The sequence below is a fragment of the Zingiber officinale genome, chromosome 11B (genome assembly GCF_018446385.1).
Source record: "Zingiber officinale cultivar Zhangliang chromosome 11B, Zo_v1.1, whole genome shotgun sequence".
Lineage (NCBI taxonomy): Eukaryota > Viridiplantae > Streptophyta > Magnoliopsida > Zingiberales > Zingiberaceae > Zingiber > Zingiber officinale.
Genome location: NC_056007.1, coordinates 55089202 through 55161290, shown reverse-complemented (window position 1 = coordinate 55161290; position 72089 = coordinate 55089202).

Genomic DNA, 72089 nt, shown 5'->3' with positions numbered 1-72089 from the left:
CTAGAAAAAGCCTTTCAAATAAATTTAATATTTAAACTTGTTACAGTAATCGAAACACAAAATGGAAATACAAAATCGATAGCCTCTTATGTTGGTATTTCAGGATCCATACAAAGAACACAAACTAATTATGCAGTGGAAAAAAATAATTAGTTATACATTTCTTTACAGCTAAAGACCTCTTGATCTTCTGTTGTATTCCTGTCCTTCTCTTGGACATGGTGTGGGCGACGATCTGCCAAGATGAAATCCACCTAAACCTTCTTCTTTGCCTACAAGTTTCGGCCACCCAAGGAATGTCAAAATAGGAAACTTCCTTCTCTTCTTCTTCCCCTCTGAGCAAACCGGCCACAAGAAGATGGAGCTTGATGTGCTGCCTGCCTTAAGAGAAGAAAACAAAGGGAGAAGAGAAAGAGAGAAGGGTCCGCCACCAAGGAAAAGAGAAGAGGGAAAGCTTAGGTTTCGGCCTAAGGGAACATGAGAAATATGGAGATGTGTTATGTGTTATTCTCATAAGCTACCCTCTACCTCTCTTTTATAATTCTTGGTCATGGCAAAAAAAGAAATTTTAATAATAATTAAAATATCTCTCTTTTAAATTTCCTATTGTGATGGCTACAAAAGGAAAGTTTAAAATTAAACTTCTCTTCTAAATCATGGTTACAAAAAAGGAAAGTTTTATCAAAACTCTTGTAATTATGCGTCATTTATGACACGTGTTGCAGTTTCTTGTGGTATATCATCTTGTACCGTTGGTACTAAAGTAGACGTGTCTCATCTTAAGAATAATTTTACTCATGTGCTTGTGGTTTATTACATAGTCCTCGTCTAAAAATTGGGCATTGGTGGTAACAATGACCTTCTGATCGTTAGGACTATAAAATAAACCACCTTTCGTCTCATTAGGATAGCCTACAAACAAGCAAACTTCTATTCATGATTCCAACTTATCAATGTCTCCCTTCAGCACATGTGCTAGTCAACCCCATATCCGAATATACTTCAGACTAGGATTACGCTCATTCCACAATTCTATGGGAGTAGAGGATACTAAATTAGAAGGTACCATGTTCACTGCTTTTTCGAGAGCATATCCCCAAAATGAATTTTGTTGTATTGTGGGAGTTATTGGATTTAGAATATATAAATTGTCAGCCAATGTACCAGAACTACTCTATTTTCTTTACCAAAAGAAACAGAATATCTATCCATAATTTTTGAAACTGAAATCAAATTCTTTCTAAAACTTAGTACATAAAGACAATTTCACAAAATCAATATTTCATTCCTATCTAAAGATAGATAAACATCTCCCACTGCAATAGCCGCCACTTTCGTAGCATTGCCCATATAGGCGGTAATCTCCTCTTCATGTAGTCGTCGAGTTTCCAGGAACCTCTACAATGAATTGCAGACATGATCAGTGGCTCCCGTATCTACACACCAGCTTCCGGTAGATAACACCACTAAACATGTTTTAACTACTAGAGAATAAGATATACCTTTATTGTTCTCCTTTCTAAAAGGACAGTCCATCTTCCAATGTCCAGACTGCTTGCATGTGAAGCACTTGCCCTTTAGCTTCTCCACACCTGCTTTCGGTCCAGTCCCTAGAGATCGATTTGCTGAATCAACTTGTTTCTTTTTCTTCTTTCTCCCTTTTGGTTTAAAAGCAGAAACATTTTTAGCAATGTGAATTTGAGAACTTTGATGAAATAACCCTTCTGCTGGTTGAAGTTCAATTAGAAGTTCCACCAACGAATAGACCCTTTTGTTCATGTTATAGTTCAGGCGGTACTGCTCAAAACTTTTAGGCAACGTCTGGAGAATGATATCGACTTGGGTTTCCCCATCGATTTCTGCTCCAAGGATTTCCATCTCATTCAAAAGAGCCATCATTTTGAGGATATGATCCCTTACGGGTGTTGCCTCAGTGATGGTGGTTGTCATCAAGTTTCTCATAGCCTCCTGCCTAGCAGCCCGATTCTAGTGTCCGAAGAGTTCCTTGAGATTGCTCATTATGTCATAAGCAGTAGGCAAGACCTGATGTTGATGTTATAGTACATTTGACTTAGAAGCCAAATTGTAACATTATGTCATCTCATTTGCTCTGGCCCATTTGTTATGACACTCAATCTCCTCTTCGCTAGAATCACTATTAGGCAAGCTTGGACAGACCTCATAAAGTACGAACTTGTAGCCTTCAATAGTTAAGACAATGTCCAGGTTTCATTTCCAATCAATGTAATTGGGACCAGTAAGTTTGTTCTCTTTCAATATAGCAGCAAGGGGATTGAAGGTCATCCTAAGAATCATAAAACATTTGGTCAAGACTTTAGAATTTAAAATAATATTGATTCCTCAAACAATATTATTTAAATTCACCAACACCTTAAACACCGTGAATTTTGTATGCCATGTTAGTGTGGACGTATACAACTTCAAACATTTGTAAGAGGTGGATTTTACCCATTAATTATCTTGTCAACCTAACTTTATGACAAATAAAATTACCTCAAACACCATGAATTTTGTATGCCATGTTAGTGTGGACGTATACAAATTCAAACATTTGTAAGAGGCGGGTTTACTCATTAATTTTATTATCTTGTCAACCTAACTTCATGATAAATTAATAGTTGATTTTTCTTCGATCACACAAATAATAGCAGTGACTCCGATGGGGAGGATACTATTAAATGTGCCTAAGTATATACCATTACTTGATACTAAGTTCATTAAATAGGATTGCACCCCTTTAGTTGGAGAAGATCACACGCTCCTAAATAAATTTCTATAACCATCCAACTGTTAGTGAGAGCCCTAGAGTCAATCATGTAATGATTGTTATATGGACTTGATGTATCATATTCCTATATATTTATAAAGAAATTTCTTTATGGTTATTATACTTACTTGTATTTGTGCCAAATAACTAAGTATAATAATGTCCTTGAGTAGAGGTTCTTATCTACATCAATCGATTGGTTGAATTGATAATGAGATGATATAGAGAACACTACTCTTAATCATTCCTAGTCAAGTATTAACATTCAGGGACAATGTTAATACGATGAGACTAGCATGTAGGTCAACTCGATGACTTGATCTCACAAGTCATGGATATAGAGATATCAAGTTGACACATGGGTATGCATTCGAGAATGTATACTGAATGACCCGCCATGAGAAAGTATAATGGATCGTTATATGAGTGTCATATACTTTCTCATGTGACTATTAGTATGACTATCAGTCCTTGGACCTGAAGTCACCATGGTTCCCTACATAAGAAGTTGCATACTTTGGCTTCGTCAAACGTCACCCGTAAATGGGTGGACTATAAAGGCGACTACTGGATATATAACAAATTATGCGGAAGGATGTGAGTGATGTAGATGGGATCTATCCCTCTTATATGACGGGAGTGACATCATGATTCTTGATAGAGTGAGACCACTAAGTGCATGGCGATGCCTAAATGAATCAATATGAGATATTGAGCTCATTTGATTAGAGTGAGTCTACTTGGAGTTCAAGACATAAATTGATTAGAGGATGACACAGTCTATGCCTTAGTTGATCAATTTAGATGTCAAGGATAGAAGGACATTATCATATATTGTGAGAGTCATAATTAGCCGTCACAAAGGTGATGTTGGATCTCAACATTCTTGTAACTTGGGTAGTAATGATATGTTGCTAGATACTTCTCATTACTTATGTTTCTAAATGAGTTTAGGAGCATTGCCAACGTTACAAGAACCTATAGGGTCACACACAAAGGGCAATTAGATGGAGATTAGGTTCATATGATGGACCAAGAGGATTAGGTTCATGTGATGAATCAAATTGGATTAAGACTAATCCAAATTAGACTAATTGAGTTGGACTCAATTTGATTCATGTGTAGAATGAGTCTAATTTAGATTATGATTCATTGAGTCAATTTAAACCAATGAATAGAGATTTATTAAATTAAATTGACTTGAATCAATGGTTAGATTTGATCAACCATGGGAGATAAAAAGGTCAAGTTTGACTTGACTTGAGAGAGAAGATGAAGAGTCAAGTTTGACTTGACCAAATGCCACCTTATTGTGACTTGGCATGGGGCCAGCCAATGATGGTGTTCCGCATCATCAAGGCTACATCATAGTGTGCCACCTCATGAGGAAAACTAAGAGCCATGACTCTTGGTATTACATGGAGGTTTAAAACCCTCCTTTTTGTGGTCGGCCACATTAGTGCAAGCATTTGTGCTTGTTGTAACTTCTTCTTCTTCCTCTTCTCTTCTCTTGTTATCTCCCTCTCCTCCATTGCTGAAACCATTCAAGGGTTCTAGCACATTCTAAGTGATTTTTCTCCACCTTTTGTTCGTGTTGAGGAGTGTACACTTGACACTCTACAAGATCCGACAACCATTTGGACGAGCGGGATAAGCGAAGGGCATCACGACAAGGGTAACACTCTTATCATGTAGATCTAATGTAGGTCTAGGATAAACAAACATGTACAAGAATTTTATTTATCTTCGCACGGATCTGTGGCAAGACTTCGAGGTTTCCGCAATGCAAAAAGCGATTTTTGCGGCTCGAAAGTCCCAACAGTGGTATCAGAGCCACGTGCGAAGCGTGTACATGTTTTGTATTTGTTTTTTTTGAAAATGTTTCAGATCTATAAGTTTCTGTAAGTTTACTTTTTTTATGGATTTTGTGAGTAATTTTCTCGTAGAGGCGAAGCAACAAGTGCTTGGACACTTGTAGGCTTCAACTACCGAGAAAAATCTTCCGAAACGGAAAAGTCTCGCCCAAATTGTTTTGGGGCAGCGGCTTAAGGTGCTGTTAGATCAATATGGGACACTCGTGATATTCATTTCATGAGTAGGGGCGCTGGCCCTAACCCTGCAAAGGGCATTGTCCCGCGATCGCGCTTGAAAATCGCTAATTGGGACTGCCGGGAAGTTGTGACTCATAAAATTGATAAAAAAAAATAGTAGTAAAATTATAGAAATTTATGTAAAATACATAATTTAGAATTATGTATGATATTGTGATGGTCATGGCCCAAAAACCCCAAATTTGATTGGATAAAATTATGTTGTAATTCATAATATGGCCTGCGCGCCATTTTTTGTGTTGTGCGCACTGTATATGATATGCGACTTGCGCGTTGTGCCTCTTTTCTTATGTTCCTGTTGTAAATAAATTTTAGACTCAAATGTAATTCAAGTTTCATATTTGTAATGTACAAAATGAAGCGGTGGAAGGTCTACTCAAGAAGGAGTTATGAGGAGAGTGATTTCAACACATGGCGGTCAAAGGGAGGCGCTTGAAGAAGCCGTTGACCCTAGGTTGACCGTCCGATCTTTTCATTGGCTTGAGAAGATTATAGTAGAGCCATGACCTCATCATAATTTAATTAATCAGTATATATGATTGCTTGTGTGTATGTGATACATGCTAATGTAGGGTAATTAGTGCCATAATGCGTATATGATACACATTCATGATTATATTAGATCTTAATCAAGACAACTCAAAATGCCTACCAAGTTTTGATACCCATCACTACCTCGATCATTTGTTGTTGTTGAATCTACCAAAGCAGAGCAACGCATATTATCTTGGTAGGGTGCGGAGGGACAATCTTGGTCCCGCCTATCAAGCTTGGGTGAGTACAAACTCAATTAGATTGAGTATAACTAGTTAGCTCAATTTGATCGGGTATTGTTGGGTTCTTCGGGTCGCGAAAACTGCTTTTTCGCGTCGCGGAAACCCCGAGTCACCCAAAGCCATGGATCTCGTGCAAAGATTCGTAAACAAAATTTTCGAAAAACCTTTTCTTGTACGAGTTTGTAAAAACTTTAGATCTACACTAAAGTTAAGATCATTACCCTTGTAGCGAAGCCCTTCGGGTTCCCGCTTGTCCAAGATGTCGCTGGATCTCTAGTTGTCAAAGTAGACAACCTCTATATGTATCCACACGGACACAAGTAGAAGGAGATGACCAAAACACAAGGTGTGCTAGCACCAATGGAGTGTTCGGCCAAGGAATGGGAGAAGGAGAAGAGAGAGCACCCAAGGGAGAAGAAGAGTCAATCAATCAATGAGAGGAAATTCAAACAACCCCTTAGCCATCAAGTGGCCGGCCACTCTAGGAGGTGTAACCCCCACATTAATTCCAATTAATGTGGAAACCATTAAGAGTTGTAACCCCCATGAGGTGGCACTCTAGGATGATGTGGATCAACACTATTGGTCCATATCTTGCCACCTCACTAAATGACATGGCAACAAGTGTAACCTCCTCATTTAATGTGGGTCGGCCACATTAAATGCTATGGAGGCTTGTAACCTCCATGAGGTGGCACACATTGATGATGTGGAGCAATCCTATTGGTCCACATCTTGCCAACTCACTAGTGATGTGGCAAAAAGTCAAGTCAAACATGACTTTTTCTCTTCCTCTCAAATCAAGTCAAACTTGATCAAATCTCTCTCATGGTTGATCTAATCCAACCATAGATTCAAGCCAACTTAATATAATGAATCTAATTCATTAAATTAAGTTGATTTAATGAGTCATAATCTAAATTAGACTCATTGAATACATGAATCAACTTGAGTCCAACTCAATTAGCCCAATTTGGATTACTCTTAATCCAATATGATTCATCAAATGAATCTAATCCTCTTGGTTCATCATATGAACCAAATCTCCATCTAATTGTCCTTAGTGTGTGACCCTATAGGTTCTTGTAACGTTGGCAATGCCCTAAACCCATTTAGGAGCATAAGTAATGAGCGGTATCTAGCAACACATCATTACTACCCAAGTTACAAGAATGTCGAGATCCGACATCACCTTGTGACTACCAATTGTGACTCCTCACAAAATATGTGACAAATGTCCTTCTATCCTTGACACCTAGATTGATCAATGTGAGGCATAGACCGTGTCATCCTCTAATCAATCTAAATCTTGAACTCCAAGTAGACTCACTCGATCAAATGAGTTCAACATCTCATGTTGACTCATTTGGGCATGGCCATGCACTTCGTGGTCTAACTCTATCAATAATATTGATGTCGCTCCTGTCATATGGGAGGGATAGATCCCATCTACATCACTCACATCCCTCTGCATAATTTATTACATACCCAGTAATCGCCTTTATAGTCCACCCTGTTAGGGGTGACGTTTGACGAAACCAAAGTACATAACTCCTTATGTAGGGATCCATGGTGACTTCAGGTCAAAGGACTAATAGTCATACTAATATCCACATGAGAAAGTATATGACACTCATATAACGATCCATGATACTTTCTCATGGCGGGTCATTCAGTATACATTCTCTAATGCATACCCATGTGTCAGCTTGATATCTCTATATCCATGACTTGTGAGATCAAGTCATCGAGCTGACCTACATGCTAGTCTTATTGTATTAACATTATCCCTGAATGTTAATACTCGACTAGGAATGATTTAGAGTAGTGTTCCCTATATCATCTCACTATCGATTCAACCAATCGATTGATATAGGTAAGAACCTTTCTACTCTAGGACGTTACTATACTTATTTTATCTGGCACTAATACAAATAAGCATAATAACCAAAAACCAAATGCCTTAATATATATACATGAATATGATATACATGAGTCCATACAATCATCAAATGATTGGCTCTAGGGCTCTAACTAACAATCTCCCACTAGCACTAGTGCCAATCAGTATAGGCTCTAAGGCCTAATGACCTAGTGTGACTATCATGCTTCCTCTGTGCCAAAGCCTTGGTCAAGGGATCTGCGATGTTAGCCTCCGTAGATACTCTGCAAATCTTCACATCTCCTCTATCGATAATCTCTCGAATGAGATGGAAACATTGTAGAATTGCTGTGAACTCTGCCAGCTCATAGCACTACCATTCAAGCAAAACATGAACCTCGACTGTGATCTTTAATCATCCTGATCGGTCTGGAAGCTAGCATCACTGTAACCCTTTACATCTAGCTTATCATTGCCTCCATATATCAAGAAATATTCTTTAGTCCTTCTTAAGTACTTAAGAATATTTTTGACCGCTATCCAGTGACTTTCACCTAGATCTGACTGGTATCTACTCATCATGCTCAAAGCATACGAGACATCAGGTCGAGTACATAGCATGGCGTACATGATCGATCCTATGGCTGAGGCATAAGGGATCTGATCCATGCGATCTCTCTCCTCTCTAGAAGAGGGACCTTGAGTCTTCGAAAGACTCACGCCATGTGACATCGACAGAAATCCCTTCTTGGAATTCTGCATGGCAAACTGAAGGAGTACCTTGTCAATGTATGTACTCTGACTTAGGACAAGCAATCTCTTAGATCTATCTCTATAGATCTGTATCCTTAGAATGTGGGATGCCTCACCTAAGTCCTTCATTGAGAAGCAACTCCCTAGCCAGGTCTTGACAGACTGAAGCATAGGGATGTCCTTCCCAATGAGTAGTATGTCATCCACATACAATATGAGGAAGACAACTATATCCCCTACAACCTTCTTGTAGACATAAGGCTCATCTTCGTTCTTGATGAAACCAAACTGTTTGATCGCATCATCGAATCGAAGATTCCAGCTCCGAGAAGCTTGCTTTAGTCCATAAATGGACCTATGCAGCTTGCATACTCTACTAGTATGCTGTGGATCTACAAAACCCTCAGGTTGTGTCATGTACACATCCTCGAGTAGGTTTCCATTCAGAAATGCAGTTTTAACATCCATCTGCCATATCTCATAGTCATGGTAGGCTGCAATAGCAAGCATGATCCGAATGGACTTAAACATCGCCACTGGAGAAAAGGTTTCATCATAGTCAATACCATAAATCTGCTTGAAACCTTTAGCTACCAAGCGACCCTTATAGATAAGTCCATCCATGTCAGTCTTTCTCTTAAAGACCCACTTGCACCCAATGGATTTTACCCCTTCAGGTGGATCAACCAAAGTCCATACTTGGTTGGTGTACATGGATTCCATCTCGGATCTCATGGCTTCTAGCCATTTCTCGGAATCTGGTCTCATCACAGCTTCTTGATAGGTGGTAGGCTCATCCTCTATGAGCACAATGTCATCATGGTCAGACAAGAGAAAAGAGTATCTCTCAGGCTGACGACGTACCCTATCAGACCTGCGAAGAGGTATGTCTACTTGAACTGATTGTTGTTCCTCAACTCCTTGTGGAACATCATCCACAACACTTTGTGGTTCCAGTTCAATTTCCATCAAGGCATTAGTGCTATTGTTCGCATCTTGAACTTCTTCAAGATCGAACGTGCTCCCACTAGTCTTTCTAGAAACAAAGTCCCTTTCTAGAAAGACTCCAGTCTTTGCCACAACAACCTTGTGCTGACTGGGAGTGTAGAAGTAATATCCCTTAGTTTCCTTGGGATATCCGATGAAATAGCACTTGTCGGATTTGGTTCCTAATTTATCTGAGACTTGACGTCGTACGTAAGCCTCACAACCCCAAATCCTCATGAAAGACACCTGGGCATCTCTCCCAGTCCATATCCTATATGGTGTCTTAATCACGGCCTTGGATGGAACTCGGTTGAGAATGAAAGCTGCCGTGTCTAGAGCATAGCCCCAAAGGTATGTCGGAAGATCTGTGTGACTCATCATAGATCGTACCATATCTAATAAGGTACGATTCCTCCTTTCGGATACACCATTCCACTGTGGTGTTCCAGGAGGAGTGAGTTGGGATAGAATCCCACACTCAGCTAAATAGTCACGAAACTCATAGCTTAAGTATTCACCACCTCGATCTGATCGAAGTATCTTAATACTCTTGCCAAGCTAGTTCTGTACTTCATTCTTGAATTCTTTGAACTTTTCAAAGGATTCCGACTTATGTGTCATCAAGTACACATAACCGTATCTACTGAAATCATCAGTAAATGTGATGAAGTACCTATAACCGCCTCTAGCAGCGACATTGAAAGGGCCACAAACATCACTATGTATGAGTTCTAACAGATCAGTCGCTCTCTCGCTGTGCCCACTAAAGGGAGTCTTGGTCATCTTGCCTCGTAGGCATGACTCGCATATCTCATATGATTCTAAATCAAATGAGTCCAGCAAACCATCCTTATGGAGCTGGGATAAGTGCTTGTCATTTATATGACCTAAGCAATAGTGCCAGAGATAGGTGTGGTTCATATCGTTCGATTTGAACCTCTTAGTACTAACGTTATAGATAGAGCTCTTAAGGTCTAGAATATAGAGTCCGTTCATCAGAGGTGCACTACAATAGAACATATCGTTTAAATAGACAGAACAACATTTGTTCTTTATTATAAACGAGAATCCTTTCTTGTCCAAACAAGAAACTGATATAATGTTCTTAGTCAATGCAGGCACATAACAACAATCGTCTAACTCTAGTATAAGCCCAGAGGGCAGAGATAGAAAATAAGTCCCTACAGCAACAGCAGCAACCCGTGCTCCATTGCATACTCGTAGGTATATCTCGCCCTTTGTCAATGCTCTGCTATTTCTCAGTGCTTGTACATTAGTACAAATGTGCGAAGCACATTCGGTATCTAATACCCACGACGAAGAAATAGAGAGGTTGACTTCTATAACATTTATACCTGAAGTAGAAATCTTATTTCTCTTCTTGTTAAGATCTTCCAGGTGTCCTGTGAAGTTCCTCTTCCAGTGCCCTGCTTGTCCTTGATATAGTTGACGAAGATGTGCAACCATATCGTAAGCACCCATCAACTCATGTTGCTTCTGAAGCTCAGAGTTCATGGTTGCGAGCATTAGACAGGACACATCTAATGCGTCATCTTGATGCTTCTTGTAAGCATCCCGGTCAGCTCGCGTGGCAGTGGCAGGAGGAGCCTCCGGAATGGGCTGCTCCAGAACGTACAGTTTACGTTCCTGAGTGAGAACTATTCTCAGGTTCCTTTACCAGTCCAGGAAATTTGCTCCATTGAGCTTGTCCTTCTTAAGGACAGATCGCAGAGAGAAAGTGTTCGTATTCGACGTCATGGTTATCTACAACAGAAAATTTGCAGAAATAAATATCATATTCTTTTAAAATCATTTAATTAGGCCTTTAATTAAATGATGCTCCCACTGAATTCTATAATTCTTGTGGGACAAGATCCACATCATACTAACCCTTGAGTTAGCTTTGGCTAATACGCCCAAGGCTTAGTATGATCGGTAGGTAACGATTACCAATTACATCTCTATGCAACTCTTATTTATAGAATCAATATTCGCATTTATATTAAAACTCGAGTTAGCTTTGGCTAATACGCCCGAGAGTTAATATAAACGTGATTTTGTCCTACCTTTCCAACTATTGGAAGAATGCCTATAGTTGACTCGATCCAACCGAGTAACTAGGAATACTTAATCTAATTGAGTTTGTATTCACCCATGCGTTGATAGGCGGGACTAAGATTGTCCCTCCGTACCCTACCAAGATAATATGTATTGCTCTGCTTTGGCAGATTCAACAATACATGTGATCGAGGTAGTGATAGGTATCACGGCACGGTTAGGCATTTAGAGTTAGTTCGATCTAGATCTAATCTAATCGAGAAGGATGCATCTTGTGCACGACTTAGATCTAATCTAATCGCAAGGGTGCATCATGTGCATGACTTAGATCTAATCTAATCGTTAAGGCACTAATTAATTAATTAATTATTAAACATGCATCAGATACATAACAATTAATTAATTAATCTATTTGTGATTTAGTCATGGCCCTACTATGATCTTCTCAAGCCAATGAGAAGATCGAATGGCCAACCTAGGGTCAACAGCTTCTCCAAGCTCCTCCCTTTGACCACCTTGTGTTGCTCGTGCCCGCTTCGGAACTCCGTCTCGTGTGGTCCCTCCACCGCTCCAATTTGTACATTACAATTTGAAACTCGAGTTACATTCGAGTCTAAATCTAATTTACAACCAGAATAAGAGAAAGGCACGACGCGCAGGCCGTGAAAAAAAATAAAAATACAGCACACACAATCATATGACGGCACGCAGGCCGTATTATGAATTACAACACAAATCCAATCTTATTGGGTATTTTGGGCCATGACTATCAAAAATTAATATATAATTCAAAATTATATATTTTTCATAATTTTTCTTTAATTTTAAAAATAATTTTTACAATTTTTATGAGTAAAATTTCCCGGCGGTCCCATTTAACGGTTTCGGGCGCAATCGCGGAACGGATCCCCTTGCGGGGCCCAGGGGCAGCGCCCCTACCCGTGATCTAACCATCGCGAGGGTTCCTTTGCGATCCAACAGCGCCTAAACCCGCTGTCCCAAAACGATTTGGGTCGAGACATTGTCGTTTCGGAAAAATCTTCCCGGCGGGTTCGTTTTTAGCGATTTCGGGTGCAATCGCGGAGCAAATTCCCTTGCGGGGTTAGGGGCAATGCCCCTACCCATGATCTAACCATCGTGAGTTGCTCCTTTTCGATCTAATGGTACCCGCCCCCGCTGTCCCAAATGGATTTGGGGCAAAATGAAGCCGTTTAAAAGAAAACTTTTCGGTAGCCGAAGCCTACAAGTGCCGAGACACTTGTGCTTCACTTCTACGGAAAAATTACTCATAAAAACTCTAAAAACTCAATTTGTACAGAAAATCACAGAAGGTATATTTTTCATAAAAATACAAATGAACTCGTACAAGTCTTTGGACGTGGCTCTGATACCACTGTTGGGTTCATCGGGCCGCGAAAACCGCTTTTTCGCGTCGCGGAAACCCCGAGTCACCCAAAGCCATGGATCTCGTGCAAAGATTCGTAAACAAAATTTTCGAAAAACCTTTTCTTGTACGAGTTTGTAAAAACTTTAGATCTACACTAAAGTTAAGATCATTACCCTTGTAGCGAAGCCCTTCGCGTTCCCGCTTGTCCAAGATGTGGCCGGATCTCTAGTTGTCAAAGTAGACAACCTCTATATGTATCCATACGGACACAAGTAGAAGGAGATGACCAAAACACAAGGTGTGCTAGCACCAATGGAGTGTTCGGCCAAGGAATGGGAGAAGGAGAAGAGAGAGCACCCAAGGGAGAAGAAGAGTCAATCAATCAATGAGAGGAAATTCAAACAACCCCTTAGCCATCAAGTGGCCGGCCACTCTAGGAGGTGTAACCCCCACATTAATTCCAATTAATGTGGAAACCATTAAGAGTTGTAACCCCCATGAGGTGACACTCTAGGATGATGTGGATCAACACTATTGGTCCACATCTTGCCACCTCACTAAATGACATGGCAACAAGTGTAACCTCCTCATTTAATGTGGGCCTGCCACATTAAATGCTATGGAGGCTTGTAACCTCCATGAGGTGGCACACATTGATGATGTGGAGCAATCCTATTGGTCCACATCTTGCCAACTCACTAGTGATGTGGCAAAAAGTCAAGTCAAACATGACTTTTTCTCTTCCTCTCAAATCAAGTCAAACTTGATCAAATCTCTCTCATGGTTGATCTAATCCAACCATATGATTCAAGCCAACTTAATATAATGAATCTAATTCATTAAATTAAGTTGATTTAATGAGTCATAATCTAAATTAGACTCATTGAATACATGAATCAACTTGAGTCCAACTCAATTAGCCCAATTTGGATTACTCTTAATCCAATATGATTCATCAAATGAATCTAATCCTCTTGGTTCATCATATGAACCAAATCTCCATCTAATTGTCCTTAGTGTGTGACCCTATAGGTTCTTGTAATGTTGGCAAAGCCCTAAACCCATTTAGGAGCATAAGTAATGAGCGGTATCTAGCAACACATCATTACTACCCAAGTTACAAGAATGTCGAGATCCGACATCACCTTGTGACTACCAATTGTGACTCCTCAAAAAATATGTGACAAATGTCCTTCTATCCTTGACATCTAGATTGATCAATGTGAGGCATAGACCGTGTCATCCTCTAATCAATCTAAATCTTGAACTCCAAGTAGACTCACTCGATCAAATGAGTTCAACATCTCATGTTGACTCATTTGGGCATGGCCATGCACTTCGTGGTCTAACTCTATCAAGAATATTGATGTCGCTCCCGTCATATGGGAGGGATAGATCCCATCTACATCACTCACATCCCTCTGCATAATTTATTACATACCCAGTAATCGCCTTTATAGTCCACCCTGTTACGGGTGACGTTTGACGAAACCAAAGTACATAACTCCTTATGTAGGGATCCATGGTGACTTCAGGTCAAAGGACTAATAGTCATACTAATATCCACATGAGAAAGTATATGACACTCATATAACGATCCATGATACTTTCTCATGGCGGGTCATTCAGTATACATTCTCTAATGCATACCCATGTGTCAGCTTGATATCTCTATATCCATGACTTGTGAGATCAAGTCATCGAGCTGACCTACATGCTAGTCTTATTGTATTAACATTATCCCTGAATGTTAATACTCGACTAGGAATGATTTAGAGTAGTGTTCCCTATATCATCTCACTATCGATTCAACCAATCGATTGATATAGGTAAGAACCTTTCTACTCTAGGACGTTACTATACTTATTTTATCTGGCACTAATACAAATAAGCATAATAACCAAAAACTAAATGCCTTAATATATATACATGAATATGATATACATGAGTCCATACAATCATCAAATGATTGGCTCTAGGGCTCTAACTAACAGGTATAACTATAGACATTTTTCCAACGGTTGGAAGATAGGATAAAAATCACATTTATACTAAATCTTGGGCGATTTAGCCAAAGCTAACTCAAGTTTTAATGTAAATGAGGATCTTGATCCTATAAACAAGAGTTGCATAGAGATGTAATTGATAATTAGTTATCTACTGATCATACTAAGTCTTGGGCGATTTAGCCAAAGCTAACTCAAGGCATAGTATGATGTGGATCTTTTCCCGCGTGAATTATAACCCATTAGTATGAATCTAGTAGTGTGGTTTAACCACATCCATGTCTTGATTTTACAAAAGTTCTATAATTCAGTGGGAGCATCATTTAGTTAAAGGCCTAATTAAATGATAAATGAAATATGATATTTACTCTCTACTTTATTTATGTTGTAGATTGCCATGTCGACAAACACGAATACTTTCTCCCTGTGTTCTGTCCTTGACAAGGACAAGCTCAATATAGCTAATTTCCTGGACTGGTATAGGAATCTGAGAATCGTTCTCACACAAGAAAGAAAACTGTACATCCTGGAGCAGCCCATTCCGGAGGCACCTCCTGCCACTGCCACGCGAGTTGACCGAGATGCTTATAAGAAGCATCAAGATGATGCATTAGATGTGTCATGCCTCATGCTCACAACCATGAACTCTAAGCTTCAGAAGCAACATGAGTTGATGACTGCTTATGATATGGTTGAACATCTTTGTCAACTATATCAAGGACAAGCAAGGCATGAGAGATTTGAGATCTCTAAGGCATTGTTTCAGTGCAAGATGCAAGATAGGACTCTCGTAGGTCCATATGTACTCAAGATGATTGGGTACATAGAGAACCTACAGAGGTTGGGATTCCCACTTGGCTAAGAACTGGCCACTGATTTGATCTTGCAATCCTTGCCAGAAAGTTATAGTCAATTTGTCATGAATTACAACATGAACGAAATTGATAAGCCACTGCCTGAGTTGCTAAGCATGTTGCGAACTTCTGAGCTCAACCTTAAGAAGGTAAAGCCCAACTCCATTCTGATGGTGTAAAAGCATAAAGGCAAGGGCAAGCCTAAAAGCAAGGGAAAGTCCCAAGCTAAGGGCAAAGGCATGGTAATGAAACCTAAAGGAGGAGTTGCCAAGGATGCTACCTGCTTCCACTGCGATCAGACCGGACACTGAAAGAGGAACTGCAAAGTATACCTAGAAGATCTTAAGAAGAAGAGAAATGAGGTTTCTACTTTAGGTATATATATTATAGAAGTCAATCTCTCTATTTCTTCATCATGGGTATTAGATACCGGATGTGCTTCTCACATTTGTACTAATGTACAAGCACTGAGAAATAGCAGGACATTGACGAAGGGTGAGGTGGACCTACGAGTAGGCAATGGAGCATAGGTTGCTGCTGTTGCTGTAGGAACTTACTTTCTATCTTTGCCCTCTGGGCTTATACTAGAATAAGATGAATGTTGTTATGTGCCTGTTCTCACAAAGAACATCATTTCAGTTTTTTATTTAGACAAGAAAGACTTTTCTTTTATAATAAAGAACAAATGTTGTTCCATTTATTTGAAAGATATGTTCTATTGTAGTGCACCACTGATGAACGGGCTCTACATTCAAGACTTAGAGAACCCTATCTATAACATAAGTACCAGAAGGTTCAAGTCAAATGAAATGAATCGAACTTATCTCTGGCATTGCCTATTAGGTCATATAAATGAGAATCACTTATCCCAACTCCATAACGATGGTTTGCTGGACTCATTTGATTTTGAATCATATGAGGCATGCGAGTCATGCCTACTGGGCAAGATGACCAAGACTCCCTTTAGTGGACACAGTGAAAGAGCAACTGACTTGTTAGGACTTATACATAGTGATGTATATGGCCCATTCAACGTCACTGCCAGAGGTGGTTATAAGTACTTCATTACATTTACTGATGACTTCAGTAGATATGGTTATGTGTATCTGATGACACATAAGTCACAATCATTTGAAAAGTTCAAAGAATTCAAGAATGAAGTACAAAACCATCTAGGCAAGAGTATTAAAATACTTCGATTAGATCAACGTGGTGAATACCTTAGCCATGAGGTTCGTGACTATCTAGCTAAGTGTGAGATTTTATCCCAACTCACTCCTCCTGGAACACCACAGTGGAATGATGTATCCGAAAGGAGGAATCGTACCCTATTAGATATGGTACGATCTGTAATACCCACTAATCTTGTAAAATAAATATATGAATGTGAGATTTTTCCTTAGAAAAATAATAGGAAGTGAGTTGAAGCAAAAAGAAATAAAATGAAATAAAAAGAAGTGAAGGTCAAGGATTGAACCTTGAACCTCTTATATTATATTTCATAGAATTAATTAGTAGAAACCAATTGGGATAGAGAGAAGATGTTGATAGCAAAGGAGGGAAACTCATGATAAAGGTAAGAGTAAAAGCTAGCCAAAAGAAAACAAGTAAGGAGCAAGAGAAAGGCAACTTGCCTTCCTCCCTTTCTCTCCCTCTTTCTCTCTTCTCTTGCCGAAAATAAAAGAGGCTAATTAAGGGGATTCATTCCCCCTTATTTCACCATGAATGATGAGGATAAATAAATAAAAAAAATAAAAAGAAATAGAAAAAAAGGCTAAGGGAGAAGGAAAGCAAAAACCAAGTTTGCTACCTCTTCCCCCTTAACATAAAAGAGAATATGTAAAAGGGAAAATTCTATTTTCTCTCATTTTCTCTCATTCATCCTCTTCCTCACCGAGAACACCACAGTCCCCTCTCCTCCATCTTCGGCCCCAAAGCCAAGTTTTTTCCCTAAGAAAGCCTAAGATACAAGGAGGACTTAGCAAAGGAATCAAGGGAAAGGAACTAGAAGAAGAGGCTACTTCTTCTCCACCATACCTTAGATCCACAAGCGAAAAGGATGTAAGCTTCCCCTCACCTGTGGTACAAGGATTTTATGTGATTTTCAGATTCTATAAGGATTAGAAAACCGAGGAAAGAATTTAAGAAAATTCGGCTAAAGAAAGGGTTTTCAAATCTAGGATGATTTAAACAAGTCCTTATTTCATGATATTATTTCTATGCTATGTAGGAAGGATTTTCTTCATGTTTTTATACTTAAATGATGCTTGATCAGAGCAGTACCTAACCCTAGAATTTCGCCCAAAAATATGTTAAGGAGGTTAGGGAAAAATATTGTTTAACTAAACTAGTACAAAATTTCTCCCATGAAATACTAAGGGTTTTTATTGGTTTTCTTGCTTGAAAGTTACTTGAAACCAAAGAAATCCATTTATATGTTTCGTCCAAGAAAAGGGTTTAGGGTTAGGAAGACCTTTAAATTTAAATAACCATGTTTGTATGATAGAATATAGAGTTCTATTAAAGAATTGCATGTTGTACATTGCTAGAAATTCATGAACTCTTATCTTAGATTTTCGGCCATGATAAGATGGATAGTTTAGAAAAACTTAAACAAAATTCCAATATGCTCAAGACCTCTGTGATGTTATGATATGAAAGTTGTTTAATGCTCTTATGTTTAAATTGAGTATAGAAAATTAGTTACATGATATATGACATGTAAGATCACAAGAGTCCTAGCTTGTTTATGAACCAACTTTGTATATGATGTTCTTAGTAATTTTTGCCATGAAACTTACTTAGGTTTTCCATTCTTTAGGCCACTTAAAACCTAGTTTAAAGATTGGTAGGTTTCTTCCATGAGGAAAAATAAAAGAAAAAAGGAAAGAAACCTAGGAAGCCTAAGACACAATTCACATGTATGTTTATTATGCTTGTCTTTATACATGCTATGAAACTTGTATGATTTCTTATGCTTTTAGGCTATTTGAAACAAGTTTATATTCTGTGAGTTTCGGCCAAGTAGGGTTTAAAAGACCTAGAGGCCTTAGAAATGAAACCAAATGTGTTAAAAGTACTTCTTATGAAAATATGATAAGGTGTTGAGTGTGTCACATATTTGTATAATTTTTCCATGACCTAAATGGATCATTGTGTGTTTTGTCCATGAAGGAATAGATGCCCTAGAAACCCTAGAACAAGAATTAAATATGCTTATGTCACTCTACATGAAATATGATAAGTAGAAAACCAAAGTTCTCATACTATATGTTGTTTAGTGACCTAAATGAGGCTAGGGTAAGTTTCGGCCATACCTATTGTATGATGTCTTGTTATGAATTTATACATGATGTTAGTTCAAGTTCACATGCTTGTATGTTTGTTTTTAGCCCTAATGAACACTTGTTAAAAGTTTGACCAAGATATACGTTAAGGGCTTGAAGGACTTAAGAACTAGCTCAATATGCTTACTATGCTATTTGGAAAAAAATGCTATAAATATGGTTTAAGGTTTCCATGCTTTCATGACATTTGGGACCATGTTTATATACTGATAGGGTTCGGTCACATGAGTTTAAGGACTTGGAGAACTTAGAAACCAAGTAAATCATACTTATAATGCTTCCTATGAAATTCATGTAATGATAATTTAGGTTTCACATGCTTGGAGGTTGTTTTTACCTAAATTGAGACCTAAGGGGGTTCGGCCATGATAGGAACCCAAGGGTTTAGGAAGTTTAGAACCCAAGTTAACTATGTTACCATGTTTCTTATGATAGTATAATCACATGATACACCCTTATGCTTTACCATGTATGCTTGGGATTTATACCTTTTTATGATATGATATGTGGATAGAGATATGCATGTTTTAGTGATATGTTATGTGCTTAGAAATATGCATGCTTCAATGATATGTTATGTGCTTAAAATATGCATGTTTTTATGATATGATATGTGTTTAGAAATATGCATGCTTTGATGATATGCTATATGCTTAGAATATGCATGTTTTTTTATGATATGCTATGTGGTGAAAATATGCATGTTTTTCTTTATGACATGATGTATGCCTAAGTGATGCATACCTTTATGATATGATGTATGCCTAAGTGATGCATACTTTTATGACATGATGTATGCCTAAGTGATGCATACTTTTATGATATGATGTATGCCTAAGTGATGCATACTTTTATGATATGATGTGTGCCTAAGTGATGCATGCTTTTATGATGTATGATATGTATAAGTATGACATGTACTTTACTTTATGTGGCTTGTACCAAGGGTGGGCTCCATAAGCGCCCCGGGGTCGATGGAATAAGACTCGGGCCTCATTAGGGATGGGCTCCTAAGTGCCCCTAGGTCGATGGAGTAAGACTCGGGCCTAGTATGTTTGCCTTGTAAGGTTCAAGACTTGCTACCTTGGGCCTACATAGGTTGCGCGTAATATGTAAGTGGTACATAGCCGGGATCCCCTTTAAGTTGAGATTATGTTCAAGTATATATGTAAGAAAAAAAAATGGTTTTAAAAGATCATGAGACATACACATGTTTTTCGGATACATGTTTTTAAAATCATGATGCATATGATCTATGATTATGTTTTGTTGAGGCTATGATTTATGATATGCCATGATTTGATTTTGTTATGTTTCATGCTATGCTTTAAGAGATGATATGCCATGATATGATTATGTTATGTTTCATGCTATGCTTTAAGAGATGATATGCCATGATATGATTATGTTATGTTTCATGCTATGCTTTAAGAAATGATATGCCATGATATGATTATGTTATGTGTCATGCTATGCTTTAGGAGATGATATGCCATGACTAGTTATGATGTTTGTTATGCTGCACGATATGCTTAAAGAATAGGATATGTTATACCATGACTAGTTGAGATTATGTTAAGTTGAGACATTCTTTGATTATATGTTGATTTTGGTTTTAGTGAGTAGGAAAGGAACTTACTGAGCCATGAGTGCTCACAACTTACTTTCCTTGTTCCACAGATAAAGGAAAAAGCTGGATGAGCTAAAGGAGCAGCAGGAGAGGCAAGGAGATGTGTGTGGCGGTGGCTAGGCAATCAAATAAGAACCTGCTTTAAGAACCTTTAAGAATTACGCTTTGGTTTCATAAATTGTAGTACTAAATGGATGACTTGATGTTATGTTTTTATTTATCTTGTTATTATGTTATGGAAACCATATTAGTGTAGTTTGGTTTTTAATTAAGTTAAGAAAATTGATTTTTAAGTCTTCCGCTGTAATACGTACGTAGAGTATCGTAGCCCCGTCCCTTGTTGTTAGCAGGGAGGGCGGGCGTTACAGGTTGGTATCAGAGCCAAGGTTATTGCCAGCTCACTACACACACATCAAGCCTCCTACCTGCCGCTCCAAGTAAGAATGTTTATGCTTAATTTATTTGTTATATGCTTATGTTTAATTTTCTTGTTACATGTTTATGCTTAATTTTCATGATTATATGACTTATGCTCTATTTTTTTTCTTTCTTGTTATATTGCCTATGCTTCATTTTTTTTACTACATTGCTTATGCTTTATTTTCTTATGTTACATTGTTTGTCATTATATTCCTTATTTTTCCTTATGTTGTTTATGCTTTAGTTTCATGTTCTACTTGCTTATGTTTGATGCTTTATTCTATACTTTTAGTTATAAATTAGATTAGGATTACATATTGGTAGGTTAGGAATAATACCAGAACAAATAGATAGAAACAAAACAATAGGTTAGATTGGCTAAAAAAAAATGATAACCACTTACACTAGTCTAGTTGTCCTTATTTAGATAAACATGGTTAAGACACGCAATACCCGAACCGAGAGGAAACAGTGGAATAACACAAAAGGTGGTCTGGCCAATAAGCAAACCAAGTACCCTCAGTGTGCCACATGTGGGAAGATGCATTCTGGAGTATGTTTTCTGAACACCAGGAAGTGCTACAACTGCAGAAAGGAAGGTCATTTGGCAAGAAATTGCCCTACTCAGTCTCAGGCACTACCTCTGCAGAACAGCCAGAATATGAGTACCCCTGCACAGCTTCACCAGATGCATACCGCCATAGAAGGGACTTCAATCAGCCAAGGAAGATTGGAGGCCCCTCCTACTATGACCGATGCCAGAGTCTACTCTCTTACCAAGGAGGACGTGGCGAATGCCTCTACCGTTGTCACAGGTCAGCTACTTATTTACAATCAGTATGCTGTAGTATTATTTGATACCGGGGCAACACACTCGTTTGTCTCAACACCTTTTATGAAGAAGCTAGACATACCACTCTGAACTCTAGAGGACACCTTCTTAACAACCTTACCATCCGGGGAGATTATGCCATCGGACCATATGCTGCAAGCAGTACTCATTCGGATCGCAAACAGAGAACTCTACTGCAATCTGATAGTACTTGATATGCAGGATTATGACATAATTTTGGGCATGGATTTCCTTAGCAAGTACGGCGCTTCAATCGAGTGCCGCAAAAGAAAACTGATTTTCTGACCCGAAAATGAACCAGAGTTTGAATTTTACGGGGAATCAAAAGGAACGGAGAAGTTATTGTCATCTATTAAAGCACAAAGGATGTTAGATAAAAGATGTATGGGGTTTCTAGCGCACGTGGTTGACACCAATCAAGTCAAAGACCCGAAGTTAGAAGATGTCAGAGTAGTGTGCAACTATCCAAAAGTATTTCCTGATGAACTACCAGGGTTGGCCCCTGACAGAGAGATAGAATTTGGAATCGAATTGATTCCTGGTACTCAGCCGATTTCAAAAGCACCTTATCGTATGGCTGCGGCTGAATTAAAGGAACTTCAGGAATAGTTATCCGAATTACTCGACAAGGGACTTATTCGTCCTAGTCACTCTCCATGGGGAGCTCCAGTGCTGTTCGTAAAGAAGAAGGATGGGTCTATGCGAATGTGTATAGATTACCGAGCGCTGAATAATGTGACGATCAAGAACCGGTACCCACTCCCACGAATCGATGACCTGTTTGATCAACTGAAGGGTGCGAACGTTTTCTTAAAGATAGATCTACGATCCGGTTATCATCAAGTGAAGGTGAAACCAGATGATATACCAAAAACAGCATTCCGAACCCGATATGGACACTATTAGTTCATAGTTATGTCTTTCGGAGTAACCAACGCTCCTGCAGTATTTATGGACCTGATGAATCGAGTATTTACGACATATCTTGATAAGTTTGTAATCGTCTTTATTGACGATATACTTATCTACTCGAGAACCCCAGAAGAACATGCTGAACACCTGAATACTGTACTACAGATCCTTCAAGAGAAACAACTATATGCAAAATTCTCCAAATGCGAGTTTTGGCTTGACCGGGTAATATTTCTAGGTCATGTCATCTCCAAAGATGGAGTTATGGTGGATCCAAGTAAAATCGAAGCTGTAAATAACTGGAACCGACCAAAGAATGCCAGCGAAGTCAGGAGTTTTCTCGGACTAGCAGGTTATTACAGGAAATTTGTAGAGAATTTCTCCAAAATCGCAGCCCCTATGACAGCTCTCACAAAGAAAAATACAAAGTATGAATGGACAGAAGCTTGCGAGAAGAGTTTCGCAGAATTGAGAAGGAGACTGACCAGTGCTCCGATTCTTACTCTTCCGGAAACCAACAAAGGCTTCGATATGTACAGCGATGCTTCCATCACAGGACTTGGAGCTGTACTCATGCAAGATGGCAAAGTCATTGCCAACGCTTCTAGACAACTTAAAGAACATGAGAAGAATTATCCCATTCACGACTTAGAACTAGCAGTCGTGGTCTTCGCTCTCAAAATATGGAGACATTATTTATATGGAGCTCAGTGTAAGATTTATACCGACCATCAGAGTCTGAAATATTTCTTCACACAAAAAGATCTGAATATGAGGCAACGTCGATGGCTCGAATTAGTTAAAGATTATGACTGCGAGATTCTTTATCACCCAGGAAAGGCGAACAAAGTGGCCGATGCACTCAGCCGAAAGTTCAGTGCCACCTGATGCAACTATTTTAAAGTTCGAGGATGAACTTTTTATGAGGTACGGGGTACTGTAATACCCACTAAGCTTGTAAGATAAATATATGAATGTGGGATTTTTCCTTAGAAAAATAATAGGAAGTGAGTTGAAGTAAAAAGAAATAAAATGAAATAAAAAGAAGTGAAGGTCAAGGATTGAACCTTGAACCTCTTATATTATATTTCATAGAATTAATTAGTAGAAACCAATTGGGATAGAGAGAAGATGTTGATAGCAAAGGAGGGAAACTCATGATAAAGGTAAGAGTAAAAGCTAACCAAAAGAAAACAAGTAAGGAGCAAGAGAAAGACAACTTGCCTTCCTTCCTTTCTCTCCCTCTTTCTCTCTTCTCTTGCCGAAAATAAAAGAGGCTAATTAAGGGGATTCATGTTGGAGGATCGGTGGCCGGCTTGAAGGGGGGTTGGATAGCTAGGCCACCCCCAAATCAATTTCTTCTCTACAATACGTTAGTTTGCGCAAGCGGAAATATAGAAACTAAAAACAAAGAAACACAAACGAGAATACAAACGCTAACACGCTCGATGTAACGTGGTTCAGAGATTGCTTGCTCCTACTCCACGACGTGTCCTTGAGGTGGACGAGCCCTTGATCCTTTGGTGGATCAGTCCCCGGCAATCTCCGGCTAAAGCTTCTCCTTCTCGGTGGAGCAAACCTCTCACAAAGTTCTCTTCCTCTTTACAAGATGAAACTTAGGGTTAGAAGGAAGAGAGTTGGCTTGGAAGCTTTGGGCAAGATTCAGAAGGTTTACAATGAGTATCAGTAACCCCTTCAATGCCCCAAAGCTCCCCTTAAATAAGAGGAAAGAGTTGATCACCAATCAACTCAAACCCTGACACCAGTCGACTGGTCCATGCACCAGTCGACTGGTGCTAGCCGTTAGGCAACGCCAACGGCTCTCTTTAGAGCCCGTTTTCTGCCAACGGTCATGTACCAGTCGACTGGTCCCTTTAGTCGACAAGCACAGAATGCTTCTGTGCATTCTGTGAAGCTAGATCAGTCGACTGGTCCCAGTACATTCACTCCTCTCATCCTTTCCGGAGTCGCCTTTGAAGTCCTCTTCCTCGGCCTTCGTCCCTCAGATGCACCTGAGCCCGCGGCTCCTTTTCGTGCCATCCTTCACGCTGCCTTGAAGTCCACTTCCTTCGGCTCCACTCCATTGCTCCTCGTCCGCGTGGTCCCTCGGATGTCTTCCACACCATCCTTCACCGACTCAACGATCCGAGCCCTTGGATGAGCTTCCCGAACTTGGTCACACCAAGTCCTGCATGACTCAAACACATATCAAATACATATGAAAGCCTAACTTAAACTCTTTGACACACACATCAAAACCTAGGTCGATTGCACCAACAATCTCCCCCTTTTTGATGTGTGGCAATATGTTTAAGTTAGGCACCAATAACAACTTTGAAAAGTACAAGCAATATGTAAATATGAAGCATAAAACCCAAGCTCCCCCTTAACACATGCTCTTAATCTTAATTTTCAAAGATTTGCACCCAAGTAGATTTCTAACTTAAACCTACCCATTTCTCCCCCTTTGACACCATCAAAAAAAATATTGTACCAGACATGTACACATACTATGGTATCAGTTCCAACCAAATTTGAACCAAAAATTTGATTTTAAAGACCAAAAGAATGCTGAAAGGCTGGTACCAGTCGACTGGTATCTGCACCAGTCGACTGGCACAAACTGAGCATCAATTTAAGCCTACGGCAGCCAACTTCAGAAATCCATAAAAAATTTCAGAAAATTTGAAAAATCATGAAATTTTGAACACATATTTCTTATAATGTTCTTTAACTAGGAAAAATATGTTTTCATGAAAATTCATCATATTTTCAAAATTTTGACCAAGTTTCAAAAATATCGAAAACATGCAAGTTTGTATCAATTTCAAGCTCAGTTTTGCAATCATATGTTTTAATATTGCTATACCATAGTAACTAAAATATAGAATTGTTTTCAAAACATTTAAAATATCCAACTATGATCTATGGGCAAGATGTCCATTAATTAAACATTTTCTTTCCCCATAGTTGGCCTATGATCACTAAACATTGTTACACTTCATAACTCATCAAAATGCCATAAGCATAAGTGAATTATTTGTATCATCCTAATATCTCACATTCATGGTTAGAAAATAATACAAATCATTGTGAGATAAAGGTAACCTCTACTTAGCCCTCTTGATCATAAATCTCTATCAAGGCTAAGCCCTCCCCCTTAAGGTCTCAAGTCAACCATATAGGAAAAATTTGAATTATTGACTTCCATGGTTGACTTGCCATAAAATCCTCTAACCCTTGAGGATTGATTTTGGCACCCAATAGAAATTCTTTCTAATTGGGTTGACCAAGTACTCTTTGGGGATCTATTTCCTATCTATGGTCTTTGTCTTGGATTGCCCCCTAGCAAGTAGACAATGATAGGTATTTTCATTATTTTGTTCATTGTATCCTATCCCATTTTTCTTAAAACTTGCCCTTTGGCTCCCAATGATCATATTTAAGGTTTTAGAGCCAATTTCAAATTTCCTAAGGGCATTGGTAAGGTATTCTATCTTTTCCCTTAATTCCCTATTTTCTTCTTCTAAACATGATACATTTGAACTTGAGGAAGAAAGAGCATGCTTATTGTTGTCCTTAGAGCACATGGATTCTAATTTTTCTTCAAGCATGCTAATATCATGTTTCAAAGACTTGTTTTTCCTTTTTACCTTGAACAAGTCATCATTTGTGCTTGAAATAATTTTAATTAAAATATGAGGAGGAAGATTATGTACCTCACTTACCGAGAAGTCCGAATCCGATGATTGACCTCCCCCTTCACTTGAGCTCCCCTCTTCATCTTCACTTGAGCTCCTTCCTTCTTCTTGTTCGGATGAGGTGGAGCTACATCATCAATCCCCATGAGAGCAAAATTGACTATGTGATGCTCTTCTTCCTCCGATGATGATGAAGGATCATCCCATGTTGCTTTTAGGTTTTGAGCCTTCTTCCCCTTTTCTTTTGTCTTCTCCTTCTTCTTCTTTCCTTCCTTCTTTTTCAAGAGAGGACAATCATCTCTTATGTGTCCTTCTCCTTGGCAATTGTAGCAAATTACCCTCCTTGTTCTACTTTTACTTCTTGAGCTTTTCCTAGCATGAGATTTGTTAGTAGAAAAAGATTTAAATGCTTTTCTCATCTTCCTTACCATATACGCCTCTTGGTCACTATCCATTGAGGCACTTGACTCCTCGAAATCGGAAGATGATGGAGATAGAGCTTTCTTCTTCCCCTTTCCCTTGTTTGCCACAAGGGCTACTCCTCTTGATCTATGAGCTTCTCCATCCAATCCCTCAACTCTTGTTTCATGAAGCTCCATTGTTGAGAAGAGTTCATCTAGAGAGGATTTCTCTAGGTCCTTTGATATGTAATATGTATCTACAATGGAACTCCAAGTTGTGGATCTTGGAAAAGCATTTAGGGCTTTCGTAATCACGTCTCGATTTGAAAGTGTCTCACCTACACTTGTTAGTCCATTAATAATCTCCTTAATTCTACAATGTAAAATTGATACCTTTTCTCCTTTCTCAAGCTTGATATTGTTGAGTTGAGTTCGAAGGAGATCTCTTCTTGCCAATTTCTCTTCCGATGTCCCTTCATGAAGCTCCACTAGCTTTTCCCATAACTCCTTAGCGCTTGAGTAGGTTCCAACCCTCGTTAGTTCTTGTTGGGGAAGGACATTTTGTAGATGATGTATGGCTTTAGAATTCGCTACATGTTCTTCCCTTTGCTTCTTGGTCCATCTTGTTATGTCGATTGTCTCATTTCGTTCATCCTTTGGCTCTTCAAAACCATTTCTCATGATTAGCAATATGTCAAAATCGGTATTGAAAAATACCTCCATTCTCTTCTTCCACCAAGAGAAGTCGCCTTCGAATTTGGGTGGATGAATGTTTGAGCCGGCCATTTGATGAAATGCTTCTTCTTGGCGATTAGTCCGTTGAAGGGCGTCCTCGCTCTGATACCAATTGTTGGAGGATCGGTGGCCGGCTTGAAGGGGGGTTGGATAGCTAGGCCACCCCCAAATCGATTTCTTCTCTACAATATGTTAGTTTGCGCAAGCGGAAATATAGAAACTAAAAACAAAGAAACACAAACGAGAATACAAACGCTAACACGCTCGATGTAACGTGGTTCGGAGATTGCTTGCTCCTACTCCACGACGTGTCCTTGAGGTGGACGAGCCCTTGATCCTTTGGTGGATCAGTCCCCGGCAATCTCCGGCTAAAGCTTCTCCTTCTCGGTGGAGCAAACCTCTCACAAAGTTCTCTTCCTCTTTACAAGATGAAACTTAGAGCTAGAAGGAAGAGAGTTGGCTTGGAAGCTTTGGGCAAGATTCAGAAGGTTTACAATGAGTATCAGTAACCCCTTCAATGCCCCAAAGCTCCCCTTAAATAAGAGGAAAGAGTTGATCACCAATCAACTCAAACCCTGACACCAGTCGACTGGTCCATGCACCAGTCGACTGGTGCTAGCCGTTAGGCAACACCAACGGCTCTCTTTAGAGCCCGTTTTCTGCCAACGGTCATGTACCAGTCGACTGGTCTTAGTACCAGTCGACTGGTCCCCTTAGTCGACAAGCACAGAATGCTTCTGTGCATTCTGTGAAGCTGGATCAGTCGACTGGTCTCATGACCAGTCGACTGGTCCCAGTACATTCACTCCTCTCATCCTTTCCGGAGTCGCCTTTGAAGTCCTCTTCCTCGGCCTTCGTCCCTCAGATGCACCTGAGCCCGCGGCTCCTTTCCGTGCCATCCTTCACACTGCCTTGAAGTCCACTTCCTTCGGCTCCACTCCATTGCTCCTCGTCCGCGTGGTCCCTCGGATGTCTTCCACGCCATCCTTCACCGACTCAACGATCCGAGCCCTTGGATGAGCTTCCCGAACTTGGTCACACCAAGTCCTGCATGACTCAAACACATATCAAATACGTATGAAAGCCTAACTTAAATCTTTGACACACACATCAAAACCTAGGTCGATTGCACCAAAAATTCATTCCCCCTTATTTCACCATGAATGATGAGGATAAATAAATAAATAAAAATAAAAAGAAATAGAAAAAAAGGCTAAGGGAGAAGGAAAGCAAAAACCAAGTTTGCTACCTCTTCCCCCTTAACATAAAAGAGAATATGTAAAAGGGAAAATTCTATTTTCTCTCATTCATCCTCTTCTTCACCGAGAACACCACAGTCCCCTCTCCTCCATCTTCGGCCCCAAAGCCAAGTTTTTTCCCTAAGAAAGCCTAAGATACAAGGAGGACTTAGCAAAGGAATCAAGGGAAAGGAACTAGAAGAAGAGGCTACTTCTTCTCCACCATACCTTAGATCCACAAGCGAAAAGGATGTAAGCTTCCCCTCACCTGTGGTACAAGGCTTTTATGTGATTTTCGGATTCTATAAGGATTAGAAAACCTAGGAAAGAATTTAAGAAAATTCGGCTAAAGAAAGGGTTTTCAAATCTAGGATGATTTAAACAAGTCCTTATTTCATGATATTCTTTCTATGCTATGTAGGAAGGATTTTCTTCATGTTTTTATACTTAAATGTTGCTTGATTAGAGGAGTACCTAACCCTAGAATTTTGGCCAAAAATATCTTAAGGAGGTTAGGGAAAAATATTGTTTAACTAAACTAGTACAAAATTTCTCCCATGAAATACTAAGGGTTTTTATTGGTTTTCTTGCTTGAAAGTTACTTGAAACCAAAGAAATCCATTTATATGTTTCGGCCAAGAAAAGGGTTTAGGGTTAGGAAGACCTTTAAATTTAAATAACCATGTTTGTATGATAGAATATAGAGTTCTATTAAAGAATTGCATGTTGTACATTGCTAGAAATTCATGAACTCTTATCTTAGATTTTCGTCCATGATAAGATGGATAGTTTAGAAAAACTTAAACAAAATTCTAATATGCTCAAGACCTCTGTGATATTATGATATGAAAGTTGTTTAATGCTCTTATGTTTAAATTGAGTATAGAAAATTAGTTACATGATATATGACATGTAAGATCACAAGAGTCCTAGCTTGTTTATGAACCAACTTTGTATATGATGTTCTTAGTAATTTTTGCCATGAAACTTACTTAGGTTTTCCATGCTTTAGGCCACTTAAAACCTAGTTTAAAGATTGGTAGGTTTCGGCCATGAGGAAAAATAAAAGAAAAAGGGAAAGAAACCTAGGAAGCCTAAGACACAATTCACATGTATGTTTATTATTCTTGTCTTTATACATGCTATGAAACTTGTATGATTTCTTATGCTTTTAGGCTATTTGAAACAAGTTTATATTCTGTGAGTTTCGGCCAAGTAGGGTTTAAAAGACCTAGAGGCCTTAGAAATGAAACCAAATGTGTTAAAAGTACTTCTTATGAAAATATGATAAGGTGTTGAGTGTGTCACATATTTGTATAATTTTTCCAAGACCTAAATGGATCATTGTGTGTTCGTCCATGAAGGAATAGATGCCCTAGAAACCCTAGAACAAGAATTAAATATGCTTATGTCACTCTACATGAAATATGATAAGTAGAAAACCAAAGTTCTCATACTATATGTTGTTTAGTGACCTAAATGAGGCTAGGGTAAGTTTCGGCCATACCTATTGTATGATGTCTTGTTATGAATTTATACATGATGTTAGTTCAAGTTCACATGCTTGTATGTTTGTTTTTAGCCCTAATGAACACTTGTTAAAAGTTTGACCAAGATATACGTTAAGGGCTTGAAGGACTTAAGAACTAGCTCAATATGCTTACTATGCTATTTGGAAAAAAATGCTATAAATATGGTTTAAGGTTTCCATGCTTTCATGACATTTGGGACCTTGTTTATATACTGATAGGGTTCGGTCACATGAGTTTAAGGACTTGGAGAACTTAGAAACCAAGTAAATCATACTTATAATGCTTCCTATGAAATTCATGTAATGATAATTTAGGTTTCACATGCTTGGATGTTGTTTTTACCTAAATTATGACCTAAGGGGATTCGGCCATGATAGGAACCCAAGGGTTTAGGAAGTTTAGAACCCAAGTTAACTATGTTACCATGTTTCTTATGATAGTATAATCACATGATACACCCTTATGCTTAACCATGTATGCTTGGGATTTATACCTTTTTATGATATGATATGTGGATAGAGATATGCATGTTTTAGTGATATGTTATGGGCTTAGAAATATGCATGCTTTAATGATATATTATGTGCTTAAAATATGCATGTTTTTATGATATGATATGTGTTTATAAATATGCATGCTTTGATGATATGCTATATGCTTAGAATATGCATGTTTTTTTATGATTTGCTATGTGGTGAAAATATGCATGTTTTTCTTTATGACATGATGTATGCCTAAGTGATGCATACCTTTATGATATGATGTATGCCTAAGTGATGCATAATTTTATGACATGATGTATGCCTAAGTGATGCATACTTTTATGATATGATGTATGCCTAAGTGATGCATACTTTTATGACATGATGTATGCCTAAGTGATGCATACTTTTATGATATGATGTGTGCCTAAGTGATGCATGCTTTTATGATGTATGATATGTATAAGTATTACATGTACTTTACTTTATGTGGCTTGTACCAAGGGTGGGCTCCATAAGCGCCCCGGGGTCGATGGAATAAGACTCGGGCCTCGTTAGGGATGGGCTCCTAAGTGCCCCTAGGTCGATGGAGTAAGACTCGGGCCTAGTATGTTTGCCTTGTAGGGTTCAAGACTTACTACCTTGGGCCTACATAGGTTGCGCGCAATATGTAAGTGGTACATAGCCGGGATCCCCTTTAAGTTGAGATTATGTTCAAGTATATATGTAAAAAAAAAAAATGGTTTTAAAAGATCATGAGACATACACATGTTTTTCGGATACATGTTTTTAAAATCATGATGCATTTGATCTATGATTATGTTGTGTTGAGGCTATGATTTATGATATGCCATGATATGATTTTGTTATGTTTCATGCTATGCTTTAAGAGATGATATGCCATGATATGATTATGTTATGTTTCATGCTATGCTTTAAGAGATGATATGCCATGATATGATTATGTTATGTTTCATGCTATGCTTTAAGAAATGATATGCCATGATATGATTATGTTATGTGTCATGCTATGCTTTAGGAGATGATATGCCATGACTAGTTATGATGTTTGTTATGCTGCACGATATGCTTAAAGAATAGGATATGTTATACCATGACTAGTTGAGATTATGTTAAGTTGAGACATTCTTTGATTATATGTTGATTTTGGTTTTAGTGAGTAGGAAAGGAACTTACTTAGCCATGAGTGCTCACAGCTTACTTTCCTTGTACCACAGATAAAGGAAAAAGCTGGATGAGCTAAAGGAGCAACAGGAGAGGCAAGGAGATGTGTGTGGCGGTGGCTAGGCAATCAAATAAGAACCTGCTTTGAGAACCTTTAAGAATTACGCTTTGGTTTCATAAATTGTAGTACTAAATGGATGACTTGATGTTATGTTTTATTTATCTTGTTATTATGTTATGGAAACCATATTAGTGTAGTTCGGTTTTTAATTAAGTTAAGAAAAATGATTTTTAAGTCTTCCGCTGTAATACGTACGTAGAGTATCGTAGCCCCGTCCCTTGTTGTTAGCAGGGAGGGCGGGCGTTACACGATCTATGATGAGTCACACAGATTTTCCTATATCTTTTTGGGGATATGCTCTAGACACAGCAGCCTTCACACTTAACCGTGTTCCATCCAAAGCTGTGATAAAGACACCATATAAGATATGGACAGGGAAAGATGCCCAGATGTCTTTTATGAGGATTTGGGGTTGTGAGGCTTACGTTCGACATCAAGTCTCAGATAAACTGGGACCCAAATCAGATAAGTGCTATTTTATAGGATATCCTAAGGAAACAAAAGGATATTACTTCTATATTCCCAGTCAACACAAAGTGTTTGTGGCTAAGATTGGGGTATTTCTAGAAAAGGACTTTGTTTCTAGAAAAACTAGTGGGAGTATTTTCGATCTTGAAGAAGTTCAGGATATGGACCATAGCACTGAAGCCTTGATGGAAGTTGAACTGGAACCACAAAGTGTTGTGGATGATGAGATTGTTTCACAAGGAGTTGAGGAACAACAACCAGTTCAAGTAGATCTACCTCTTCGCAGATCTGATTGGGTACATCGTCAGCCTAAGAGGTACTCATTTCTCTTGCCTGACCATGACGATGTTATGCTCATTGAGAATGAGCCTACCTCCTATCAGGAAGCTGTGATGAGACCAGATTCTGAGAAATGGCTAGAGGCCATGAGATCCGAGATGGAATCCATGTACACCAACCAAGTATGGACTTTAGTTGATCCACCTGAAGGCGTCAAACCCATTGGGTGTAAGTGGGTCTTTAAGAGAAAGACTGACATGGATGGACATTTGCATACCTATAAGGGTCGTTTGGTAGCTAAAGGTTTCAAGCAAATTCATGGTATTGACTATGATGAAACCTTTTCTCCAGTAGCGATGTTTAAGTTCATTCGGATCATGCTTGCTATTGCAGTATACCACGATTATGAGATCTGGTAGATGGATGTCAAAATCGCGTTTCTGAATGAAAACTTCCTCGAGGATGTGTACATGACACAACCTGAGGGTTTTGTAGATCCACTGCATACTGGTAAAGTATGCAATCTGCATAAGTCCATTTATGGACTAAAGTAAGATTCTCGAAGCTGGAATCTTCGATTCGATGATGTGATCAAACAGTTTAGTTTTATCAAAAATGAAGATGAACCCTGTGTCTACAAGAAGGTTGTTGGGAACACAGTTGTCTTCCTTGTATTGTATGTGGATGACATACTACTCATTGGAAATGGCATCCCTTTGCTGCAGTCTGTAAAGACTTGGCTGGGGAATTATTTCTCAATGAAGGACTTAGGTGAAGCAACCTGTATTCTAGGCATAAAGATCTATAGAGATAGATCTAAGAGATTTCTTGGCCTAAGTCAAAGTATATATATTGACACGGTATTACTACGGTTTGCCATGCAGAATTCCAAGAAAGGATTTTTGCCGATGTCACATGGTGTGAGTCTTTCGAAGACTTAAAGTCTCTCTTCCAGATAGGAGAGAGACCGCACGGATAAGATCCCTTATGCTTCAGCCATAGGATCTATCATGTACGCCATGTTATGTACTCATCCTGATGTTTCGTATGCTTTGAGCATGACGAGCAGATACCAGTCAGATCCAGGTGAGCATCACTGGATAGCGGTCAAAAATATCCTTAAGTACTTGAGAATGACTAACGAATATTTCTTGATATTTGGAGGTGATGGCGAGCTAGCTGTAAAGGGTTACAGTGATGCAAGCTTCCAAACTGACCAGGATGATTATCGATCGCAATCTGGGTTCATGTTTTGTTTGAATGGTGGTGCTGTGAGCTAGAAGAGTTCGAAGTAGGACATAGTTGCTGATTCTACAACATAGGCTTAGTATATTGCTGCATCAGAAGCAGCAAAGGAGGTAGTTTGGATCCGCAAGTTCATTATTGAGTTTGGGGTGGTTCCTAGCATAGCCGATCCTATAGAGCTCTATTGTGACAACAATGGAGCAATTGCACAGGCTAAGGAACCTCGCTCACACCAGCGGACCAAACATATACTACGGCGCTTCCATCTCATTCGAGAGATTATCGATATAGGAGATGTGAAAATTTGCAGAGTACCCACAGAGGCTAATATCGCTGATCCCTTGAGTAAGGCTTTGGCACAGAGAAAGCATGATGGTCACACTAGGTCATTGGGTATTAGACCCTACACTGATTGGCACTAGTGCTAGTGGGAGATTGTTAGTGAGAGCCCTAGAGCCAATTATGTGATGATTGCTGTATGGACTTGATGTATCATATTCCTATTTATTTATAAAGACATTTCTTTATGGTTATTATACTTACTTGTATTGGTGCCAAATAACTAAGTATAATAACGTCCTTAAGTAGAAGGTTCTTATCTATATCAATCGATTGGTTGAATTGATAATGAGATGATATAGAGAACACTACTCTTAATCATTCCTAGTCAAGTATTAACATTCAGGGGCAATGTAACACCCAGTAAGCTTTTAAGATAAAATAAGAGAATGATGAATTTGCCTTAGAAAAATATTAGTAGAATGTTGAACCAAAAAGAAATAAAAAGGAAATAAAAATAGGGAGTGGTCAAGGATTGAACCTTGAACCTCTCATGATGTAAATGATAGGATTAATGGGTAATAACCAGTTGGGATAGGAATAATATATTGATAGCAAAGGAGGGAAACTCATGATAAGGATGAGAGTAAAAGCTAGCCAAAAGAAAACAAGAAAAGAACAAGAGAAAGGCAACTTGCCTTCCTTCTTTTCTCTTCCTCTTCCTCTACTTTGCCGTGACTTAAAGAGGGGAATTAAGGGGATTCATTCCCCCTTGTTTTATCATGAATGATGAGAACAAATAAATAAATAAAATAAATATAAAAATGAAAAAAAAGGGCTAAGGGAGAAGGAAAGCAAAAACCAATTTTGCTACCTCTTCCCCCTTAACATAAAAGGGAGCATGTGAAGAGAAGATTGGATTTTTCACTCATTTCTCTCATTCTCCCCTCTCCATCACCGAGAACCTCAGCCCCCTCTCCTCCATTTTCGGCCCCCAAAACAAAGTTACTCCTAGGATACAAGTAAGGCTACCAAGGGAAAATAAAGGAGGAGAACAAGAAGAAGAAACCCTTTATTCCATCACCACACTTTAGAACCACAAGCGAAAAGGATGTAAGTATCCCCTCACCTGTGGTACAAGTAGTTTTGATGTGTTTTTGGATTTTATGAGGATTTTAAAACCTAGAACAAAGTTGTGAAAAATTCGGCCAAAGGAAGGACTTGTGATCCTAGGAATGTTTAAAATAAGCCTTGATTCATGATAATTTTTCAATGCTTTGTAAGAAGGTTTCCTCTCATATTTTTATATATATGTGATGTTGGATTAGAGATGTATCTAACCCTAGAGTTTGGGCCAAAAAGGATTTATAAGGGCTAGGGAATTTATTTGTTTACCTAACTTGCACAAAACCCTCTAAATAAATGGTTAAGTATCCATTATTGTTTTCATACTTGAAGGTTACTTGGAACCAAAAGTATTCCACACATAAGTTTTGGCAAAGAAAGGGTTTAGGGTTAGGAATACTTTGGATTTAAACTCACCATGTTTATATGATAGAATATAGAGTTTCTTAAAGAAGTTGCATGCTTGTATGTTGATAGAAACTCATGAACACCACTCTTAATGTTTCGGCCATGGTAAGGTGGATGGCTTAGAATATCTTAAAAAGATTTTTAACATGCTCAAAACCTCCATGATAATAAGATATGAAAGTTGTTTAATGCTCCCATGCTTAATTAGAGTATAGGAAAATTGGTTGCATGATATATGATAATTATGACCACAAGGGTCCTAGCTTGTTGTGAACCAAACTTATATGTATAGTTCTATGATATTTTTGCCATAAAACTTGTTTAGGTTTTCCATACTTTAGGCCACCTAAAACCTAGTTTAAAGACTTGAAGGTTTCGTCCAAACATATGCTATGAGATAAAGAAAGAAAAAACCTAGGAAACCTAAGACACAATTTAAATGTATGCTTATAGTGCTTGACTTTTATACATGTTATGAAATGTGTTATGACTTGCTATGCTTTTACGCCATTTGAACAAATTCTATGCTTGATGAGGTTCGTCTATGTAGGGTTTAAAGACCTAGAAACCCTAAAATTTTGACCTCATGTGTTAAAGATGCTTCTTATGAAATTGAGATAACATGTTGATTGTGTTCACATGCTTATATATTTAACTATGATTCAAATGGACACCTTAAGGTCTCGGCCATGAAGGGATACATGCCCTAGAAACCCTAGAACTTACACTAAACATGCTCATGTCACTCTCCATGAAATATGAAATGTAGAAAGCTAAAAAAAAAAAAAAATCACATGCTATATGTTGTTAGTGACCTAAATTGATGCTAAGGGAAGTTTCGGCCATGACCACTTGTATGATGCCATTTATGAATTTATACATGATGTTAGAGTAAGTTCACATGCTTGTATGCTTGCTTGAAAACCTAAATGAGTACTTGTAAGTTTCGGCCAAGACATAAATTTAAGGGCTTAAAGAATTTAGGAACTAACTCAATGGTGCTTACCATATTCCTTGAAATGAATGCTATAAATATGGTTAAGGTTTCCATGCTTTATGTCCTTTAGAACCTTGTTTCACACTTGTTAAGATTCGGCCAAATGAGGTTTAAGGACAAGGAGAACTTAGAGTCCAAGTAAACCTTGTTTATGATACTTCCTATGAAAATGATATGTGAATGAATTAGGTTCTACATGCTTGGATGTGTTTAAAACCTAAATGGGCACCTAAGAGGGTTTCGGCCATGATAAGAATTCAAAGGATTAGGAAGCTTAGTACCCAAATTAATCATGTTACATTGTTCCTTATGATTGGATGAGCACATGATATACTTTTATGCTTAGACATATATGCTTGTGAGCTATACCAGATGAGAATTTCTACGATATGTTATGAGTTCAAAATATGCATGTTTTATGTTATGATATGTGGGTAAATCTTACATGCTTTGGTGATATGATATGAGCTGAAAATATGCATGCTTATGTTATAATATGTGGTTAAATTATGCATGCTTTGATGCTATGTTTAGTGCTTAAAATATGCATGCTTTCATGATATGCTATGTGGTTAAATTATGCATGCTTTGATGCTATGTTTAGTGCTTAAAATATGCATGCTTTCATGATATGCTATGTGGTTAAATTATGGATGCTTGATGATATGCTTTATGCTTAAGATATGCATGTTTTGATGATCTATGCCTAAGTGATGCATATTGTTATGATATGATGTATGCCTAAGTGATGCATACTTTTATGGTATGATGTATGCCTAAGTGATGCATACCTTTATGACATGATGTATGCCTAAGCGATGCATACCTTTATGATATGATGTATGCCTAAGTGATGCATACTTTTATGACATGATGTATGCCTAAGTGATGCATTCTTTTATGATATGATGTGTGCCTAAGTGATGCATGCTTTTATGATGTATGATATGTATAAGTATGACATGTACTTTACTTTATATGACTTGTACCAAGGGTGGGATCCATAAGCGCCCCGGGGTCGATGGAATAAGACTCGGGCCTCGTTAGGGATGGGCTCCTAAGTGCCCCTAGGTCGATGGAGTAAGACTCGGGCCTAGTATGTTGCCTTGTAGGGTTCAAGACTTGCTACCTTGGACCTACATAGGTTGCACGCAATATGTAAGTGGTACATAGCCGGGATCCCCTTTAAGTTGAGATTATGTTCAAGTATATATATGTAAGAAGAAATGATTTTAAAGATCATGAGACATACACATGTTTTACGGATACATGTTTTTCAAAATCATATGCATATACCTTATGATGATTTATATGCCATGGTTAGATATGATTATGTTATGTTCCATGATATGTTCATGTGTATGATATGTCATGACTCCTTATGATGATATGCCATGATTAGATACGATTATGTTATGCTTCATGCTATGCTTTACGCTATGATATGCCATGACAAGTTATGATTTCTTTATGTTGCATGATATGCTTAAAAGAGTATGTTACATTATGTCACGACTAGTTGAAGTGATGCCATGTTGAGACATTCTTTGATTATACTATGATTTTCAGTTTTAGTGAGTAGGAAAGGAACTTACTAAGCCATGAGTGCTCACAGCTTACTGTCCTTGTACCACAGATAAAGGAAAAAGATGGATGAGCTAGAGGAGCAGCAGGAGGGGCAAGGAGATGTGTGTGGCAGTGGCTAGGCAACCAAATAAGAACCTGCTTTAAAAACTTTTAAAGAACTACGCTTTGGTATCATGAATTGTAGTACCTTATGTGTGACTTGATGTTATGTTTCTACTAATTTTGATATCATGTTATTGAGGCCATGATAGTGTAGTTTGGTTTTGATGAAAAGAAAAACAAAAGAAAAGTTTTTATGAAACTAAGAAAATTATTTTAAGTCTTCCGCTGTTATTTGTACATAGAGTATCGTAGCCCCGTCCCTTAGGGTTAGCAGGGAGGGCGGGCGTTACAGGCAATGTTAATATGATGAGACTAGCATGTAGGCCAACTCGATGACTTGATCTCACAAGTCATGGATATAGAGATTTCAAGTTGACACATGGGTATGCATTGGAGAATGTAAACTGAATGACCCGCCTTGAGAAAGTATCATGGATCGTTATATGAGTGTCATATACTTTCTAATGTGACTATTAGTATGACTATCAGTCCTTGGACCTGAAGTCACCATGGTTCCCTACATAAGGAGTTGCATATTTTGGCTTCGTCAAACGTCACCCGTAAATGGGTGGACTATAAAGGCGACTACTAGGTATGTAACAAATTATGCGGAGGGATGTGAGTGATGTAGATGAGATCTATCCCTCCTATATGACGGGAGTGACATCATGATTCTTGATAGAGTGAGACCACTAAGTGCATGGCCATGCCCAAATGAATCAATATGAGATATTGAGCTCATTTGATTAGAGTGAGTCTACTTGGAGTTCAAGACATAAATTGATTAGAGGATGACACGGTCTATGCCTCAGTTGATCAATTTATATGTCAAGGATAGAAGGACATTATCATATATTGTGAGAGTCACAATTAGCAGTCACAAAGGTGATGTTGGATCGTCTCAACATTCTTGTAACTTGGGTAGTAATGATGTGTTGCTAGATACCGCTCATTACTTATGTTTCTAAATGAGTTTAGGAGCATTGCCAACGTTAAAAGAACCTATGGGGTCACACACAAAGGACAATTAGATGGAGATTAGATTCATATGATGGACCAAGAGGATTAGGTTCATGTGATGAACCAAATTGGATTAAGAGTAATCCAAATTAGACTAATTGAGTTGGACTCAATTTGATTCATGTGTAGAATGAGTCTAATTTAGTTTATGATTCATTGAGTCAATTTAAACCAATGAATAGAGATTCATTAAATTAAATTGACTTGAATCAATGGTTAGATTTGATCAACCATAGGAGATAAAAAGGTCAAGTTTGACTTGACTTGAGAGGGAAGATGAAGAGTCAAGTTTGACTTGACCAAATGCCACCTCATTATGACTTGGCATGGGGCCGGCCAATAATGGTGTTCCACATCATCAAGGCTACATCATAGTGTGCCATCTCATGAGGAAGACCAAGAGCCATGACTCTTGGTATTACATGGAGGTTTAAAACCCGCCTTTATGTGGCCGACCACATTAGTCCAAGCATTTGTGCTTGTTGTAACTTCTTTTTCTTCCTCTTCCTCTTCTCTTCTCTTGTTCTCTCCCTCTCCTCCATTGCTGTAACCATTCAAGGGTGCTAGCACACTCAAAGTTGTTTTTCTCCACCTTTTGTCCGTGTGGATACGTGTAGAGGAGTGTACACTTGACACTCTACGAGATCCGGCAACCGTTTGGACAAGCGGGATAAGCGAAGGGCATCACGACAAGGGTAACAATCTTATCATGTAGATCTAAGGTAGATCTAGGATAAACAAACATGTACATGAATTTTATTTATCTTTGCACGGATCCGTGGCAAGACTTCGAGGTTTCCACAACGCAAAAAGCGGTTTTTGCGGCTCGAAAGTCCCAACACGAGTAAGGAAGTATGATCTAGTGATCCGCAAACAAACTCATCCGTTGTGGTGGAAGGCACTCAGAGCCAACACATAAGTTTGAATGCATCACTTACAAACCAGTAATGAAGACCGTGGAATTTAAATAAAATTCCTCTCCCACTTACTTATTTAGAAACGAGGAATTTTAACATGCACACAAGCACACACAGCATAAAAGGCAATAAATAAGAAAAATAATTTTCCAACTATTGTGGCCTCATCCAATGCTTTCCTCCGTATGCCACCAACCCTAGCCACCGCCAAAGGGTTTACGTCGATGTGTCTATCTTGCTTCCTTTTTCGCTGCGCCTCTGGTCCTCAAATAACACCACGCCTCGCAAGGATACGATTTGCGACAAAATAAAATTTTACATTTATCGATCCTGTTATAGTGTATACTAAAAGTATAGTTTTTTGTATAAACATTTATTTTGAAATAAGAATCGCATTGGTCAAATGTCTACATTTATGTTAAGTGTAGCTGTCCATTTAATTTATATTGTAGATAACATGGTGTGAGGAGACACACGGAAGATCATGTTATCAGTTCCTTATAAATTATAAATATTAGCTCATAACCAAGATGGAATGGGGAAAACCATTGGAGTGGTTGTAGTGTAATTTGGTATTAGTTTATCTTGACTATAAAATTACATTAGTACACTATGAATGTATTGAGCAGGACTATTTGAGGTAGTTTCTTTTTATACTGACTACATAAAAGAACAAAACTTCTGTTACTATGGAAGTGCATACTCTTAATCTTGATATAATAATAAGCACGTATACTTAATATTTATTTCTTTAATTTATCAAAGGGTGAGATTTAGTTCGTTAAATCAATAAGCCCGATAAGTTGGGAAATGATATTATTTATGTGGTGTGTTGTTGATTATAGAACAAAACTGTGTCCTAGTAATCTAGGTTGATGATGTCCCTTTGAGGAGCTCATAAGGATTGTCATGTAAACCCTGCAGGTGGACTTAGTCTGACATGACAATAAGGTTGAGTGGTACTACTCTTGGAGATAGATATTAATTAAGTGAGTTGTCAGTAATTCATTTAATTAGTGGACATTCAATATCTTAAACGCAGGGAGACTAACGCACTCATGATAAGAAAGAGCCCATATTGTAATATGAGATTGGTGCGATAGTGCAATAATAACTCTTTAGTGGTATGAGTTATTATTGATGAACTTGAGTTGGGTGTTCGAGGCGAACACGGGAAGCTCAAGCTCATCAAAAGACCAAAACCAATTCCTCCTCTCGGTCCCTGTTGTAGCCTCTTATTTATAAAGTCTTATATCCACTTAAAGCTATGCTTCTTACCCATCTTATGGTGGTCGGCCAAGCCAAGCTTGGAGCCCAAGCTAGGGTTGGCCAAGCCAAAGGATAAAGCCAAGTTGTGGCCCAAGCTAGGTGGCCGACCACATTAAAATAAAAGGGTATTTTAATTTTTAAAATCTTTCCTTTTGTGGAAGTCATGGTTTTAAAAGAGAGTTTTTAAATTTTAAAATCTTTCCTTATATAGCTTTCTACAAAGGATTAAGAGAAATGTTTGATATCTTTCCTTATTTGTAGTTAAAAGAAAGATTTTAATTTTTGATAAACTTTCCTTTTTTGTAACCATCCACATGTTTTAAAAGAGAGATTTTAATTTATAAAATTTTCCTTTTATAACCAACAAAGGATTTAAAAGAGAAATTTTTTTATTAAAATTTCTTACCCAAAACAAATAAGGAAATTTTAATTTTATGTTTAAAACTTTCCTTGTTTGGAGCACAAGTATAGGGCCGACCATGACAAGCATTAAAGGAAGTTTTAATTTTTTTGTTTTAAAACTTTCCTTTTTAGTCATTGGTAAGGAATATAAAGAAGTTTTAATTATATTTAAAACTTTCCTTTTTTGCCAAGACCAAGGATTATAAAAGAGATGGAGGGGTGCCTCATGTGATAACACATCTTCTATTCCTCTCTTCCAATCCTTTGGTGGCCGACCCTTGTCCTTTTCTTTTCTCCCTTTGCTTTCTCCCTTGGAGGCCGGTGACATCAAGTGTGGTGATCTCTTGGTTGCTAGTTGCTTGAAGGAGAAGAAGAAGAGAAGGAAGCTCTCTTGTCTAGCATCCCTTGGAGGTTAGTTTATGGATGGATCTTGGAAGCAAAGGAAGAATCTTGGGTGGATTTCATCTTGGAAGATCGTCGCCCACACGACGTCCAAGAGAAGGAGAGGAATACAACAGAAGATCAAGAGGTCAATAAGCTACAAAAGGTATAACTAGTTATTAGTTTCTGCATCATAACTAGTTCATGTTTTGTATAGATCTTGAAAAACTAAACAGAAGAGGTTATCGGTTTTAGGTTATTATTTTTGTTATCGATTTTATTGTTCGATTTCATGTTTCAATATTGTGCTTCTATTGAGGTCTCTATAGTTAAACCTAGTTTACTATAAGAAGTTAAATATCTGATTTCTTTGAAAGATTTTGTCTAGGAAGTGGTGGATGATCCCATACCCAAGAAGGCCTAGTGTCTCACCATGTTTAACCTGGAAGCTGATCTTTGAAATAGATATTTGATTAACTTCTGTAATATGATTTAACTTAGGAAGATCACATCGGTTAAAATTGGAGTAAAAATGTTAAGTATCGTTTTCAATCCAAGTTTAACTTCTGAAGGATAATTTGGATTAATAATGTTAAGCATTGTTTGCAATCCAAATATAACTTTAGTAGAGCACATGAGTAGCTAGGATAGTTCTATGCTTGTACAAATTTTTGTACAAGGGAATTAGGACGGTATTCCGAGTAGCAACCAACAGATCCTATATTCCATGAAGGAATGTACATGTAATCAAGATCGAACAAAAATGTAAAATCCTAAAACTAATACAGTGCTGCTGTATTTAATAATTACAATCATGCACACACATAAAATACCCTCGACATGTCTGAGGGTCCAATCACACGCAATCACAATTAGCCATAATAGTTGGAGCCTGCAACCATAGAGTTAATCTATTTACACATCCTACTATTATCCTGCCTAAACTTATGTATGAAAAGTGCATAATTAACTGAAAACCAAACACACAGAGGCATAAACCTAGCTCTGATACCAATTGTTGGTTGCTCCTAGGAACACCGTTTTGTTTCCCCACTACAAAAATTTGTACAAGCACATAACTTAACCTAGCTACTCATGTGCTCTACTGAAGTTAAACGTGATTGCAAATGATGCTTAACATTATTAATCCAAGTTGCTCTTCAGAAGTTAAACTTGGATTGGAAACGATGCTTAATATTTTTACTCCAAGTTTAACCGATGTGATCTTCCTAAGTTAAACCATATTACAGAAGTTGATCAAATATCTATTTCAAATATTGACTTCCAGGTTAAACATGGCGAGGCACTAGGCCTTCTTGGTTATGGGATCATCCACCACTTCCTAGACAAAGTCTTTCAAAGAAATTGGATTGTTAACTTCTTACAGTAACCATAGGTTTAACTACAGAGACCATAATAGAAACACAAGATCGAAACGTAAAATTGAAATACAAAATTGATGGCATGAAATCAAAACATAAAATCGCTAGCCTCTTGTGTTGGTGTTTCAGAATCCATGCAAAGAAAACTAACTAATTATTTCAAAGCGGAACCCATTAATTAGTTATACCATTCTTTATAGGTAATGACCTCTTAATTTTCTGTTGTATTCCTCTCCTCCTCTTGGACCTTGTGTGGGTAACGATCTACCAAGATGGAATCCACCCGAACCACTTCTTCTCCTCCAAGACTCTAGAGCCACCAAGGGATGCCAAAATAGGAAACTACCTTCTCTTCTTCTCCTCCTCCAAGTAGCTGGCCACCAAGGAGATGGAACTTCTTTGATGTGTCGCCAGCCTTGAGAGAAAGAAAACAAAGAGAAAGAAGAGAAGCAAGGGCCGACCACCAAGGAAAAGAAGAGGAGCCGGCCAAGAGAGAGTTTCGGCCTCAAGGAAAATAGAAGAGGAGGCAAGGCTTAGGTTGTGTCTTAAGACACCCTCTACCTCTCTTTTATAATCCTTGGTCTTGGCAAAAAAGGAAATTTTAATAACTATTAAAATCTCTCTCTTTTAAATTTCCTATTGTACAAGGCAACAAAAGGAAAGTTTTAAAATTAATCTCTCTCTTTTAAAACATGTAGAAAACTACAAAAAGGGAAAGATTAATTTAAACTTCTCCTTTTAAATCATGGTTACAAAAAGGAAAGTTTTATCGAAAATTAAAATCTCTCGTTTAAATCAACAAGGGAGCATCATCAACCTAGATTACTAGGACACAGTTTCCTTCTATAATCAACAACACTTTATATAAATAATATTATTTCTCAACTTATCGGGCCTATTGATTTATCAAACTAAATCTCAACCATTGATAAATTAAAGAAATATATACTAAGTATATGTGCTTGTCAAAATATCAGGATTATGAGTACGCACATCCATAATAACTGAGATTTTGTTCTTTTATATAGTCAGTATAAAAAGAAACTACCTCAAATGGTCCTGATCAATACACACATAGTGTACTAGTATAATTTTATAGTCAAGATAAACTAATACCAAATTACACTACAACCACTCCAATGATTTGTCCCATGCCATCTTGGTTGTGAGCTACTATTTATCATTTATAAGGAATTGATAACATGATCTTCTATGTGGCACCACACACCTTATTATCTAAAATATAAATTAAATGGACAACTACATTTAACATAAATGCAGACATTTGACCAATGTGATTCTTATGTTCATACAAAAAGCTAGACTTTTAGTATACATCCTAACACCCTTGAAGAGCTCATAAGGATTATCATGTAAACCTTGCAGGTAAACTTAGTCTGACATGATAATAAGGTTGAGTGGTACTACTCTTGGAGCTAGATGTTAATTAATTGAGTTGTCAATAACTCATTTAATTAATGGACATACGATATCTTAAACACAGGGAGATTAATGCACTCATGATAAGAAGGAGCCCATATTACAATATGGGATTGGTACGGTAGTGCAATAATAACTCTTTTGTGGTATGAGTTATTATTGATGAACTTGAGTTGGGTGTTCGGGTTGAACACAGGAAGCTCAAGTCCATCAGGAGGCCAAAACCAATTCCTCCTCTCGGTCCCTATTGTAGCCTCTACATATCCCCGTATTCACTTGTTTGATTTTGTTTTCTACCCATGAAAGGGGTCGGCCAAGCCTTGCTTGGTACCCAAGCAAGGGGCCGGTGAAACCAAAAGGAAAAGAAAAGAAAAGGAAGAGAAAAGAAAAGAAAGAAACAAAAGGGGGAGATTTTTTCTCAACAGAATTAGAGATTTTTCTAAAAAGAATTATGTTGATTCTTTCTTAGAAATTTTCTAAAAGGAATTATATTAATTCTTTCCTAAGAAATTTTTCTAAAAAGAATTATGTTAATTCTTTCCTAGAGATTTTTTTCTAAACAAAAATTCTGTTAATATTTCTCCTCTTTTATCTGGTGCCAAAGGTTATAAAAAGGGAAGAGGCCATCCCACCATAATCTAATCTCTCTTGAGTTATTTTCCCTTGCATGTGGCCGACACCTCATCTCTTCTTTTCTTTTCCCCTAGAGCCGGCGCCCACCTCCTCTCTTCCTCCTAGGGTCGGCGCTCCACCTTCTCATCTCTTCCTCCCTTTCCTCCCTCTAGGGCCAGCGCATATCTCCCTTGGTGGTCGGAGCTTGGAGGAGAAGAAGAAGAAGAAGAGAAGAACCACCCTAGGTGGCCGGCGGTTTGGAGGAGAAGAAGAAGGAGGAGGCACCCCTTTTCTTTGCATCTTTTGATGGTAGGCGGCTTGGAAACAAAAGAAGGTTCGGGTGGTTTGTCTTGGTAGATCATCACCCACACGACGTCCAAGAAGAGGAGAGGAATACAGCAGAAGATCAAGAGGTCTTTGTCTACGAATAAAGGTACAACTAGTTATTTATTCCGCAGCGCAACTAGTTTTGTTTTCTTTGTATGTATCCTGAAATACCAACACAAGAGGCTACGATCTTATGCTTTGATCAAGGTGCATTTTGATCAATTAAGAACTTGCTTGATTGATCAAACACATGTCTGATCAAGCAAATGATTTGCTAGGAATAGTTCTGTCCTTGTATAAATTTTTGTACAGGGGATTTACACAGAATCGAATTCTAAGTGCCAACAGTGCCAACTTTCCAGAGAAGAAGCAGAATATGGTTGTGTGGTGCAGACCGGCCGTGTCACCTCAGTAGTGTATCCAACACACGACCATGTAGATCAACACGGCCGTGTAACATTTCCAGAGGCCAAGATTGGCATGGTCGTGTGAGCCACATGGCCGTGTAAGCCATCCAGAGAGGGAGCATGGTATGCCGTGTGAAGGCCACACGGTCGTGCGACCCTGGCTGAGAGCAGACACCTCCAGGCCGTGTGAGATCCACATGGCCGTGTCACGGGCCATGTGGTGGCCATGCCCTGCGCTATAAAAGGGGTTGTTCTCCCCTTTTCATGGATTTTTGGCTCATCTTTGGCTTGGGGCTTTCCCCCATTGCTTGGGAAAGAGTTCTCCCCTTTGGGAAGGCCCTAGATCTCCATTATCTTTGCCAATCCTGTAACGCCCCGCCCCTTCCTGCTCAAGCTAACGGGGGTTACTTATATTTTTCTTCTTATCTTATCTTACTTACTTGCTTGTTAATATTCTTTTCTACTTAAAACAGCGGAAGTCTTGTTTATAGTATATATTTTTTTTCTTTTTAAAACTTTTCTTTTACTTTTCAAATCATCATCACTAACTACCTATCATATAAAGTCACATAGCATGCTTAACATAAATTTAGGCCATAATACTAATAAGCATGATGAAATGTCATGGAGTCATGAAATAATGACATAAGCATAATTCTTATTAAATAAAAGCAGGTCTTTCTCTTTTAGCCGAGCCACTACTACACACATCCTTCTTGCCCCTCCTGCTGCTCCCTTAGTACATCCATTCCTTGCCTTTATCTATGGTACAAGGAAAGTAAGCTATGAGCACACAAAGCTCAGTAAGATCCTTCCTACTCATAAAAACCGTAAAGAATAGCATATTCATAAGGCATAAAGCATAAAGACAACTCATCATATCATGTATAGAAGCATCATATCGTAACATAATTGTAAGGTATCATGGCATATCATGACAAAATCATAAAGTGCATCCTAGCATAACATAACATAATCATAAGTATCATGGCATATCATGACATAATCAAAAAGTGCATCCTAGCATAACATAACATAATCATAAGTATCATGGCATATCATGGCATAATCATAAAGTGCATCCTAGCATATCATAACATAGTCATAAGTATCATGGCATATCATGGAATAATCATAAAGTGTATCCTAGCATAACCTAACATAATCATAAGTATCATGGCATATCATGGCATAATCATAAAGTGCATCCTGGCATATCATAACATAGTCATAAGTATTATGCGAGATGACTTTCAAAAACATGTATCATGAAAAATATATATGCAACGTGTCTTTTGAAAACTTATTACTTACATACTTAAACATAATCTCAACATGATTAGGGCCCCGGCTTGTACCACATACATAAATGCGCGCGTCCTATGTAGGTCGAAGGTAGCAAGTCTTGAACCCTAAAAGGCATACATACTAGGCCCGTTTCTTAGTCCATCGACCTAGGGGCACTTAGGAGCCCATCCCTAACGAGGCCCGTTTCTTAGTCCATCAACCCCGGGGCGCTTATGGAGCCCACCCTTGGTACAAGCCATATAAAGTAAAGTAGCATGTCATACATATCATGGTTCTTATTATTTCATGCATATCATATTTCTTAACGTATCATATCATACAAAAATTTGGGCACACAGCTCATCATAATAGCATGCATAATTTGGGCACACAGCACTTCATAACTACATGCATAGTTTGGGCACACAGCCCATCATATTAGCATGCATAATTTGGGCACACAGCTCATCATAAATATCATGCATAATTTGGGCACACAACACATCATAAGGGTTATCAACATGCATAGATCATAAGCATACATAAATAAACATAGAAGCATAGCAAGCTCTTATCACATCATGAAACATTGCATGTGAGGCACATGGAAATCTTAATTAGGTCTCTACCCTAGTATCATATAGTGGCCGAAACACATGGTTGTAAATTAGGTTAACAATCAACACACAAGCATGTGAACACTAAATCATTATCATATCAAGTATCATAAAGAGCATCATGAGCATGTTTAGTTTAGGTTCTAGGTTTTCTAAGCTTTTAAACTCATCATGGCTGAATATCATCAAGCATCCCATTAGCTAGAAAATCATTATACAAGCATGTGAACTCTAAACCAACATCATATCATACATCATGAGAAACAACATAAGCATGTTTAGTTTAGGTTCTAGCTTTTCTAAGTCTATAAACATGTTATGGCCGAATATCATCAAGCATCATATTTGCTAGAAAATCAATATACAAGCATGTGAACTCTAAACCAAAAAAATCATATCATACATCATGAGAAACAACATAAGCATGTTTAGTTTAGGTTCTAGGTTTTCTAAGTCTATAACCTTGTTATGGCCGAATATCATCAAGCATCATATTTGCTAGAAAATCAATATACAAGCATGTGACTCTAAACACAAAATCATATCATACATCATGAGAAACAACATAAGCATGTTTAGTTTAGGTTCTAGGTGTCCTAAGCTTATTAACTTACCATGGCCGAAACTTGTGAACCATGAAACTAGGTTTCATGTGGCATAAAAGCATGGAAACCCTAAACCATTTTCATAGTATTTATTACCAAGAACACCATGAGCATGTTTAGTTCAAGTTCTAGGTTTCCTAGGCTTATAGAATTGTTGTGGCAGAAAGTTCATGGAGCATGAAAACAAGTTCCAACCACACTACAAACATGAGCATGTCATATTAATTTCATATCTTGTCTTAAGGAGGATCATGGCATGATTAGTTTAGGTTTAACAATTTCCTAGACCCCTAATCCTATAATGGCGGAATGCTTATGAGCATGGAATAAAGTTCAACCCAACATATAAACATGAGCATATCATGTCAACTTCATATCTTATCTTAAGAAAGATCATGGCATGCTTAGTTTAGGTTTTAAAATTTCCTAGGCCCTTTAACCTACCATGGCCGAATGTTTATGAGCATGGAATAAAGTTCAATCAACATATAGGCATGAGCATATCATGTTAACAACTTTCTCATCATAAGGTACATATCATAAAACAAAAGGAGCATACTTGGTTTGAGTCTTAACTTACCTATTTCCTTTATTCATGCTTGGCCGAGAGTCTAGGGACATGACTCTAAGTTCTATCCAAACATTCTAACATATAAACATTAGATAAATCCCCTACCATAAGATACATGTTACAAGAAACATATTGAGCATGTCAAATTTGGGTATTTACATTTCCTAGGTCCTTCTTTTTCTTTTTTTTTTTGTCTTGGCTGAAAATTCCATGAAGGTATCCTAGGTTTTTAGGCAACCTAATCTCATAGAAAATACATAAGCTATTGTACCACAGGTGAGGGGAAACTTACATAGTTTTTCGCTTGTTGTTCCTTAATAAAAATAATACCCTTGTGAGGAGGAAGAAGGACTTCTCTTCCTAGTTTTCCCTTTTTGTTTTCTTCTTCTTGTAAGAGGTAAACCTTGAGATTCCTTCCTGGAAATAAGGTTTTCTTAGAGAGGAAACCCTAACATGACCCTTGAGAATGAGAAGGAAAAGCTCCAAGTTTCGGTGGAGAAGGAAAGAGGAGGAAGAAGGAGGAAGAAGAAGAATTGGAAATTTTCTTTCTCTTTTCTCCTCTAAATCCTATTTATTCATCATGAGAGTGAATTATGTCTTCATTAATCCCTCCCTTAACTCTTCTATCCCTTCCCTCTTTGATTCCCACGAAAATGAGAAGAAGAAAAGGGGAGGAAGGCAATTTGCCTTCTTCTTGCTCCCTCTCTTAACCAAGAGGAAGAGGAGGTAAGCAACTTGGTTTTCTCTTGCTCTTTTGCTTAGTTTTTTTTTCTTCTCACCTTTAACTACAATTTTCGTTCCTTTCTATCCATATATTATTGATTATTCTAGTGGTTATCATACATCAATTTATCTCTATTATTTGTGGGAGGTTCAAGGTTCAAACATTCACCTTTCTCTCTTTTTATTTCTATTATTCCTTTTTGATTCCTCTTACTTTTATGCTCTAAAGAAAATAACACCCATATACTTATCTTATAATTTCGTGGGTGTTACAGTACCCCATACCTCATAGAAAGTTCATCCTCGAACTTAGAATAGCAACGGATACTTCCTTTTCATATCATCTTCCCGTTCCCACGTGGCTTCTTCGTACCGTTGATTTTGCCACATGACCTTTACTAAGGGTACTTCTTTGTTCCTTATTCTTTTGACGTCTCGATCCAATATCTGAATTGGTCGACTCTCGTAGGTTAGGTCCTCTTGCACTTGTACTGCCCGTGGTTCGATCACTTGGTCCGTGCTCGGAATGCATTTCTTTAGCATTGAAACGTGGAACACATTGTGAATGGATGACATCTCCTGAGGTAGCTCTATTTCATAAGCTACTTTGCCGATTCTTTTCAGAACTTGGTATGGTCCCTCATAACGCGGGCTTAGCTTTCCCTTCTTACCGAACCTCATTATCCCTTTCATAGGAGCTACTTTGAGAAATACTGAGTCTCCGACACTGAATTCCAATGGCCTTCGTCGCTTATCCATATAATTCCTCTGTCGACTCTGAGTAGTTTCTATTCATTGGCGGATGTTCTGTATAGCACGGGTGGTGTTATAGATGAACTCGGTTTGAAATCCCATCTCTTTCTTTTCACCGCCTTCGTACCAACATATAGGGGATCTACATTTCCTCCCGTACAGAGCCTCGTAGGGCGCCATCCCAATAGTAGCCTGGTAACTATTGTTGTAGGTGAATTCCGCTAGGCATAAATATCGGTACCAGCTCCCTTTGAAGTCTAATGCGCATGCCCGTAACATGTCTTCTAATACTTGGTTAACCCTTTCTTTTTGTCCGTCGGTCTGAGGGTGGAAGGCAGTACTGAATAATAGCTTCGTACCAAGAGCCTTCTGGACACATTCCCAAAAATGTGAAACAAAACGACCATCTCTGTCTGAAATGATGGTCTTAGGAATCCCATGTAGTCTAATAATTTCCTTGACATATAATTGAGTCAGTTGCTCAATTGAATAAGTCATCTTGATTGCTAGAAAATGGGCGGATTTGGTTAATCTATCCACGATTACCCATATGGTGTCATAGCCGTTTGTTGTCTTGGGTAATCCTGATATAAAGTCCATAGAGATATCTTCCCATTTCCATTCTGGAATTTGGACAGGCTGCAGTAATCCTCCAGGCCTCTAGTGTTCTGCTTTAACTCTCTGACAGGTCAGGTAGGTACTGACATACTTAGCCACATCTCTTTTCATACCGGACCACCAGAATTTCTTTTTCAAATCCTGGTACATTTTGGTGGATCCTGGATGCATTGCATAGGGCGTTGAATGAGCTTCCTCTGGTATCCTTCTTCGTAACTCTGGATCCCCGGGAATACATAATCGATCCCTGAGGTATAACATTCCACTGTCCGCGATCTGGAATCCGTCATTCTTTTCTTCTAGGGTTTCTTGTTTAATCCTTTGGAGGCTTTGGTCACTGGTTTGTTTCTCCAATAGGTTGTCGAATAATGTGGGTGCTATGGTCATGGTAGAGAGCTGCCCGGACATATTTTCGATCCAATGACTCGTAATGTCTCTCGGTTTCCTGATAATTTCGAACACTGGTTCGCCTTCAGCATCAGATATAGCTTTAGCATATTGACTAAAAGTAGATAACTGACCTGTGACGACAGTAGAGGCACTCACCACATCTTCTTTGGTAAGCGAGAAAACCCTGGCATTCGTTGTAGTTGGCGGGGCTTCCAATCTCCCTTGGCTAAACGGTGTTCCTTCAATAGCAGCTTGCATCTGATGTAGTTGTGAGGGGGCACTCTTGTTCTGGTTATTCTGCTGGGGTGGTGCCTGAAACCGGTTAGTGCAGTCTCTGGCCAGATGTCCTTCCCCTCCGCAATTATAGCACTTTCTTGTACCCTTGTGGCATACTCCGGAATGCAGTTTTCCACAAATAGTGCACTGAGGGTATTTCGGTTGCTTATTCACTGAGCCACCTTTTGCATTGTCCCACTGTTTCCTTTTCCCCGTAGGGGTCCCTTTCCATCTTGTTTTGGTACCTGAAGGTCTATGTCCTTCTGTTCGGGCCCGATTCTTATTCTCGTTCATCGCTTTCTGATAATGTTCCGTAATCAGGGCACTACTGACCAATTCCTCTGTAGTCTGCGGTCTATTAATTCCGTCGGCCACGTTTAGTGCTATCTCGGGTCGAAGCATCTTCAGCATCAGTCTGACCCTTTCTCTTTCTGTGCGAACCAACTCTGGACATAGGCGTGCCAGACGGTTGAAGCGCTTTACTACTTTGTTCACTGATAGGTCACCTTGCCGAAACTCGGTGAACTCATCGTAATGTCGGTTTGTCACTTGCATATGGAAGAACTCTTCAAAGAACTCTGTCTCGAAGTCCATCCAGTTCATCAGATTAATCTGTCTCTTTGCCTTCACTCTTTCCCACCACATTCTTGCGTCTCCGGAAAAGTAGAATGATACGCATTTGATCTTTTCCGATACGGGCCAGTCCAGTAATTCAACTATGCTTTCCACTATCTTGAACCAGGCCTGGGCGTCCTATGGCTCGCAAGTACCTGAGAAGTTCTCCGGCTTCAGCCTTAGCCACTGTATCAAGTAGGTCTCCTGTCGGACCACTGGGATAGGGGCTATCGGTGGTACTGGTGCAACTACGGGGATGACGGGCACTGCATTCTGATTTACTGGCGGGGTGGCAGGATTTTCTTGCTGACCCATCAAAGTCGTGATCAGCTGTTGTTGCTCCGTGATCTGACGCTGGAGATCGGTTACTTCCTGGGTCAGATCTGGTGGAGTCGCTGTCTCGTCTGCTCGGGTAGTACGTCTCCTAGCCATGCTTATCTTCATTAAATGATAATAAATTATCGTTATTTCTATCCAGGCTAACATAGGATCATTATCATTCTTATCCTATCATCATGCATACCTAAACTAGAACTGTGACTTATCATCATCAAAAGAATAAGTAAACAGGCATAATATTAAAGCATCATAAAAGAATTAAATTAAGCATATAGATTCTTACTTGGAGCGGCAGGATGGAGGCTTGACATGTGTGTAGTGAAAATGCTAAACCTGGCTCTGATATCAAACTGTAACGCCCCGCCCCTTCCTGCTCAAGCTGACGGGGGTTACTTATCTTTTTCTTCTTATCTTATCTTACTTACTTGCTTGTTAATAATCTTTTCTACTTAAAACAGTGGAAGTCTTGTTTATAGTATATATTTTTTTTCTTTTTAAAACTTTTCTTTTACTTTTCAAATCATCATCACTAACTACCTATCATATAAAGTCACATAGCATGCTTAACATAAATTTAAGCCATAATACTATTAAGCATGATGAAATGTCATGGAGTCATGAAATAACGACATAAGGATAATTCTTATTAAATAATAGCAGGCCTTTCTCATTTAGCCGAGCCACTACTACACACATCCTTCTTGCCCCTCCTACTGCTCCCTTAGTACATCCATTCCTTGCCTTTATCTGTGGTACAAGGAAAGTAAGCTATGAGCACACAAGGCTCAGTAAGATCCTTCCTACTCACAAAAACCGTAAAGCATAGCATATTCATAAGGCATAAAGCATAAAGACAACTCATCATATCATGTATAGAAGCATCATATCGTAACATAATTGTAAGGTATCATGGCATATCATGACAAAATCATAAAGTGCATCCTAGCATAACATAACATAATCATAAGTATCATGGCATATCATGGCATAATCATAAAGTGCATCCTAGCATATCATAACATAGTCATAAGTATCATGGCATATCATGGCATAATCATAAAGTGCATCCTAGCATAACATAACATAATCATAAGTATCATGGCATATCATGGCATAATCATAAAGTGCATCCTGGCATATCATAACATAGTCATAAGTATTATGCGAGATGACTTTCAAAAACATGTATCATGAAAAATATATATGCAACATGTCTTTTGAAAACTTATTACATACATACTTAAACATAATCTCAACATGATTAGGGCCCCGGCTTGTACCACATACATAAATGCGTGCATCCTATGTAGGTCCAAGGTAGCAAGTCTTGAACCCAACAAGGCATACGTACTAGGCCCGTTTCTTAGTCCATCGACCTAAGGGCACTTACGAGCCCATCCCTAACGAGGCCTGTTTCTTAGTCCATCGACCCCGGGGAGCTTATGGAGCCCACCCTTGGTACAAGCCATATAAAGTAAAGTAGCATATCATACATATCATGGTTCTTATTATTTCATGCATATCATATTACTTAACGTATCATATCATACAAAAATTTGGGCACCAAACTCATCATAATAGCATGCATAATTTGGGCACGCAGCACTTCATAACTACATGCATAGTTTGGGCACACAGCTCATCATATTAGCATGCATAATTTGGGCACACAGCTCATCATAAATAGCATGCATAATTTGGGCACACAGCACATCATAAGGGTTATCAACATGCATAGATCATAAGCATACATAAATAAACATAGAAGCATAGCAAGCTCTTATCACATCATGAAACATTGCATGTGAGGCACATGGAAATCTTAATTAGGTCTCTACCCTAGTATCATATAGTGGCCGAAACACATGGTTGTAAATTAGGTTAACAATCAACACACAAGCATGTGAACCCTAAATCATTATCATATCAAGTATCATAAAGAGCATCATGAACATGTTTAGTTTAGGTTCTAGGTTTTCTAAGCTTGTAAACTCATCATGGCTGAATATCATCAAGCATCCCATTAGCTAGAAAATCATTATACAAGCTTGTGAACTCTAAACCAACATCATATCATACATCATGAGAAACAACATAAGCATGTTTAGTTTAGGTTCTAGCTTTTCTAAGTCTATAAACTTGTTATGGCCGAATATCATCAAGCATCATATTTGCTAGAAAATCAATATACAAGCATGTGAACTCTAAACCAAAAAAATCATATCATACATCATGAGAAACAACATAAGCATGTTTAGTTTAGGTTCTAGGTTTTCTAAGTCTATAACCTTGTTATGGCCGAATATCATCAAGCATCATATTTGCTAGAAAATCAATATACAAGCATGTGACTCTAAACCAAAAATCATATCATACATCATGAGAAACAACATAAGCATGTTTAGTTTAGGTTCTAGGTGTCCTAAGCTTATTAACTTACCATGGCCGAAACTTGTGAACCATGAAACTAGGTTTCATGTGGCATAAAAGCATGGAAACCCTAAACCATTTTCATAGTATTTATTACCAAGAACACCATGAGCATGTTTAGTTCAAGTTCTAGGTTTCCTAGGCTTATAGAATTGTTGTGGCCGAAAGTTCATGGAGCATGAAAACAAGTTCCAACCACACTACAAACATGAGCATGTCATATTAATTTCATATCTTGTCTTAAGGAGGATCATGGCATGATTAGTTTAGGTTTAACAATTTCCTAGACCCCTAATCCTATCATGGTGGAATGCTTATGAGCATGGAATAAAGTTCAACCCAACATATAAACATGAGCATATCATATCAACTTCATATCTTATCTTAAGAAAGATCATGGCATGCTTAGTTTAGGTTTTAAAATTTCCTAGGCCCTTTAACCTACCATGGCCGAATGTTTATGAGCATGGAATAAAGTTCAATCAACAAATAGGCATGAGCATATCATGTTAACAACTTTCTCATCATAAGGTACATATCATAAAACAAAAGGAGCATACTTGGTTTGAGTCTTAACTTACCTATTTCCTTTATTCATGCTTGGCCGAGAGTCTAGGGACATGACTCTAAGTTCTATCCAAACATTCTAACATATAAACATTAGATAAATCCCCTACCATAAGATACATGTTACAAGAAACATATTGAGCATGTCAAATTTGGGTATTTACATTTCCTAGGTCCTTCTTTTTTCTTTTTTTTTTTTTGTCTTGGCCGAAAATTCCATGAAGGTATCCTAGGTTTTTAGGCAACCTAATCTCATAGAAAATACATAAGCTATTGGACCACAGGTGAGGGGAAAATTACATAGTTTTTCGCTTGTTGTTCCTTAAGAAAAATAATACCCTTGTGAGGAGGAAGAAGGACTTCTCTTCCTAGTTTTCCCTTTTTGTTTTCTTCTTCTTGTAAGAGGTAAACCTTGAGATTCCTTCCTGGAAATAAGGTTTTCTTAGATAGGAAACCCTAACTTGACCCTTGAGAATGAGAAGGAAAAGCTCCAAGTTTCGGTGGAGAAGAAAAGAGGAGGAAGAAGGAGTAAGAAGAAGAATTGGAAATTTTCTTTCTCTTTTCTCCTCTAAATCCTATTTATTCATCATGAGAGTGAATTATGTCTTCATTAATCCCTCCCTTAACTCTTCTATCCCTTCCCTCTTTGATTCCCATGAAAATGAGAAGAAGAAAAGGGGAGGAAGGCAATTTGCCTTCTTCTTGCTCCCTCTCTTAACCAAGAGGAAGAGGAGGTAAGCAACTTGGTTTTCTCTTGCTCTTTTGCTTAGTTTTTTTTTTCTTCTCACCTTTAACTACAATTTTTGTTCCTTTCTATCCATATATTATTCATTATTCTAGTGGTTATCATACATCAATTTATCTTTATTATTTGAGGGAGGTTCAAGGTTCAAACCTTCACCTTTCTCTCTTTTTATTTCTATTATTCCTTTTTGATTCCTCTTACTTTTATGCTCTAAAGAAAATAACACCCATATACTTATCTTATAATTTCATGGGTGTTACAAATCCATCCACCTCCGGAGCAAGGTTTGCAAGTAAGAAGACCGGTGGATCATAGATAAGCATTCCTCTCTTCTCTATCTCATGTGTTTGGAGTCTATAATGCTTAATTTCTTGTCTCTTATATGTAAATTTTTTGCTGTGGAGTAGATCTCTATATCTAGGATGTAGGAAGTAGAGCCATGGAATGTAAGATCATGGAACCTTGTGATAGAAGGTATCCCTTACTTTCTACGGTATTTCATTGAAACAGGGATCAACTCTCTACAAGTAAAACTAATTTGAGTTTATAGGATTCTCCCAAATTAAAGTTAGGAAGTGATCTGTGTAATCTAGAAATGTAGGACCATGGGCCCTTGTGATAGAAGGATGATCCGTATAATCGGACTTCCTAAATTACCTCTTCTACTTAATTGCATTAATCTACCGTTATGAAGTTATCTGTGTAATCTAGGAACGTAGGACCGTGGGCCCTTGCGACACAAGGATGTTCCCTATAATCGGACTTCCTAAATTACCTCTTCTACTTAATGGTGGTAGAACTTGGGTAAACTCTTCGGTGCAATCTTCATGGGATAGTACTGGACTTAGTTAGAACTCCTACACGAGTGTAAGCATGGAGTTAGGGAGATGAACAATGCATAGGGACATTAACTAGCATCACAATGAAACTCAAATCCTAGTATCTATCATTCCATACTCACTTACACTCTTTCTCTCTTTTATCTTCTCTTTCTCTTAAGTGTTTGTTTACAACTTTAGATTGTCTAGATAATTCACCATGCGAAGTTAACTAGTGCTTAATCAACTGTCCCTGTGGATATAATATCTTTTATATTACTGACGATGTAACCGTGCACTTGCGGTGACGTAACATGCATACATGTTGGGTGGGTATTATTGGAAGTATCTTATTGAATATACCTTTATTGTTATGTGCACAAGTGTCCAACATGTTTAGTTAGAAGTATCTTAATGATTATTCCTATGTTGTGAGTGTACACATGTTTGATGAGTGTGTATGCGTGGCTGGTGTGTATTATTGGAAGTATCTTGTCGATTAAACATATGTTGGTGTGTACTATTAGAGGATCATGTTGAATATATTATACTTATGTTGAGGGAGTTGCTGCATTGATGATCATTGTATCGGTATCATGATTATTTACATCATGCTCATCATTGCACTATATGTATATGTTAGTATTAGCCCGAGTATCAATTATGAGATGATTGTAAAGGACTCCTTTTATATCATATTTCATTATTAATAAAAGGAAAAGTTGGTTAATGTATTTATTTCAATTCAGTGTCGAATGAATAAGTATAATAATTTCCTAGAGTAGGAGGTTCTAATCTACAATATATCAATTGGTTGAATTGATAGTGAGATATTGTAGATATACATAGAATACTACTCTTAACTATTCCTAGTCAAGCATTAATATGCAAGGACAATATTAATACATTGAGACTAGCATGTAGGTCAACGGATGACTTAATCTCACAAGTCATGGATATGAGATATCAAGTTGAGATATGGGTATATATTAGAGAATATATACTGAATGACTCGCCATGAGAATGTTTCATGGATTGTTATATGAGTGTCATAAACATTCTCATGTGACTATTAGTATGAATAATCCTTAGACCTGAAGTCACTACGGTTCCCTATATAAGACGTTGTATACTTTGGTATCGGTAAACGTTACCTATAACAAGGTGGACTATAAAGTCGATCACTAGTTATGCAATAACTTATGAGGAGGGATGTGAGTGATGTAGATGAGATCTATCCCTTCCATATAACGGAAGTAATATCTGTGGGCCCCTTGATTAGTAGGACACAAAAAAGTATGGTCATGCTCAAATGAGTCAATATGAGATATTGAGCTTATTTGATTGAGTGTGTTTACTTAGATATCAAGAAACATAAATATTGATAAGAGGATGACACGATCATGCCTCATTGATCAATCTAGATATCAAGAATAGAAGGACCAAGTCATAGAAGATAATAGTTATAGATAGGTTAGGTCGGATCTGGACTTTCTCATTACTTGGGTAGCAATGATGCCTTGCTAGATGCCACTCATTGCTTATGTATCTAAATATTGATTTGGATATAGTGACAACGTTAGGAGAACCTATTGGGTCATACACAAAGAACAAGTAATTTGGAGATGGGTTCATATGATGAATCATTGGATTAAGTCTAATCTGAATTGGACTTATTGAGTTATAATCAATTGGATCTAATTATTGGATTGAGTCCAATTCAAACTAGACTCATGGAGTCAATTCAAATGAATGAAATGGTAATTCATTGAATTCAAAATTGGATGAGAATCAATGATTTAGAATCATTGGGTGAATTTAAGTTCACCAAGGAAGATGAATAGTCAATTTTGAACCATTGGATTGAATGGTCAATTTTGAGCCATTGGATTGGAAGATGAAAGGGCAAAACCCTTTAGTATTCATGAGATGGATATAAATGAAAATTTATGGATGAAAATTTTCATTATATGAAAACTTTTCTTCTTCTTCCTTCTTCCTTATCTTGGCCGAAACTCACCTTCTTGGTTGCTAGCACAACCTAAGGTAGTTTTCTTCTCCACTTTGAGAGTTTGGGAGACAAACGAAGACACTTGTTCATGTGGATACCGGAAGAGGGACGGACGCTTGATCGTGCTGAGATCCTTGCTGTCGGGAGATCATGTGCATGCACCAAAGGTATAACTATCATGAAACTTAGTATAGGTTGTTTATTCTTCCCTTCACATGGATTCTCTTGATAAGGAACTAGATGTTTTCTATTGCGCTTTTACGTATTTAGCGCCCTAGTTCCTTTTAGTATATTGACGGCCATTACTCTTTTATGGTATCAGCTAGTTTGACGACCATTGCTCCCTTATAGTCGGAGCCAGTTGATAGTGATTGTTATACATCTAGACTTGCATATATCTTATTTACCATGGCTCCCTCCCATTGTGGGTTGAGGTTAGAGCCAGATGACAGTGGCTGTTATACCCTAGGTTACCTATGGGTTATCTGTAGTAGAGTGTTCTTGTGCAACCCGTAGCTAGATTGTTACATCCTGTCTTCCCACGGGTTATCTGTGGTAGAGTATTCTCGCACGGACAGGGAGCCTGACATTTCAGGCTATCCATGGGTTATCTGTGGTAGAGTGTTCTCGCTCAGCCCATAGCTAGATAGCTACATCCTGTCTGCCCATGGGTTATTTGTGGTTGAGTGTTCTCACGTTGATAAGGACCTTGACATTTCCGACTATACATGGGTTATCTATGGTAGAGTGTTCTCGCACAGTCCCTAACTAGATAGATAGATGTCTTGGTATTTGTATTGCTTGTGGTAGAGCGTTGCTCCTTCATATGTTGTATTGTTTATGGTGGAGAGTTCCACTCACATTTGATAATTTATTACTGTTATATGTATTGACACACGCTTAAACTTTGCACCATGTTGCTTATGTTGATGCATGTTGCATATATTTGAGTTATTTCCATGATTCATACATGTGCATTTATCATACATGAATATACTATCGTATATATTGGCCAAGTGCTATGATCAGGTTTACTGTTGATCCTTAGTGATTTACTGATCGTTATACCATGTGTTAGATCGTTACTAGTATGTGTGTTTATCATGTCATATATGATCATGTTCTTATTTTCCTACTGAGATTGTATATCTTTAATGTCTTACATATTTGTCCATGTACTACCACATGTCTATTACCCACTGAGTTATTCGGACTCACCACCCCTTTTACTAGTTTTTCTTTTGCCAAGTAACAGGTAGATGTTTGAGGAGCTGCTTAAAGGATCCTAGTTGGCAATTCTACGTCACATCTGAGTTACACTTTCCATGTTATTTCATATTATTCTATTGGTACTTTGTATTTGATCTTGGTATTGTATTATGTTAACTTGTTTATGGTTTTGAGCCTTGTGGCCACTTTAATTCATTTTTAGATTTATTTGTGGTGTAAGTCATGCCGACATGTAGACAATCTATTATCTTGTATGGTTTTTTGTTTGTACCAACTGTGTAGGCTGTGTAGTTTTTGTGAATTTCACTATATTTTATTATAGTTGTGTGGGTTGTTTATCAACTACATGTTGTGTTTACTTCTAGCCTGGACTACTTATAAATAGCATGGCTGTGTTTGTTGGTGCAACCTTAGGTCAAGGTTGACCTGGTTGACCAGACTCGAGTTGACTTGACTCGAGTTGTGTTTTGATGTTTGACGAGTTAAGTTTGACGTGAACAGAAAAGTTGTATCTTGATGTTTTACAAGGATACAAGCTTGGGAGATTGTGGGTGCAACCCGTGGTCAAGGTTGACCTGGTTGACCCGAGGTGAGTTGACCTGACTCGGAAAAGTCCAAGCAGGGAGCTTGGCACGGAAAAAGTCCAAGCAGGGAGCTTGGCATGGGAAAAGTCCAAGCAGGGAGTTTGGCATGGTGAAAAGTCCAAGCAGGGAGCTTGGCACGGGAAAAGTCCAAGTATGGAGACTTGGCACGGAGAAGTCCAAGTATGGAAGCTTGGCACATGGGAAGTCGGAGAGGGCTCGGTAGCTCGTTCTCCGAACTGTGGTCAGAGAGGGCTCGGTAGCTCGTTCTCTGGACCGGATGGAAGTCGGAGAGGGCTCGGTAGCTCGTTCTCCGAACTGTGGTCAGAGAGGGCTCGGTAGCTCATTCTCTGGACCGGATGCGGAAAGTCCTAGTGAGTGAAGCCAGGCAGACGGATAAGTCCTGGTGAGTGAAGCCAAGCAGTGGGAAAGTCCTGGTGAGTGAAGCCGGGCAGATTGGAAATCCTGGTGAGTGAAGCCAGGTGAAAACCCTAGTGAGTGAAGCTAGGTGAAAGTCCTTGTGAGTGAAGTCGGGCAAGGGAAAATCCAGATGGATCAAGGGTGATCGAACATCTGGTGTTGAGAAGGTCAAGTAGGTCAAGGGAGTGACCGGATACTTGACACGAAGAGAAAAGTTCAAGTGGGTCAAAGGGATTGACCGGACACTTAGTGGGGAGTGTTAGCAGGTCAAGGGAGTGACCGGATGCTAAGCATGATGTACCAACAGGTCAAGATTGACCGGATGTTGGTTTGAAAGGTTTGGGACTTGGTTTGGGCAAAAACCAAGCTTTGGATCGATCAGTGGATCGATCCAGTGATACACTGGGTATCTGGATCGGTCTGGTGACCGATCAGTAACCAAATAGTAGCCTACTGAGTGTTATCCGATCAGTCTGCAGACCGATCAGGAAACAACAATCAGAAGGCAAGAAGTTCGGGAGAAAAGGAAGGGACATGCATGCTGATCGGTCCCTGGACCGATCAGAGGAAGCTCTGATCGGTCCCCAGGACCGATCAGAGGTGCCCTGGACCGATCAGGCTTCAGCCTGATCGGTCCAGAACTATCCGTTGGCTCACAACGGTCTTCTGTCTTCTGCTGTCTTCCGGCTTCTTCTTCGCAGGTGGATGCAGGTATAAAAGGGCTGAGGGCTTCTACAGTGGACACTCTCACTTCCTCTTCTTCCTACTGACTGCTAAAGTATTTTCTGCTTGAGCTTTGTTGAGCTCTTCTTCGCTGAAGCTTCGCGTGAGCTTCCCTCGGCTGGGACTTCAACTGGACAGTTGGTGCTGTGGTTGGATTCCCGTGAAGTTGCTGCTTCATCCAGTCGACAAGAAGGCAAGCTAGGGTTATTACATTTTTGTATTGTACTTAGTTTCCTGCTGTATTCTTGTGCTCCTATTTATCTTGCTGTTGCAAGACATTGTGGCAAGGTTTCTCCACCCAGAAGGAGTGATTAATAGCCGGGTTTCCGGGGACTCATCCACCGACGGATTGATAGGCTTCGTCCACCTTACGGACACGCCGAGGAGTAGGAGTTTATCTCCGAACCTCGTTACATCGCTGTGTGTTGAGGTTTGATCTTCTTGTTTTTGTTTCTTTGTTTTATTTTCCGCTGCGCTAACGTCAACTTGTAGAAAGAAACGAAGATTTGGGGTCGGCTATTCACACCCCCCCTCTCTAGCCGCGATCATCGATCCTAACAAGTGGTATCAGAGCGAGGTCGCTCTTCGCCGGATTAACACCCGAGGGAGCACAAGCTAGAGATGGATCAACTCGGTGAGGACATCACGATTCCACCCTTCTACGGTCGCGACGACTTCGCGTTTTGGAAGGTAAGAATGAAGTACTTTCTTATGACTAACCTAGTTCATTGGAGTTGTGTGCAGGTAGGGTTTACTCATCCGGTGGATAAAGACGGAGAAACCCTAGAGAAGAAAATGTGGACAAAGGAGCAAATCCACCAATCCACAATCAACGATGAGGTAACGAAAATTCTTGAATTTTCATTACCTAATGACATTTTGTGTAAGGTAGGTGGATATAACAATGCCAAGGAGTTGTGGAACAACTTGGCCAAGTTCCATGAGAGAAGCTCCACTTCAAGTCATGAAGAGGAGTCAAGTGAGCTAAGTAGCTCACTTCATGGAGGCATGGAATTAGAAGTTGAGGGCCACTCAACATCTAAGGAAGAAAAGGAGGAGAGTTCTTCTTCAAGATCAGAGCAAGAAGAAGAAGCTTCTACCTCCGGAAGGGATGAAGGAGAGAGCTTACATCCCACCTCAACCCTAGGTAACTCAAGCAATTTAAGTTCTAGTAAATTGCATATATTATGCTTTGAGTGTAGGGAATTTGGACATTACAAGAGTAAATGTCCAAAGAGGATTAGGAAGACTCCACCGGCGCCAAAGATCAAGGAAGCCGGAGTCCCGATACGCAAGAGCAAGGAGCACGTGGTGTGCTTCCAATGCAAGCGAAGGGGACATTATCGGAGCCAATGTCCAAGGGGGAGGCAATCTCACAAGGAAAAGAAACCAAGCACGTCGATAGGGGGAGCTAAGGCAAACCCTAAGGTAACCTTTAAGGCTCATTATTGCAATTCTAATAAGACACATGCTAGTAGTTTTATTGCAATTGCTAATAATGATAAGCATGTTAATTATAGGAATGAATATATGTGCTTAGGTGCTAAACATGTTAGCTTGAATAAGGACAACTCTAGAAATTTCAACCCTAGGATTAACTCATCTAAGGTTAAGGGAAACGTAGATAGGAATCCCAAAACTACTAGACATATACCTAGGAGTACCTCAAAGAACAATGACAAATTAAAACTTGAGGTATTAGAAAAGGAGAATCAAGTCTTGAGGTCAAGACTTGACACTTTAGAAAAGACCCTTAAAAATTTAGAGAAGTCAACTCTAGGGTCTAAGGGTCAAAAACCCAAGTCCAAGGACAAGAAAGGTTTGGGTCACAAACCTAAGTCCCAAGTGGTCAAGCCCACTTACCATGATGTTTCATTCGATTATGGAACAAAATCGAGGACTAGGAAGACCATCACCAAGGTCACAAGGGGAGTCACCCCTAGAGTTGATCTTGATGAGTCCCAAATGACCAAGGCTTCAAAGCGTAGGAGGGTCATTAGGAGGGTTGCTAGGGAAGTCATCCCTAGTGAATATTTAGTGAACCCAATGAGCTCAAATAGGTATTGGGTTCCTAGGAGCGTGATTTCATCACGCTAGATGAGTTAGGGTGTGCCAACCTTACTTGAATAGGTAGTTAACCTAATCATGGCAAAAGGTGGCACTTTAGGAATTTTCAAGGTGTAATCAAGCCTTGAAAATGAAATGGAAAGTTATTCCTAAGGTGATTAGGATGTGCCAATCAAATTTGAGGAGTTTTCTAGAGTCAATCTAATTGGCACATAGTGATCTAAAAATCTTTGGTATAAGATGCTAGGTCTATTACACTTAGGAATATAAAACCTATGGCAAAATGATCAAAACTATCAAAAATGGCAACTAAGGCTAGAATTAGGTATTTTCTATACCTTGACATGTTATTTTCCATATATTGTTTGCCATATGTCATGTCATGACATCATATTTAGTTTATGATCATTTAAAATGTCATGATAATGCTTAGGTTATTTATATGTCATGCTTTATTTAAGTTTCATACTTTATGTCATGACATCATGACATTGGCACATGTTATTATGTATGATATCATTTTATGCCATGTCATCATTTCTTGCATTTATAATCAATGAAATTGATTTAAGGTTAAAAACACAATTTGATATGGAGATCAAATTGATGTTTAGAAAATGCATGAGACCTTAGCCTAAGATAACCTAAACCCATATCTCACATCAAAATTGACTTGGATGTGTTTGATACACCTTAGATGTGTGTGAGATATTAGGATGATGAGTTAGGAACAAGGTGCATAGTCCTTGTACCTAGATGAGCCTAATTCAAAATTGGGGATCATAGGGAAAGCTTATGTACAAGTCATGTACATTTAGCCCAAAGATTGTGGTCCTAAATTAAATGGTTTAAAATCATTTCAAAATTGATTTGAAAAACCTTGATGAAGCTTTTCTAGTGATAGCATTCATCATTGAGCAAAGTGATACAAAGATGAGTTAACTTTGAGCTATTTCAAAGACTTTTGAACTTTGTATCAAGATTGAAAAATGGAAGTTATTTTCATAGAAAACTATTTTTCCTTGATAGTATATCTTATGAGGAATGTATCCTCAAAGTTTTATAATTTCTGGAATTTTTTGGAATTTTGTAGGGGTTTCTAAATTTCAGAAGGAAATTCAGAACTGATATCAGAGGTTGTGGACCGATCAGAAGGGAGTCTGATCGGTCCAGGCAGTTGTGGATCGGTCACTGTGACCGATCTAGGGAAGACCTGATCGGTCTGGTGACCGATCAGGGCGTGCCAGTTTCGACTGTGCTGTCTGAAATTTCTAAAATTTCAGCAATGAAGTTGGTTTTTTGGATTTCTAAAGGGTTGAAACTCTCCAAGACATTGTTGGTGCAATGGTCAAGGGGGAGTCGACCTTTAGGGGGAATTTTACCTATTAGTCAAGGGGAGTTGACCTTTAGGGAGAGTTTTTACTCCTAAAGACTTGAGTGATATGGGATTATCACTAAGTTAATTGTTGGACCTTAGTATCAAGGGGGAAATTAAGGGTTTCAATGAAAGGTATGGGACCTTCATTAAAAGAAACTCTTGACCTTGATTCACTCTTTTTGATATGTGTCAAAAAGGGGGAGAGTGTAGGTTTGAGGAGAATAGAGAATGTTCAGGGAAGAACATTGGAAAACCTAAGTTAGGTTATCGGGTTAACCTAACTTGATTATGGGTTTGATTATGGATTTTGTCAAACATCAAAACGGGGGAGATTGTTGGTGCAACCTTAGGTCAAGGTTGACCTGGTTGACCAGACTCGAGTTGACTTGACTCGAGTTGTGTTTTGATGTTTGACGAGTTATGTTTGACGTGAACAGAAAAGTTGTATCAATAAGTATCATGGCATAATACTCGAGTTGACTGCCTAGTGAGTGAAGCCAGGCAGTGGGAAAGTCCTGGTGAGTGAAGCCAGGCAGTGGGAAAGTCCTGGTGAGTGAAGCCGGGCAGATTGGAAATCCTGGTGAGTGAAGCCAGGTGAAACCCTAGTGAGTGAAGCTAGGTGAAAGTCCTGGTGAGTGAAGCCGGGCAAGGGAAAATCCAGATGGATCAAGGGTGATCGGACATCTGATGTTGAGAAGGTCAAGTAGGTCAAGGGAGTGACCGGATACTTGACATGAAGAGAAAAGTCCAAGTGGGTCAAAGGGATTGACCGGACACTTGGTGGGGAGTCTTAGCAGGTCAAGGGAGTGACCGGATGCTAAGTATGATGTACCAGCAGGTCAAGGTTGACCGGATGTTGGTTTGGAAGGTTTGAGACTTGGTTTAGGCAAAAACCAAGCTCTGGATCGATCAGTGGATCGATCCAGTGATACACTAGGTATCTGGATCGGTCTGGTGACCGATCAGTAACCAAACAGTAGCCTACTGAGTGTTATCTGATCGGTCTACAGACCGATCAGGAAACAACGATCAGAAGGCAAGAAGTTCGGGAGAAAAGGAAGGGACATGCATGCTGATTGGTCCCTGGACCGATCAGAGGAAGCTCTAATCGGTCCCCAGGACCGATCAGAGGTGCCCTGGACCGATCAGGCTTCAGCCTGATCGGTCGAGAACTATCCGTTGGCTCACAACGGTCTTCTGTCTTCTGCTGTCTTCTGGCTTCTTCTTCGCAGGTGGATGCAGGTATAAAAGGGCTGAGGGCTTCTACAGGGGACACTCTCACTTCCTCTTCTTCCTACTGACTGCTAAAGTATTTTTTGTTTGAGCTTTGTTGAGCTCTTCTTCGCTGAAGCTTCGCGTTAGCTTCCCTCGGCTGGGACTTCAACTGGACAGTTGGTGCTGTGGTTGGATTCCCGTGAAGTTGCTGCTTCATCCAGTCGACAAGAAGGCAAGCTAGGGTTATTACATTTTTGTATTGTACTTAGTTTCCTACTGTATTCTTGTACTCCTGTTTATCTTGCTGTTGCAAGACATTGTGGCGAGGTTTCTCCACCCAGAAGGAGTGATTATTAGCCGGGTTTCCGGGGACTCATCCACCGACGGATTGATAGGCTTCGTCCACCTTACGGACACGCCGAGGAGTAGGAGTTTATCTCCGAACCTCGTTACATCGCTGCGTGTTGAGGTTTGATCTTCTTGTTTTTGTTTCTTTGTTTTATTTTCCGCTGTGCTAACGTCAACTTGTAGAAAGAAACGAAGATTTGGGGTCGGCTATTCACACCCCCCTCTCTAGCCGCGATCATCGATCCTAACAGTGTTTACATCCAGTCACGTGGGCTACTAATAGCTTGTGAGTAGTCTTATGACATTGTATACTTGTTTCATTTGTCACTACTATAGGGGAGGTGTTGTCCGATTTTAGTTAGACTACCTTACCCTTGGGGTGTGACATCTATCTCATTTGAGAGATCATCGATAGCTAAGATGTGAGGATATGCAGAGTACCGACCAATGCTAACATTGCAGATCCTTTGATCAAGGCTTTGGCACAGAGAAAGCATGATGGTCACACTAGGTGAATGGATATTAGATATTGTTGGGATCTTAGATGGCTAGAGGGGGGGTGAATAGCCTGTTTGAAAACTTAAACACAATCTTTCTTAAAGAAAAACTTGTTAGCATAGCGGAAGTAGAAAACTAAAACGAAGGAAGAAAAACACACACAGCAGACACAAGGATATACGAGGTTCGGGGATAACTTGCCCCTACTCCTCGGCGTATCCGTAAGGAGGATGACTCCTTGATCTTTCGGTAGATCACACCCCGGACAAAATCCGGCTAAAGATGTCTCCTTCTCGGTGGAGCAACCTCTCAACAGAGTCTCAGTTGATTATAGAATTAAGCACAAGACTTACAGTGGCTGAGAAGAATAATCAGATGAGCCTACAGCCACGCGGAGAAAAAACAGAGCAGAGAGCGCACAACGACCTTCTTAGCAAGGAGCTCACAGCTTCACCAACTTTCTTTCTCAAAGGATTGATCGAAAAGAAAACAGAGAATTACAGTTCCTTTTCTGAACCTCTCTTCTTCCTTCTTATGTCTCTCTGCTTTACTGGCTCGAATCACCGCCGCCTGCAGAATCGCTGCTGCCAACAAGGCGTAGCCAATCACCTCTCCTCCTCATCTGGTTCTCTGAACCCATGCCAATGGAAATCACTGGCGTCTCTGGATACGAACCAATAAGTAGAGGTCAAACTGAGCGCAGCCCAATCGCAATCAGATTCGCCAGTGAACGTTGATGCCTCAAATGCATCTGTTGCAGCAAATCACAGTGAAAAGAGCACTTGTCTTCTTCTCTTAATGAAGCTTAATTTGAATTCAACCATGAGAGTGTGACCTGCAACCTGCAAGCTAAAAAGACTCACAGCAGATGGTTAAAAATAGATGGGTGAAAACAAATACGGCAATCAGAAAAAGTGCATGCAAAACAAACAATACCGTGGGTCGGTCTGCAGACCGATCCATGCTTTCTGGATCATCGCTGATCGGTCTGCGGACCGATCAGGCACTAATCTGATCGGTCCCCAGACCGATCAGATGTCGCTCTTTCCAAACGCGCACAGCTTCTGATCGGTCTGCGGACCGATCAGGCACTAATCTGATCGGTCCCGAGACCGATCAGATGTCGCTCTTCCCAAGCGCTTACAGCCTCCTGATCGGTCTCCAGACCGATCAGTAAAATCACAGTAGACTACTGATCGATTTCTGCAGACCGATCAGTAATCGCTCAGTAGCCACTGATCGATTCCTGATCGGTCGCCAGACCGATCAGGTGTCCAAGGTTTCACTGGATCGGTCTGCCGACCGATCCAGCTTCTTGACTCAGTCCGGGTCGAGCCCTCTCTGACCTAGTCCGGAGAAACGAGCTCCCTAGCCCTCTCCGACTTCATCTGGTCCTAGAGAACGAGCTACCGAGCCCTCTCTGACTTCGCATGCCAAGCTTCCTTCTTGGACTTTTCAACACCAGATGTCCGATCACCCTTGATCCATCTGGATTTTCCCTTGCCTGGCTTCACTCACTAGGACTTGCACCTAGCTTCACTCACTAGGGTTTTCACCTGGCTTCACTCACCAGGACTTGCACCTAGCTTCACTCACTAGGGTTTTCACCTGGCTTCACTCACCAGGATTTCCAATCTGCCTGGCTTCACTCACCAGGACTTTCCAACTGCCTAACATCCCAGTTAGGACTTTCTCAATCAGGTCAACCAAGTCAACCTAGATTAGTAATTAATCTGAGTTAAATATCTGATACAAACTTAAATCAGTGTCAACAGCAAAACAACATCCAGGTCAAACTGTATCAACAATCTCCCCCTTTTTGTTGTTTGACAACACGATTTAAGTTTAGATCAGAAATGCTCATATACCCATAATTTTTAGGGAAATCAGGATCCTCCCCCTAAGACGGATATACCTTAGTTATCTTCTCCCCCTTTTTCATATTGACTCGATGAAGTCAATTCATCACTAAACTTAACTTAGTCGAATAGGTGCGAATTAGGTAAGAGGATTCAAAAAGACTCAAAGTCATCCTCTCCCCTAAAATCAACCTTTCATTCATTTCTAAACTTAGATATCCTCTCCCCCTTTGTCAAACACCGAAAAGGTGCGAATGGGGTGATAAGACTCAAAAGACTCCCCCTTAACCCATACTGTCTTTTTCTTAATGCACCTAGAATTACCTCTAAGTGTATTATGAGACAGTGATAAATGAATAAGAGACATACAAAACAAGGCATATCAGAAGCATATTAAAAACCAATAAGGAGCAAGATATAAAGAAAGAAAATAAATAGCATACATAGATGAAATGAACAAGCATCCAGGTCAGACATAAAATATCCAACAAGCAGCATCCAAAAACATAGACAGTCAAAATGAATGTATCAATCAATGTCCTCAACATGAGGAACATCATCATCATCTGCGGGAGGCACGTAATCCTGAGGCGGCATGCTGGAGCTCGAAGATGGATGGCCCGAGAATCGCTGCGGAGGTGGGTAGTTGGCCATCCAGCCCAGAAGTAGCTGTTGCGTCACCAGCTGCTGACTGCGCAAGTCATCGTAGCGCTGGTCGATCCGAACACGCAGTCCATGGAGCTCAGCAGCCAGTAGCTTATCATGTCGATCAAAGCGACTCTCCAGCTCGGCGATCTGCCAGCGCAGATCAGGATCGGCCTCTCCATCGTCAGCAGCAGGAGGAGCAGCAACAAGAGCAACCTGTCGTGGAGGTCCCCGTGGTAACTCACCTAGTGCCCTCCCATCCTTCCACCGGACGTCCCCATTTTGTCCTATGATTCCAGACTCGGAAAATGCCCGCTTCCCAAGCCTGCAATCCTGTCTGACCATCTTGATTATTCTACCCTTAGAGACATCAACCTGAAGGGTCTCGAGCCAGTCTGTAATTATATTCCCATAAGGCATATAACAGTGTAGCCGCTCGGCTCACTATAGGAGACGATCGAAGAGTAGATGCTAGATACGATGTCAAAGTCGAGACGCCAACGCAATCCATAAAGCATTAGGCAATGATATGGTCGGATCTCAGACAATGGTTTAGATGTGATAAGCAGAAGGCAGTTTGTGACAATTTTAAACAGAATGTAGTCTTGAGGAGATAATCTCAAGGCTGCAAAAGTAGGAAAGTCAACATCTAGCTCATTAAGGCCACTCGATCTAGGTTGCCTGAAGAAATACTCATAGACGGAGTCAGGTGTGACATCAAAAGGTGAGGGTAGGGGGTCTGGTAGATCAGGAAATATCGAGAAGACATTACCAGAACACCTCCGACAATCGAGATACTCAAGGAAGGATATGAAATTGAAATCAAGAGTCCGCTTAGCAACTCTTGTTTTATAACCTGCTTCATTAGGAATCTTATGAAGGTTGTTATAAAACTCAGAGACCAAGTCATAGTTGATATCCCGTTCTAAGTAGACAAGTGAGTCAAGATTGTAG